The sequence below is a fragment of the Rousettus aegyptiacus genome, unplaced genomic scaffold (genome assembly GCF_014176215.1).
Source record: "Rousettus aegyptiacus isolate mRouAeg1 unplaced genomic scaffold, mRouAeg1.p scaffold_m13_p_14, whole genome shotgun sequence".
NCBI lineage: Eukaryota > Metazoa > Chordata > Mammalia > Chiroptera > Pteropodidae > Rousettus > Rousettus aegyptiacus.
Window position 1 is genome coordinate 32923844 of NW_023416289.1, and position 69656 is coordinate 32993499.

The 69656-nt window shown below is 47.8% G+C and overlaps 4 protein-coding genes across 4 annotated transcripts; 2 read left to right on the top strand and 2 right to left on the bottom strand.

Moving 5' to 3' along the window:
• Nucleotides 1-6065: 6065 nt before the first annotated feature.
• SBSN (suprabasin) lies at nt 6066-10778 on the bottom strand. The gene is made up of 4 exons (XM_016119770.2): nt 8744-10778; nt 7250-7315; nt 7097-7141; nt 6066-6200 (listed from the first exon to the last, which is right to left on the bottom strand). The coding sequence occupies exons 1-4, from the start codon at nt 10712-10714 to the stop codon at nt 6177-6179; spliced, it is 2106 nt and encodes a 701-aa protein (XP_015975256.2). The 5' UTR covers nt 10715-10778; the 3' UTR covers nt 6066-6176.
• Nucleotides 10779-14753: 3975 nt separating this feature from the next.
• GAPDHS (glyceraldehyde-3-phosphate dehydrogenase, spermatogenic) lies at nt 14754-25264 on the top strand. Its single transcript, XM_016119615.2, has 11 exons — nt 14754-14820; nt 17349-17553; nt 18325-18421; nt 18586-18692; nt 22169-22259; nt 22360-22478; nt 22865-22946; nt 23254-23405; nt 23568-23730; nt 24788-24885; nt 24969-25264. The coding sequence occupies exons 1-11, from the start codon at nt 14754-14756 to the stop codon at nt 25039-25041; spliced, it is 1254 nt and encodes a 417-aa protein (XP_015975101.1). The 3' UTR covers nt 25042-25264.
• Nucleotides 25265-25387: 123 nt separating this feature from the next.
• Nucleotides 25388-27189, top strand: TMEM147 (transmembrane protein 147). Its single transcript, XM_016119745.2, has 7 exons — nt 25388-25572; nt 25641-25710; nt 26194-26253; nt 26337-26473; nt 26611-26695; nt 26785-26906; nt 26990-27189. Exons 1-7 carry the CDS (start codon nt 25496-25498, stop codon nt 27111-27113), a joined length of 675 nt encoding a protein of 224 aa, XP_015975231.1. The 5' UTR covers nt 25388-25495; the 3' UTR covers nt 27114-27189.
• Nucleotides 27190-29817: 2628 nt separating this feature from the next.
• On the bottom strand, nt 29818-42799 carry ATP4A (ATPase H+/K+ transporting subunit alpha). Its single transcript, XM_016119743.2, has 20 exons — nt 42665-42799; nt 42518-42577; nt 41873-42076; nt 40613-40726; nt 40115-40367; nt 39553-39821; nt 38733-38931; nt 38243-38352; nt 38029-38163; nt 37398-37590; nt 36470-36645; nt 35237-35373; nt 35000-35150; nt 34740-34908; nt 34493-34647; nt 33154-33277; nt 32548-32693; nt 31124-31257; nt 30662-30763; nt 29818-30575 (listed from the first exon to the last, which is right to left on the bottom strand). Exons 1-20 carry the CDS (start codon nt 42740-42742, stop codon nt 30383-30385), a joined length of 3102 nt encoding a protein of 1033 aa, XP_015975229.2. The 5' UTR covers nt 42743-42799; the 3' UTR covers nt 29818-30382.
• Between the last annotated feature and the right edge of the window lie 26857 nt (nt 42800-69656).

Below are 69656 nucleotides of genomic sequence, written 5' to 3' on the forward strand. Positions count from 1 at the left end.
GGGAGGAAAAGACCTAGGGAGGGAGCAGCTGACCCAGGCACCCATCCTGTTTACCCATCCTAGAGGGGACACGTGTGTGAGTTCATGGCCTCTTGGGAGGGCCGAGACTATATCACCTCACTCCACCCATTCCCCAGCTTCCCCCAGGGGCCAAGGCAGCACTGGCAAGGGAGAAGGGATCAGCATCAGGGCAGTTTACCTAGATCATCAGCACGACGCTTTCCCCAGTCCCAGCTCAGGACTAGAGCTCAAGCGTCCTCCCAGGTCTCATCCCTGCTTAGCGAGAGCGGTGGCTGCTGCTCTACTCCCAGGGGCCCCCACATCTTCCCACTTGCCACTGTCTCATATCACTGCAATTCGTCACCCAGTTAGGAGGATCCAGTTTCCACCTACCTTTCTCAACGTCTCCCAGTCAGTCTCTCTCTCCACCCCGACATCTGCACCCCACCTTGTAACATTCAACACCTCTTACCATGTAAACACAATCCCTGTCTGTCCTCCGCAGCTACTACCTCCCTGTTATTCCATCTCTGACTCTTTAATGATGATAATGATGGTGGTGGCAATAATAATAATGATTACAGCTCCAGTTTACCGAGTGCTTTCTATGTGCCCAGAGCTGGACCAAGGACCTTACGGCTCAGACAGCCCGGGAAGATTGGTCTTATTACTACCCTGTTTAGAATCAGAGAACCTGGAGACTTGGTGACTGTGTGGTAGCGCCAAAACCAAGCCCAGGCCTGCCTCACCACTAACCCCTGGCTCCCAGGGTTTGCTTTCATTCCAGTGTCTCAGACCTCCCCTGCTTTTCAAAGCCCACATTCCTCCCCAAGTAGAATTGGTTTGGGTTTCGCCCTGGCACCTTGTGGAGGGACAGGGAACAAGAGTAAAGCTGAGGCTTCCCAGCTCCTAAGATCGGTCACTTCCCACTTCCTCAGGTAGGAAGGAGGTAGAGCACGCGCTGATTTGCACTCCTTCCCACCCTTGCCTCATGGGACACCACCCCCACAACGCCGGATACCTGCCCTCTCCCTTTCCCGGTACTAATAATTTTCTTTAAGCCAGCTTACTTTCTTAATATATATTTTAAGAGAATACTTTATATTGCTGCTGGAAATGAAAGTCAGAATCGCTTGCCCATAAATAGAAAGTACCAGAAAAATGCAGTGAGAGGGAAACGACGGTATCACATTATAGATGACTGCAGTTCCTGCACCCTCTCTGTTAAAAAGGGAGGTTAGTGGGTACGAGAGAGATGTTCAAGACATAATCAGAAAGCTTCAAAGAAAATTTAAAAAAAAAAAAGTTTCTCATTGGGCGTTTCAGTTATTTAAAGCCATGTTCACAAGCCTCCTAAATTCTTCCCTGCCACCAGCAGTCCCATATTCTACCTTCTGGGAAAAACTGCTCTCAGATATCTCTGGACCTGAGGGGTCACCTCAAATCAGTCCTAAGGAATAATTATTAGATACTTGTCATAAGGCATAATTATTAAATACCCAATAGAAGATGGGGTGCTTTTACATGCAAGATCTCCTTTAATTCTCCCTATAACCTCAAGAGGTAGATATTATTCCTATTTTACAGATGAGGTAACTGAAGCCTAGGGCTGTTAAACATATACACTAGCTCATATGTGAAAAGATCATAGTAAAATAAAGTTGCCAGAATTTGACCCAAGTCCGCCTGATTTCAAATAATTTTTCTTCTACATCACCATGCCTCCCTTGTTTTGTACATCCACAAATCTGTAGCATGCTACAAATTTGTAGCATCTACAAATCTGACATGTCCACATCATGACCCTCTAAGTTCAGCTTTTCTCTCTAAATCACTACTGCATTCATTCAACAAATATTGAGTACCTACTCTGTGCCATACCTGTTCCAGGCACTGGGGATACTGCAGGGAACAAGATCATCAAACCTCTCTCCTTAGGAGCTCACATTCATTGTGGAGGAAGTCGGACAACAAACATATCAGCTGGTGGTAAGCACTATGAAGAAAAACAGGGCGGAGTGAGGAGATAGAGAAGACAGAGGGGGTATTTTAAATAGGGTGGTCAAGAAAGGGCTCTTTGAGGTGTGACCTATGAATTGAGACCCGAAAGAGGTGAGAGAGTGAACCATTAGGATACCTGGGGATAGAATATTCAAAGCCAGGGAATGGTAGTGCAAAGGCCCTGAGGCTGGAGCAAGGGCAAATGTGAGGAGTTGAAGTCAAAGAGGAAACCATTGTAAAGACTTTGACTTTTAGTCTGAGTGATGTGGAACCAGCCGAGGGCTTTGTGTTGAGGAAGGCTGTGATCTAACTCAGGTGTTAACAGGGTTCCTCTGGGGAACAGACTGTGGCAGGGGGCAGAGGGGAGCGGCGGGGACAAGTATAGGGAACAGGAGGCTTGGGAATGGGGAGTGGGGGCTGGACCGAGTATAGAGAGGAGATGAGACCTTGGGTCCAGGCAGTGTCTCTGCTCCCTCCTATGGGGCCTCAAATTGACATCAACTGGCTCATACCATCCACAGTGTTTATCCCAGAGTCTAGGGTGAAATCTTAGCCCCGCCACTTACTAGCCATGATCTTAACCCATCTGCACAGTGGTTTCCTCGCCTGCAAGAAGGGTGAATGTGAGGATTAAATGAGGTAACAATGCAGAGCTTAGAGCAGTGACTGGCATAAAGGTCCACTCATCATAGGTTCTTCCTAGTGTTGTTCATGTTAATGTTGTTGGAATGCTCTTTCTGCAGTTGTTTAGTTTTGAGACACGTGCATGCACTTCCTGAAATGGCCAAATGCAGAAACTTATTTTTATTTTTTTAATTAATTTATTTATTTTTTATGGTGATACTGGTTAATGAAATCTAGTAAGTTTCAGCTATACACTTTAACAGTAAGGCATATATATATATTAATACTGGGTGTTCACCTCCCATAGTTAGATTTCCTTCTGTTACCACATATTTGACCCCCTTTACCTGCTCTACCTCCCCACTCTCCCCACCCCCTACCCTCTGGTAACCATGTCCGTGTTTCAGAAACGTATTTTTAAATATGACTTATTTTGAAGCAGCCCAATCCCCATGGGTCCCAGGGAAACAGGCCACCTCACCAGCAGAGATCACCTGCAGGGAAATGCTCTTGAATAAAGCCAGGCCAACACCACTTACTAGGTGGGTGGCCTCAGGCAACTCTCTCCCTTCTCCGAGCCTCGACTTCTTCTTCTGTAAGGGGGATAATCATGGTACCTGCCTCTGGAGAGATCGTAAGGATGGAATGAATCACGTCTGTAAGTGCTTAGCACAGACATAGGAAGCACCCAATAAAGATGGCTGTGAGGGTCCCGCCCAAACTCCTCTCCCAGTTCTTCCACACCTGCAGAAACCGGCCTCTCCCGTCTTTGTTACTCCCTGGCCCGGCTCCACCTATCTGTCTCAGGTTCCTCCTTGCTCGCACTTACTCCAAGGCCTTTCCCAAGTCTGCTCAAGCCGGTAGCCTTCCCTCTACTAGTTGCTGGTCATTTGTGCCTGGCCTCGACCTCTCTCCTCTTGAACCTCTTAGTCTAGGGGAGAAATGGATATGAAACAAGTAAATGTAGGCGTACAAATTATCATAAGCACTGTGAAGAAAAAATCGGTGCCGTGAGAAAAAATAACAAAGGCGGCCCTTATTTGGATTGCGTGTGAGGTAACTGAGACCTGAAGGGTAAGGAGGAGGCACCACGGGAGACGAGAGAGGAACATGGAGGTTTATATCTTTATTCCCCTTTACCCTTTTCTCCTATTCCTCCATCCCTCTCCCCACTGGCAACCATCGGTTTGTTCTCTGTATCTATGCGTGTTTCCATTTTCCTTGTTTGTTTGTTTAGCTTTTTAGATTCCACGTATTATAGTGAAATTACATGGAATTATTTACCTTTCTCTGTCTGACTTATTTTACTTAGCCTACTACCCTCTAGGTTCATCCATGTTGTTGTAAATGGTCAACTATACTTTAATTAAAAAGTGAGGAGCATAGAGAATATTCTTAGCAGAGGGAACTGCATGCAAGGCCCCGAGGCAAGAGTGAGCCATGCCTCTTTTATCCGTCAGAAACAACTATGTCTTTTCCAGAAGCCTCTCAGGATTGACCCCCAGCACAAATTGATTTTTCCCATACCTCTGGCAAACAAACCCAGCAAGAAAATGTGCATACAAATAAAATCAGTGAAAGCTTTTACTTTATGAAAGAATGGTTCCCTTGAATATTCCCTTTTCAGAAGGTACTTCTCCAGTCCATGTGAAATGATGTCCAGCAGATAGACCCTCAATGATCCATGCTATGAATGAATGCTTCTATTTATCAAAATGTAAGAAACAGGTGTCTGCAATTTACTTTGAAATGCATCGAAAAGGTATCGATACGTGGCTAGATGGGTAGATGTGTGGCATATAAATGTGTGAAAAAGCAAGCCTCGTAAATGTTAGTGGCAGAATCTAAGTATTGGGTATGCAAGGATCCACTCTAAAATTCTTTCGACTTTGTGGTAAGTTTGAAATAGTTTCAGAATAAAATATTGCAGGGGGATAGAAAGAACATATGTGGTAAAAATGATGGTAATCTACAAACAAGGAAAATGCAGTGAATATGAAGTGTCAGGAACATTACCTTCATCATGTACATTCAGGCCCCTCCCCCTCTTTGGTGTGTCATTTAGTTCTTACTGATGCATTGCTGTTTTGTTTTCATATTCTGTTTATATGCTTTGTCTCCTCAGGAAGCCAGTAAATTCCCCAAGGGCAATAACAGTCTCTTTATTTTTGGTCCCACGATTGATGGAATTTTGGAGCTGGAAGCCATGTTTGTAGTCCTCTACTGCAGACACCTGCCCATGCTTTATGTAGGAGGAAATTATGGCCCCTACAGGGGAAGTAAGCTGCCTACAGGCACAGAGCTCTGATTGGAATGCAGGTCTCCCAAGGCCAGCACTTAGTACCTTGGTACGTGTGCTCTAGAGACTTTATAGGTAGCTGTGAAAGATCTGGTTCTGGCAATAGAAAGTCCTGCTGCATTCTCATAGGTCATCCTAGGAAAGTACCCTGGCCCCTCTGAACCTCAGTTTCCTCATCCATACATTGGCGATCATAAGAGGATTTCTACCTTTGGGTTGTGGGAGGCCTAAATGGTTACAGAGCATGAAGAGCCCTTCACACACAGTCTGGAACCTAGTAAGTACTCAGTATGTAGTCGTTGCTAACATGATTCTTCTGGGCTTTGAGTCATCCACAGATTGAAAACTGGGCCTTCTGGGTCACCATTCCTGTCATCGTAGAGAGGCCCTCCTGTCATCAGTGTGCCTTCCCCCTCAGCTGTTGGTCCTCCTCCCTGTGAGAGGATCTCCCACATGTATCTTTCCTCTTCTTATTCACTGATACTCTATCCCTGTTGATGCCAAATGGGAAAAGATCTCTGTGTTTTCAAAATACTCCTTGTAACTCTCAGGCTGTTTCTCCTTGCACTTACTGACTGTGTAAACTTGGTCATGTGTCTTAACCCACATGGGCTTCCACGTGCTTCTCTATAAAAGGTGCAATAACAGAAGAATAATCATTCTTTCCTAACTGGGTGGTTGGAAGACTTCAGTGATGTCATACATGTAAAGCACTGGGCAGGGCTCCTTGCATGCCTAAATTGCACCATAAACCCAAGTGATCATTGTTATTCCTTTGGTACCATATCCTCCGAATGAGGATGCTGTTCCCTTAGGCTCCCCCTAGGTTCCTGCCATCTCTTCCCTGGTGCTTCTTCCCTCACACCTGGCCTGAAACAGCTTTTCTTCCATGATGCTCCTCCCAGTGCCTAGCACGAACTTTGCACACTAGTGAAGCATGGCTTGTCCCTTTAACTGCCCTCTTAGATGTGATCGGCCTGAAATCTCCACCTCAGCCCATTCCCTGCAGCAGACACCCCCTCCCAACTCCTCGGTGAAGGAGCAAGAAAAGACAAGCCTCCCCACTCCAATCCCTCCTTAGGGAGCACGTGGACCATGATGAGAGTACAGTATCTTGTATTTATTCACAAATCTCAGTACAGTTCCATTAAGGGACTCTCAAAACTCTCCCCCCACCCCCAGCTCCTCCAGGTCATTTCAGCTGATATGACAACAGGACTATCAGTCTGCTTGGCAAGTCCAGTGCATCAGTTTAGGGAATGATGTTGGCGACGCTCTGGAAGAAAGAAGGAAACTGTGAGTAAATGCAGGGTTTGCAGTTGTGAGGGGACCAAGACCTCTTCATTCACATCCACTAGAGAAATGAGAGGAACACTAGCCACTCTGGCCCAGGAATTACCTATGTTCTGGGGAATATCTTAAGGAAGGTGGCACCTAGATTGAGGAAGAATAGGGAGCCAGCCCTCCCAGGCAGAGATGCTACGGACCTCTGTAGGAACCAAAAAACCTTGCCTGCTTTGCCTCAGAGGATTCCCTGCCACCCCCATAGCCTGGGAATAAACAAGGTATGCCTTTGGGTTCTAGGCACAGTCTACAGAACCATTACATCCCTTCATCCAACTGCCCCAGCCTCAGACAGCTGAGATACTTGATGAAAACAGAGCTAGGGCTTGAGGCCCAGAATGAGGATCAGGATTCCACAGAAGCCTTTATATTAGGGGTGGGGAGTTTGCCAACCAGGAAAAGGATAGAGCTACCGGTTTTCACCACTCAGCATATTGCTGCAAGGCAGCAGGGGCTCGGCGGCAGGGTTGTGCATAGTGGGTCAAAGTAGGGAATCAGAGGGGAGATGATGAGAGATAGTGGACACATGGAGGAAATGGTCTCAACAGCACCTCCCTCTTTCATTCCCAGATGCACACGTGTCCCTGGAGGCCTTTTCTGCCAGCCTGTGTTTGCCTCAGTGGGAATGGAAAGCACCCAAAAGATGAAAAACGGGATTAAAAGGGCAAAGAGCAGGCGAAAAAGGGGAAGAGCAGAGCTGGCAAACAGCTCTGAAAGGTTGAGAGTCTGTCCACAGTGAAGTTCTCTATGAACAGGCCATGGGAAAGAGGGTGTACAGCTATCTCCCAAGACAGAAAGCATAAATCTGAAACTATGTGGGCAACTCACCCTCCACAGAGCCGGAAAGTTGATGAAAGGCTTGTTGACCGAAGCCTGGAATTTAAGGACAAGAAGGTCAGTCCCCAGCACCTGTCCCACCACCATCCTAGAAGGGCCTGCACTCCCCCAACTCCAAGTCTGTGCTGTGCTAGGGAGACTTACTCCAGATGTTAATGTTGTGGTTGCGCCCCCTCCGTGATGGCCGGTGGATCCGCCTGGATGACCGCCCTGTGGATGAAGCCCAGACCGTCATCGCAAGCCCTCAGTCTTTGAGGGTCTCCCAAGTTCCTTTTACCCAGGGACCTGATGTCCTCTAAGGTGACTAACCACCTTCTGCCTCACTGCCTGAAAAGAACACCCCACAGCCATGTGGCCATTGGAATTCTGTGGGAGATGGAAAGAAAAGCAAAGGAGGATGTCTGTGCCTACTGACTCGTCTTCCCCTGGGTCCCCTTTACTTTAATGAGATATCCTCAGTCACTGAGAAGGGACCGGACTGGAAAGGGAACCCAAAGGACCCACACAAATACCAGGACCAGAGTTAGCCTTAGCCCTGACCTCAAATCTACCCCTTCTACACACACTGGTGCCTGATCCCTGACTTGGGTTGCTCTCTGACTTGAATCCTATCCCCAGAAACCCAGCAGTGCCTCCCCAGTGATGCTGCCAGCCTCAAATCCCATAACAAACCGCCCTCTTTTGGCCTCTACCTAGTGAATCCTGCCATTTGACACAGAGCCCTTTCCCCTACCACACATGCCTTCTACATAGTCCCTTCCTCCTCTGCACCTCCTCCCGCCCCACTTTCCTTGGCTCCCTGCCTGGAAGCCAGTGTGGCTATGGGCTTTGAGGCCTGGGCCAGTCTTCAAGATGGTGTCCCAAAGACTCTTCCTGGAGATTGGGAAGTAGGGAATTGAGGTAGGCAGGGGTCACCCTTCTCTTATTCCCCAAGTCTCCTCCTTGGTGCCTGTTCTATTGTGCATGGGGCGGCTAGCCTCTCGTTCCTTCCAGTATCTGTTCAATCTACATAAATGGGGATCAGAAATCCTCCAGGAGACCTGTTCTGATGGGTAGTGTGGAGAGAAAGAAAGAACCCTGACCTGTGATCTGTCAAAGCTGTGTGCCAGCCACATGACCTTGGCAAACCCCCTTAAATCTCACTTAGCTTCAGTTTCCTTAACTGAAAATCAGGGAGTTAAAGTCCTCATCCCTGACTAACTCCTTTCAAAAATTTAACAGAAAAGGGCTCATCTCCAAAGCTATTCCTCAAGCTCAGTCTGATGCTCTGCAATTTCTCAACACTCTTTCTCTTCCCACCATAACAGATCTTGGCTCAGTAACTATTTCCTGTTCCCCAGGAGAGGCTTCATTTTCCTCCCTCTAGATCTCCTTAACTAGAAGGGTAACTCCCTGAAGTTGGGGCCAGGTCCCATTCACACTGCCTGGTATAGAGCTTTGAGGATCAGAGGGCTTGATCCATCTGATCAGATGACCACCAGCTCCTTTCTAAGGAAGGAGGACACGGTTATATAGCTGCCCAAGTTTCTTTCACCATATGAAGGCTACCTGGGCTCCCCAAGTGTCCCAAGGGTTTAACCTTTCCCTCCCCCTCCCCTTAGCCCCCTTCTTCCCATTTCCCCACCCCTGTTCACCTACATTCAGCAGCTGGTTGGCCTCCTTGCCGGCTTGGTCGACCCCATTATGAACATTCTGCTGCAACCTGTCCACCTCTTTTCCGGCCTGGCCAGCAGCATGGTGGACACCTTGGCCAAGTTTCTCCGCTTCCTTTCCAGCCTGGCCAGCAGCGTGGTTGACCCCTTGGCCAAATTTCTCTGCCTCCTTCCCGGCCTGGTTGACCCCATCGTAGACCCCTTGGACCACTTTGTCTGCTTCCTTTCCAGCCTGTTCAACATCATGATGAACTCCCTGGCCAAAGCGCTCCACATCCTTCCCAGCCTGGTTGACCCCAGGATGCACGCCTTGGACTATTTTGTCTCCCTCTTTCCCAGCCTGCCCAGTAGCATGGTGGACCCCCTGACCAAACTTCTCTGCTTCCTTCCAGGCCTCATTAACCCCATGGTGGACCCCCTGGCCAAATTTCTCCACCTCCTTCCCAGCCTGGTTGACCCCAGGATTCACGCCTTGGACTATTTTTTCTCCCTCTTTCCCAGCCTGCCCTGCAGCATAATGAACATCTGGGCCAAATTTCTCCACCTCCTTCCCAGCCTGGTTAACCCCAGGATTCACGCCTTGGACTATTTTGTCTCCTTCTTTCCCAATATGCCCAGCAGCATGGTGGGCCCCCTGACCAAACTTCTCTGCCTCCTTCCAGGCCTCATTTATTCCATGGTGACCCCCCTGGCCAAACCTCCCAGCTTCATTTCCAGCCTGCCCAGCGGCATGGTGGGCCCCCTGACCAAACTTCTCTGCCTCCTTCCAGGCCTCATTTATTCCATGGTGACCCCCCTGGCCAAACCTCCCAGCTTCATTCCCAGCCTGCCCAGCGGCATGGTGGGCCCCCTGACCAAACTTCTCTGCCTCCTTCCAGGCCTCATTTATTCCATGGTGACCCCCCTGGCCAAACCTCCCAGCTTCATTCCCAGCCTGCCCAGCGGCATGGTGGGCCCCCTGACCAAACTTCTCTGCCTCCTTCCAGGCCTCATTTATTCCATGGTGACCCCCCTGGCCAAACCTCCCAGCTTCATTTCCAGCCTGCCCAGCGGCATGGTGGGCCCCCTGACCAAACTTCTCTGCCTCCTTCCAGGCCTCATTTATTCCATGGTGACCCCCCTGGCCAAACCTCCCAGCTTCATTCCCAGCCTGCCCAGCGGCATGGTGGGCCCCCTGACCAAACTTCTCTGCCTCCTTCCAGGCCTCATTTATTCCATGGTGACCCCCCTGGCCAAACCTCCCAGCTTCATTTCCAGCCTGCCCAGCGGCATGGTGGGCCCCCTGACCAAACTTCTCTGCCTCCTTCCAGGCCTCATTTATTCCATGGTGACCCCCCTGGCCAAACCTCCCAGCTTCATTTCCAGCCTGCCCAGCGGCATGGTGGGCCCCCTGACCAAACTTCTCTGCCTCCTTCCAGGCCTCATTTGTTCCATGGTGACCCCCCTGGCCAAACCTCCCAGCTTCATTCCCAGCCTGACCAGCAGCATGGTGGAGCCCCTGGCCAAACCTTCCTGCCTCACTTCCCGCCTGGTTGGCCGCATGATGGGCCCCCTGAATCACTTTGTCTGCCTCCTTCCCAACCTGTCCAACAGCATTGTTGGCCCCATGGACAAACTTCTCTGCTTCCTTTCCTGCTTGTCCGATGCCATTGTTGATCCCATGGGCTACCTTGTCCAAGCCGTGGTTGAGCCCCTGGATGCCCTTGTCCACCTCCTTGCCGGCACTGCTCCCCATGTTGCTAAGTCCATTAAAAACTTTCTCCACTTCCCTTCCGGCTTGAGTGATTCCATTATTGATGCCTTCCAGGGCCTTGCCCACTTCTCTCTCTGCATTACTTAGCCCTCGGTTGATTCCGTCGATGACCTTCGCAAGGGGGTCATCATTGGCCGCCCATCCAGGCAGGGCCCCCAGTAGCAGTAGGAGGGAGCAGGAGCTGACCAAACTGGCAAGATGCATATTGTTGGGCGGGTGGGGAGGATGCAGAGAGGAGCCCGTGAAGCAAAGCTGCTATTTATCCTCTGCCTCCCTCCCTCTTCTCCACCCCTCATGACTCAATCACCCCTGCAAGGCACTGACTTGGTCTCCAGTCAGGTAGGTATTTCCCAGGGAGATTTGGGATTGAGCAATGAAGAGGAGGAGGAAGAGAGGATGAGTCATGAATGGAGAACACTCACATGGCATCTTTGCTCCTTGCCCAGCTCGGGCCCTCCACCCCAGAGCCCAGATATCTGCCCTTCCAACCACCTCCTCTTTTCATTCCTCACCCACTAGCCAGGCCTCCTTTCTCCCAACCCCACCTTCAATCGCCCCCATTCCTGGTTCCCCAGCATCTTCACTCCTCTCAGGGGATCTAAGGATCTAGTTTCTCCAGCACTGAGATTCTAGAAAGATGGGAGGTATAGTCAGGAGGAGGGGAGCACTCCTGGGAAGTTGACGGAGTCATTAGACCTTGTTCTTATTGTTCTTTTTTAATCCCCCCAACACACATTCACTATGCTCCAGCCACACAGGACTTCATCTTCGTCCTTAAACACACCAAGCTCATCCCTGCCTCATGGCCTTTGCACTTGCTGTTCTGTCTAGAATGCAGAACTCAGATCTTCACATGGCAGGTTCCTCCTCATTCTGTTTTTAGCTCAAAAACTTCTCAAAAAACCTTCCCTGGCCATCCCCCAATTACGCTGTGTAATATCTTCCTTTGATTTTTATAGCACTTACCACAATCCAAAATTATCTTTTTTATTGTCTTTCTCACTTATTATATTATAAACTTCCAGAAGACAGAGCCTTTGTGTTCATTACTGCTATATCCTCAACTTCTAGAACATTGCCTGAGGTTCAGTAAATATTTATAGATTGAACAAGAGAAGACAGGCTAAGCCTGAGTCTCAGAGGGTGCTAGGGGAAAGGGTACCTGGGTCCCCAGAGGAGCCTAGGGTCCCTTGGGAAGGGTTGGAGATTTTGGAGCAAGGATACATTCTCATCATAGAACCCTGGTTTCCTGCCTCCCAGCCCTCGGGCAAGGGCAGGGGGCTGATTGCCATGAGCTGGGACAGGACGCAGTGTCTCCTGAAAAGCCGGTTCAGGCAGCCATGGGGAGGGGCTGAAGACCCAGGACAGCAGGAGACTGTCAGCCAAAACCTGGGCTGGGGGCCAGAAGCTCATTCTTCCTGCCCTCCTCCCCCTGGAGATGCTTACGTCATAACCTGAAGCCCCAGGTGTTGACATGGTGTCATGAATTGGAGGGGGAAACAGCTGAGAGTTTGGCCTAGGTGTAAAGATGGGCATCGGAAGGAAGGGAAGGTGGTGGTTGGTAAATCTGTGGCAGACTATCTATCTGGAGCTAGTTTAGGGGGAGGTGGAGACCAGAAGGATGAGAGCTAATGGGTGGGTACAGTTGGGTGCAGGGGTGAAAGATATTTGGGTTTTGGTGCCAAAGGGAGAGACTGAGGAGGGGTGGAGGTGGGATTGTTAGTGGGAAGGCCAGGCAGGAAGGAATGTGCAGGGCGTGAGCAAGTGGGGGTGGCAGAGTTATGTGTGTGGGTGCCCAGGTGTGGTGAGAATCTGCACGTGTTTTCAGGCTTTACTCAAACAAGGGCAACAAGGCCCACTGCCCTTGAAGGACCCAGGGTTCCACCCCAGATCCTGAACAATTGGATCCACCTAGAACCAGGCATCCCAGACCTAGAGGCCCAGGAACTTCTGCCTTCTCTAGGCTCTACCAATAGAAGGCAATTAATTGTGCCACCTCTCCACAATTGAGCTCATCAAATCTGTTTCCCAGTTTCATGCTCCAGGGACAAAGCCAAGTCCCTGGGCAATCTCGAGTGTGGTTTTTCTGCCCTGTCCAGTGCCTAAATGAGGGTGTTTCCCATGCCAACAGATCGCTGGGTGGGGCGGTCCAAAATCCTAATCCACCCCAAGATTGACAAGGCGGGGGTTTCTCCATTTCTCTTTACACCTCTCTCTCTGCCCCATCCTACCATCTTCTGTCAGCTCTAGTCCTTCTCCTCAGTGCTCCACTCCAAACACTGGTCACTATTTGATCCCGGACTTTGGCATCTGTCTCTGTGAGACTGACCTGGAGTTGTCCTTTCTTTGCCACCCACTGCTGGTTTTGGTAATGTGGCTGTGCTGCTTTCCTAGAGCAAGTGGAGCAAGTGGAGGTGGTTTCAGTCACAGCTCCCCCAAAAGTACACACAATGTGCTTGCCAACCCGTGGCACCTCCAAACACGCATCCTGACCAAAGCCTTTCTGAACAGGAGCTACCGTGGGCTTCCCAGCTCGGGTTAGTATTCGCAACACTTCCTGTAGGTTGGCAAATATTTGTTAGGCTGATGCTTTGGCTGATCTTGCCATAAAATCATCAGGATCTGAATCAGCCTTTGGGAGGACAGATCTTAACTCTTCGTCTCTTCTCTTATTATTGGCCTACTCAGATTTGCCATTTCTTTTTGTACTAGTTTTGATTCTTTATATTTTCTAAAAAATATTTTAATTGCACCGAGTTTTTAATACTGATTATTATAAAGATACACAAAATCGGTCCCATTCAATTCTGGTTTTGTGTGGTCTTTTTTACCCCTTTGATCATACATGTTAAGTTTGTCCTTTGTTTACTATTTTTTTTTGGTGTTGGTTCTTGAAATCTCCCTATCCGTACACCCAATTTATTTTCAGTTCCACCTCTCCTGGGCCATCCAAGCAGGAAGGCCTCATCCCTCACCTTGTCCCATGCCAGGTGCTTAGCAAACCGAGTTTCCACAGAGGTTTGGGGAAGGAAGAGGTTATGTCATTCTGCCCCTTCTTGCCTCCACACCTCTCTATGGGATGGTGACTCCTTCCTGGCCCAAACCTGCACACCCCTAAATCTTGATCAGAGAGAGCCGTGTGTCAACTGGCTCTGCAGGTAAAGGTGCCTGCCTGTGAGTCACAGATGTGCAAGCCCCCACCCCCGGTGCTTGAGGGGAAGGGAGCCATTTGTCCTTTATTCTTCGCCAAATGTTTATAGAACCCTGCTTTGTGCCAGGCACAGGTCTAGCTGCTGGAGGCCCAGTGGTGAACAAAATAGACAAGAACATATGCCCTATAGGGGAGACGGTGAACAGTATATCAATATCTAGATCATGACAAACTATACGAAAAGCCACAAGGAAAAGAATTGGGGTGCTGTGAGGATATGGCTTCGAAGTTGCTTTAAGACTGGGGATCAAAGAAACCTGGAGGTTATATTTATTTATTCATTCTGGTATTATTTATTGAGTGGGCACCCTAAACATTCTCCTAGTCAACGGAATATAGATTTGATAAGGTAGACAAGCACTCTGCCCTCCCAGAGCTTGAGCTAGTGGGTAGAGACAATTGGTAAGAAAACAAACGAATAAACAAGATGATTTTTTAGAGAGAGACATAGGCTGTGAGGAAAATAAAACTAATAGAGTGTAACCCTGGGGCAGTTCTGCACAATGGAACATCTAAGCCAGGAAGTCAGACAAAGCCTCTTGGAAAGTGGATATGTTGAAGGGAGCAGAGTGTGATGGCTGAACATGGCTGAGAAAAGGGAGAACTGTAGGTGGGGAGTCAGGAGGGCCTCTCTTAAAGGGTGGCACCTGAAGGAAACCAAGAGGCAACCAGCCAACGGATGGACTCCGCAGGGCTTGCAGGCATAAGGGAACGGCTGGGGTAACCATGGGGGTGGCAGGGCGTCACGGAACAGCAGAGTGCCAATGGGCCAAGGGAGAGAGAGGAGAGAGAAAAGGGCTTTGAGGGCCAGTCTAAAAAGTTGGATGCCATTATAGACGCCAGCGGTGGCCTGGGAACAGTACTGCTAAGCGTGCACGAATGGGACTGGGCCTTCATGCCGCCACCTCTGTGACGTCACTGAGCACTGTGATATCACTGGGCACTGTACCGTCTCGGCAGGTTGCCTGTGCCCACGTCGCAGTAACATCGCGGTGGGTCCTGGTGCAGCTAGGCCATGAAACTTTAGGAAGCATGTCGAAACGCGACATCGTCCTCACCAATGTCACCGTTGTCCAGCTGCTGCGACAGCCATGCCCGAGTGAGGAAAACTCCGAAACGCCCCCGGGGAGGGGAAGTGAGGGCAGTTGAGGAGCAGGGATCGACGGGTCAGATCCCCCTTCCGAAAGCGTCCCCGCTACGGACGCGGACCCGACAGGAGGCAAGGGAAGGGCGGCCGCTGGCGGGCGCGGCTCTTCCATCCGAGCCGCTTCCCTCCCTCCCTCTAACCCCACCTCCGTCAGCCCTCCCGGGTTTGCTGGCAAAGTGGTTTCTGTGGCGACGGTGGAGGGGACGCGAACCCTCGACCTGAGGGTGCGCCACTCGCACGAGGTGGAAGGGTAGAAGCAGGGGCTGGATTTACGCTGTCTCTGAGGACAGCCGCTGGTGGTCGAGGAGCTCGGCGAGATGGGTTTCCCATAAAATTGATGCTCCTGTCGCTCAGCGCGGAAGGGCCGTTTGGGGATTGGTGGGCTTTGCCCCCTCTCCAGCCCACCCTACCCGCACCCCCGCCTCCGTATTACACGAAGCGGGGACACTAGCAACCTGCCAGAGCCGTGCGCTCACTGAAACCTCACAACCACCTGGTGAGGCCAGGGGTTTATTGTCCCCATTTCATAGAGCGCAAACCGCTTCCCTAGGTGTCTCACACCAAAATAGTTGAGTTGGTATTCGGAGTGCTTGCAGGCACTTGGCAGCCCTACCTCACCCAGCCAGAGGTACACACACATACTTAACCCGACAAACTCACATCAGACCCAGGTCTTCGGTAAGGGCAACTCTCATTCCCTCGTGCCACCTCACTGACTGCGGACCCTGGCAGCCAGGAAGCTCCGCCCCTCGCGGGGCGGGCATGGCCTGAGTGAAGCAAGGCTTAGGCCTGGCTCCAGAGTCCCCAGACCCCTGCAAGATGCAGCAGCAGACACAGTAAGGGATATAGGCCTTGAACCTCCTCCCCGCTCGTCACTCGCTCTTGTAGCCTCGGGCCTCTGTTTTCTCTCTGTAAAATGGAGGGTTCCATGGGAGTGTCATTTTAATAGGGAGAGAATGATGCTTCATGGCTGAAGCTCCTCCAGGCTCGTCATTCCCAGCGCAGAAGCTTTGCTCCAGCTCGTATACCACCCCCTCCCATCCTCCCTAACCCGCCCCCCCCCACCCCTTCCTCGCTAGAGAGCAGGAGAGGAGAAGGCTGGGGGAAGTTGGGAGAGGACCACCTGAGTTTTCTTTTGAAAGGTCGCCGAGTGTGCTCTGATCCTCACTCTTAAGCCAGGTGGACAGCTCTCCCTTTCCTGATAGCAGAAACAGAACCCCAAGGAATGCAAACATCCTTAAGGTCACCAACAACTATAAGGTCTCTGCCACCAGTAAACACTGATACATTTATGAACTTACATTGCTACTGGAAACACCCACAGTCCAGCCTCAGGCCACAAGGTCTGTGGCAACCCAGAGTGGTCACGTGACAACAGCTGGGGCCTGGCTCTTAGCCCCACCACCTCCCAGGTGCTTTTGATTCTGGTACCAAACACAACTCCCACCTTCATCCTCCAGCCTCTCTGATTATTTCTCTCTCCTTTTCCTTATGAATACTTAGTATCAGACTTCCTTTCTTCTATTAAAATCAGCACTTATTGGGCCTTGAGATCTTACCAAGTCTTCATAGAAGCCCCAGATGAAGGGTCAGATGATATGACAGGAAATAAGCCAGAGAGGTTCATTAACTTGCCCAAGGCCACACAGCTGGCAGGTGGCTGAGCCAGGGCTGATATAAAGGCCTGATTCCCACCATAAAACCCTCTACCAGGCAGGCTCCCTGACTGCTGTCTCCACCATGTCTCCCTTCTCCTCAAGTCCTCATCTGCAGCTCAGGCAGCAGCACACCTCCAAGCATAGGTGTTTTAAAATACAGTATGGGAGTGGAAGTGTGTTTGGAGAGGTGGAAGTTGATGAGGTCTCCATCTGTTTCATGTTACATATTTCCTAAACTACTCTGAGAATAAGAATCACCTTGAATCCTTGTTAGAAACAGGATCCTTGGACCTCAGTGAGGACCTACTGAATCAGACTTCCCTAGGAGAGGCCTCTCTGTGATGCTTATCAGAAAAGTTTGGGGACCAATGGGCTACGTCAATTATCAGACGATTCAGGAAAAGATCTTTGAAATACTAATGTATGTGTAATGTTCCCAGATTCTTGTGAGAAGCACTACACGTAACTCATTTAACTCTGGTTTAAAGTACCCTCTGAGAGAAGTACTACTATTATCTCCATTTTACAGAGGAGGAAATTGAGGTACACAGCATATCACCCCAAGCGATTGTTAAAAATACACAGTACCCACTGAATTAGAATCTCCAGGGAAGGAGCCCTGGCATTGATATTTTAAAGCAAACCCACCCCCTGCTCATTCTGTGGATCAGGTATGTTTGGGAAACAATGGGCTAGATGGTTGGCCACTAGGGGTCAGAAGCCAGCAACAACAGTTTCTGGTGGCAAAGATGGTTCATCCTCTCTCACTGGATGGTTCATTGCTGGCCCCGCTGGGGATGCTTCTGTTTTCTCTCCCCACAGTAACCCGACCACCACCCCCGCGGGAGCCTGAGCCCGAGCCCCAGCCCGAGCCCCAGCCTGAGCCTGAGCCTGAGCCCGAGCCCGAGCCCGAGCCCCAACCTCAGCCTCAGCCTGTCAAAGAGGAAGTTCCACCTCCTCCTCCACCTCCACCTCCACCCCCACCAAAGGTTACCCCGGTTCGGAAACTGACTGTTGGCATCAATGGGTAAGTCAGCCCCAGCGCCTGGGCCCTTCTTGAAGCCTTAGGGCCCAGCCTTTCCTCCAATCATTGAATGGAGTGTGTCCACATTTCTCACCATCAACGTTTTCATTCTGTCCACCTTGAAGAAACACCCGCAAAGATGGACAGGTCTCCACCCTCAGCTTACATTCTAGTAGGAACACAATCATCAAATAAGGAACATGACACTTTGGTTATGTGTTATGAACAGTATGAAGTATAGTAAGACTGGAGAAGGCAGTGTTAGTTGAGGTGTCAGGGAAGTCCAGCTGTGCAGCGAGCAATGACTCGGGGGCAGAAGTGTCAGTTTAGTGTGCAAAGGACAGGCAGGAAGTCACTGTGGCTGGTGCAGAGCAAGCAAGGGAGAAGAGGAGGGAGAATGGTGGAAAGTGAGCAGGGGCTTGGTAGGCCACAGTAAGGAGTTTGGACCTGGTTTTACTGATAGACTCATGGAGGTTTTCAGGCCAAAAGACATAATGTGACCTGAAGTTTTCAAGATCCATCCAGCTACATGGTTAGGAATAGGGAAGAGGATGGATGGATGAGGAAGCAGGAAACTCAGTTAAGCAGTTGATGAGGTGGGTGATCTGGGCAGGATGGTAGGGGCCCACAACAGGGCTAGTTATCTTCTTGCTCCAGACTGAGTCCCACCCAGTCCCCTTGAGGGACTCATGTCACCCACTTCTCTCCCACTCTCTCCTCTGCCTGCTGGCTGAGGATTCTGAGAACAACCCCATAACCCCTGTCCCTGAGCAGATTTGGACGCATCGGTCGCCTGGTGCTGCGCGCCTGTATGGAGAAGGGTGTGAAGGTGGTAGCAGTGAATGATCCATTCATTGACCCAGAATACATGGTGAGCAGCAGGTAGAGGGTAGGACTGAGGTGGGGAGGGGGTTCAGAGAGCTCTCTGGAAGGCTGCCAGCTGCATGTGGAACCTTCGCCAAGACAGGGACTCCTGAGGGATTCTCACTCCCCCACCCGTCACCCTAAGACTTGGAACTATGCTGTTTCCCACAGGTGTACATGTTTAAGTATGACTCCACCCATGGCCGATACAAGGGGACTGTGGAACACAAGAATGGACGGCTGGTCGTGGATAAACAGGAGATCAGTGTCTTCCAGTGGTAAGGGCAGCTTTCCACGAATGTGCTTGCAACACATTCATGGAGGGGATGTAAAGATGATGAGAATGGGATTCCAGCCTGTCGCACAGGGTTCATAACCCCCAGACTGTGTGCAAATGCCTCTGGGTCCTGGTTTGGAGAGGGAGGTCTTAGAGAAGTCCCTGCTCCATAAATGGTTAAGAAGCACTAATCTGGAAAGATGCCCCCACTGAACTCACTTGCATGTTTTCTCACAGGCATATCAACATGTCTAAAACTCAACTCTTGATTCTCCTTCAATCCCCAAATCTCCCTTCCCAGGAAACAGCATCGCCATCTAACCAACAGCTTCCACTCGGTTCCTACACAGCAGCCATGGAGGGCTTTTTAACCCATTTCCCATTTGCTCCGAGAACACACACTGGTGGCGCTTGCAGCCGCAGCGTTTACCCCGAGAGAACTTGTGGATTACAGTCCTAACCTTACCCCCAGAGTTTGCCATGAAATATCTTGCTTTTATTATTATTTTCACATCGCTCTAGCATATTGATAATCTTTGGAAACAAATGACATCTTTCTATTTATAGCATTCTCTTTTTAGTACTGGTACTGCCGCTTACAAGATACAGTAATTCTCGATTGCTGAAAATGTCAAATCCTAGAAAACGTAGCATTCCTACGTGTGATGTTAAATTAACACTGGCAGAGAGCTGCACCTTTTTTTTCTAAACAGGAAAAGGGTTATTAAAACATCAATTGGACCTAGTTACTCCCCTACTTAACCTCTCCAATGGCCTTCCATCACCCCATAAATAAATTCCCAGCTCCTGATGGGGCCCCACAAGCACTATGCGTGCCACCCCCCACCCTTCCCATGTCACCTCAGCACACTGGCCATCTACCTCTTAGGACCCTGATCTAGCATCTCTTATATTTGAACAATGTTTCTTAGTGCCCATTTTACATAGTACTCACTGACATTAACTCTCCTCCTTTATTTAAAGACGTTTAGAATCTATAAGTCAAAAGCCATAATATTAGACATTTAACATGCTCCAAATACATTTTCGAGATATCAAAAAACTAAAAATTTATAAAATGGGAAAGAGAAACCTAATTTATCCTTTTAATGGAAATTATTAGCCACTGCTTGGTCCTCTGGCTGCCTCAAATTTTACACTTGCGTTTGCATGCTCACGAGCCTCCCCAGCACTCCTCCCGGCAGGTCCACTCTCGGCCCTTCTCTTTTTATTTGGTGGGAGAAGGTTGAATGATAAAGAAGGGCAAGGAAGGCTTGTGGTGTGGTGGTCAGGGCTGGGTGTAAAGATGGAGGTGGGGGTGGAGGCAGGGACTGGACAACCAGTGAGAATGGGAGAAGCTGCTTGACCTAAGTTTAAAGTAATAGCAGAAACGATGCCAACACGGCAGTCAGTCCTCAGACATACCACGTCCTGTCTCTCCTCGTTATTCCTGCCACTTACAGCATCCCCCTCCTCTTCCCTGTCCCCATACAGCTACCACCTCAATGTGCACCCCCACTTGGGTACTGCCTTGTCAGGTCACTGCAGCAGCTGCTCCCCTCTCCCCCGTCCTCCGTCGCTGCACTGTTGGCTTTCACCAGGCACTCAGCATAAGCCATCTTGCTTTGCGTGTACTTTACTCTGCTCCATCCTTCCTAGTCAGGTGACCTTGGGCAAGGGAATGAACTTCCTTGAGCCTATTTCCTAATGTAACTGATAGGGATGACGACCATATCCATCACAGCCATAGTGGGGAGCACTGGAAATAGCATTTTCCCACAAGGCCACAGCCTCCTTGCAAGAAGGGCCCTGTCAGTTGTGTCACTGCTATTGCTTTGGTACCTGTAGGTGCAGGCCTTGGCTCTGGGTAGACTCAGCAGTTCCTTGAAGAATGAATGGAAACCTCAAAACAGGCCCCTGGACAGGAAGGCAAGCCCATAATGGCCTAGGGGAATGGGCTAGGGTCTCCTGGGCTGCCAGCTCTTTGCCCCATGCCAACTCAGCAATTACTGCATAGGAATTTGTTGAAGAGCCCAACTTGGAAGGCAAGAAATGGGGGGCCTCAGAGAAGAGCTAGTTAGGCCAGATGATAAGGTGACCTGACAGAGCAGATGACCAGGGAGAGAGAAGAACCATGTGTGTGACCCAGGGAGAAGAGAGGAAGCAAGTCATTCATTTATTCACTCATACATTCGCTCATTCATTTATTTATTCTGGCTGCATTGCCAGCCTGCCTGCAGTCTTGGCCAGCTCTGCCTCCTACCCCTTCACTTCTGCCCTGGCTCCTCTGAAGAATGCCAATAATTACAGTACTTACTCCTCAGGTCATGAGAGTTAAATGAGTTCCGTACAGGTAAAGCATTTCGAATATGGACGTATGGCAGGTATTCAGTAAACATGTAGGATGGCTAATAAAAAATATTCCTACAAACACTGACTGAACCCCTCTGGGGCAATCAGGGGTTAATGACAAAGAAAACAGACCCAGCCCTGCTGCAAGGAGTGGTCTAGAACAGGGGTCCCCAACCCCCAGGCCACAGACTGGCACCAGTCCATAGCCTATCAGGAACTGAGCCACACAGCAAGTGAGCAGCGGGCCAGTGAACAAATCTTCATCTATATTTGCAGCCACTCCCCAGCACCAGCATCACCACCTCAGCTCCACCTCATATGATCAGGCATTAGATTCTCAAAGGAGCACTGGTCCCTGGTGCCAAAGAGGTTGAGAACCACTGGTCTAGAAGAGACAGACACTAACAAATAATCACAAAAGCAAATACTGCAGCTATGATAAACTCAGTGAAGGAAAAGACTAGTAGAAAACAAGCCAAGTAGAAAACAGCAATATATGTTTAATATGTTTCAAGTACAAACATTTGACAAAATAGCAAATAAAAATGTAAATTTATAAAACAGGAAACAGAAAAGCTCCTTACTTTTCTGATGTAAACCCCTAGCCCCTGCTGACCCCAGGGCAGCCTCAGGTTTTGGTTACATCCCCACCAACCCCATTGCTCTCAGAATGTAGTACCTGTCTTCAGGGACTTGCCTGGCAGTTGGCTCCCTGCTGCAGGAACTGAGTGGCAAATACAGGAGGGGCAAGGAGGGCTGTGGTGAGGTTGCCAGAGCAAGGGACCTGAAGCCTCGCCCTCCCAGGGTCATTCCAGGCAGCATAGGTAGAAAGAGCCTAACCTGGCTGGGAGTAGTTAGGGATATTCCCCTGGGGGCAGATGAGGCCTGAGTCAGGGAGGTGGCAGCTTGGTGGTGCAGTCAAGAAAAGTGGCCTGCAAGGGGATTTACGGTGAGGCAAGACCAGCAGGGTCGAATCCATCTGGAACAGCTGGGTATGTGTGGGGTGGGGAGAACAGATGGTTGCGGGGAAGGTGTCTGGTCAGCCCTTTGAGCAGTAAACGCCATGGACTACGAAGGCGAGGCCATGCAGGGAGACTGACACACAGCACTGCCACCCCTCCACAGCAAGCAGCCCAAAGAGATCCCCTGGAAGTCTGTCGGGAGCCCCTTTGTGGTGGAGTCCACAGGCGTGTTCCTGTCATTAGAGGACGCTTCCGTAAGTGGGAGAGGTGTCCAGGGCTGGCTGGGGGCGGGGGGAGGGGCACTCAACGCACCTCATGAATTCCCAACACCAGTGCTCCTTCCTCCTTCCTCAGAACCACATCAAGGCAGGTGCGCTTCGTGTGGTCATCTGCGCTCCCTCACCAGATGCACCCATGTTTGTCATGGGGGTGAACGAAAAGGACTACAACCCTGACTCCATGAAGATTGTCAGGTAATGGGCGGCAACATCCTGAAGTATGTAAGTCATGTCCAGGGAACATGCCAGCCTGTGATAGGAAGGGATCAGACTCACCCACCCCAGCCCCACTCCCACCAGCCTCCCTGATGCTTTTTTCACATCAGTCTGCTTCTCCTTCCCAAAGTCTTAACAGTCATCAAGTTATTATCACTGTAAAACTGTTAGACATTCATGACTTCTGGACAACATGCTTGGGGGAGTTTCCGCCAGCTGCATCTCCAGTACCTCCTTCAGTCTGAATGTAGCCCCAGTGATCCCTCTCATCCCCATCCTGACTTTTCACAAAACAACCCCAAAGTGAGGTGGAGGGGTGGCTCTGCATCTCACCACACAGTGCCCTTGCACACGGACTGTTTCAGCAATGCATCCTGCACCACCAACTGCCTGGCCCCCCTTGCCAAGGTCATCCATGAGAGATTTGGGATCGTGGAAGGACTGATGGTGAGTTGGGAAGAGGACTGGGCCAGGATGGATAGCAGGGAAACTCTACCCCTTCCTCCCAGGACATGCTTAGTGTGTGGAGTTAACAGAAAGATACTGCTTTTGGGAGGAGAGGCCCACCAGTGATGAAGTCTTTTAAAATACTGTGCAACATTCAGGAAAGGCTGGACCCTAGCCTGCAGGTGCCCTCCTATGGTCTGTGGTGGTGGCCCTCCCAACCTCCACACCTAGCTAACCACCACAGACCTAGGAAAAAGGCATGGGAGCTTAGGAACAGGAAGGCTCCTAAGCCCCCTTCTTCTCCAAGACCACAGTGCATTCCTACACCGCCACCCAGAAGACAGTGGACGGGCCATCAAAGAAGGCCTGGAGAGATGGACGGGGCGCCCACCAGAACATCATCCCAGCCTCCACAGGGGCTGCCAAGGCTGTGGGCAAAGTCATCCCAGCACTCAAAGGGTATGAGGGCAGGAAGCTGCAACCAGGGTAGAGGGCACACCTCAGGTAGACTAGACTGGTCCTCAATCCTTGAGGCATCTCTTGAGGGAAAAGTAAAGGTGAAGGGAGATGAATGGAGAAGTCCTTGAGTTCTGACACCCGCCCCAATGTGGGATTCTCCAGGAAGCTGACAGGAATGGCATTCCGGGTGCCAACCCCAGATGTGTCTGTTGTGGACCTGACCTGTCGCCTGGCCCAGCCTACCCCATACTCAGCCATCAAGGACGCTATAAAAGCAGAAGCCGAGGGGCGCATGGCTGGCATCCTTGCCTACACTGAGGATGAGGTAGGGGCTCAGGAGAGGGGACCCTGGAAGGAGCCCTCTGGGGAGGGAGCATGACTTTCCACTTATCAAGGAGCTGTTGGCAGTGTATCAAGATAGGAACTGTAGGGCTGGGAAAGTCAGCTCTCCCTGCCTTAGAATCTTTGCATTTGCGGCTCCTTTGATGTGGAAAGCTTTCCCCCCAGGTGGCCATGTAGTCTATCCTTACCTCCTCCAAGTCTCTACCTCAGCCTTCCTCCTCAGCAAGATGTTCTTTTTGTGGCCCTTTTTCCTACCTAAGATTTCATTGCATAGTCACTGTTGGTCCTGCTAATATGTGCCCTCCAAGAAAGCAAGAATTTGGAGACTATCTTTTCACTTCTATAGCTTCAGCTATCTTCCCAGGGCCTGTCACACAGCAAGTGCTCACTACATGCTTAGTGAACAAGACAACATATCCCATTTTTCTACACTTGCTCAGGGCAGGCCATGCCAGATGCCTTCCCTGTGAGGAATGGATGTTACTGTCCCTTTGCTCCCAGTAATACCATCTCTGGTGCTGTCTCCCTGCTTTAGTTGCTGCAGGTCCACACTCACACAGCTGCCAGAACCTCTTGTTTTAATAAAATCAGATCACATCACCCCCCACTGCTGATAACCCTCCTATGGCCTTCCATCATACAGAGGTCAAACAGTCAGGGCCTCTGCGCTATAGCTCCTTCCACCTCAGATACTGCTGAGGGCCTAAGCTGGCCAGACCTGCCTAGTCATTCGGACCCAGCCTCAACACCTCTCCTCATGGGCCTCTGTGCCAGCCATTCCAAGTGCTTGCATTATTCCCAGAAAATAATATTTATTGGTGCAGCATCTGAGTGTTTGTGGTCTGTGTCCTTTGGCCAGTTTCCTACAAGCAAAGCCTCCAAGTGCCTTCCTCATACCCAGTCCCCAGAGCCTGGACACAGTAGGGTTTCATCAAATACTGTAGATGAATGGGTAGTCAATATGCCTAAGAGTCAGAGCCGGAGCTGCTGGAGGTCCTTACTCTGCGACCCACACCAACCTTCGAAATTCTGATACCCAGGTTGTCTCCACGGATTTTATCAGCAATACCCACTCGTCCATCTTCGATGCTAAAGCCGGCATCGCGCTCAACGACAATTTCGTGAAGCTCATTTCCTGGTAAGGGAGAAGGGGTCAGACATCGGGGTGGAGAATACTGGCTGTGAACAGGAGGGATCCCAACTCCCTTCCCTCTTCCCCAGGTACGACAACGAATACGGCTACAGTCACCGGGTGGTGGACCTTCTCAACTACATGTTCAGCCGAGATAACTGAAGCAGGACAGCCCCTACTCTGCTTCCCTGTTCTCCCCGGGCTAGAACCTCTACTTCTCATTCCCGCCCTTGGCTCCCAACAGGTGCACCCTGCGCCGCTGGACCACTAGTGAAATAAAAAGCCAGTGCTCACTGCTGCTCCCAGTATCTCTGCGCGAGTCACGGCGGGGTCAGTTGGCTTTCCAGACCCGCCCATGCGTCCTCTGGTAGCCTGCGCCCGGGGCCCCGCGTTACCGCTCTGCGGTGACTCCCGGGGGAGTACGGGCCCGCGCAGGTTCCGGTGGCTGCACACCACGCCGCGCCGCGCCGCGGCGGAGCCCGTGACGTCAGCGCGCCGGCGACTCGTACTCCTCTCCCAGAAGGACGCGCGGGCCGCGGCAGAGGCAGGGGCGCCAGGCCTGGGCGCCAGGCGGGCCGAGTGAAGACCTGTGCTCCGGCGGCCCGGGACTGGCGCCATGACCTTGTTTCATTTCGGGAATTGCTTCGCCCTGGCCTACTTCCCCTACTTCATCACCTACAAGTGCAGCGGCCTGTGAGTGCGGGGCGGCCGCGGGGCGGGGGGCGCGAGCCGGGGCGAGCCCTCACCTCCCGCTCCTGCAGGTCCGAATACAACGCCTTCTGGAAATGCGTCCAGGCCGGGGTCACCTACCTCTTCGTGCAGCTGTGTAAGGTGAGGCCCCCCCGGAGCCGGGGGTCTTGCTCCCAGGCTCTCCAGACTCAGGGCTCTGCCCCGCCCAGATCCCCCAGTGTGAGACCGTCTGCAGCACCCTGCGTAGGGACGCTCCAGAATACACCTAGAACACAGACTTTGGACCTGAGGAGAGGTCTCCAAGCAACTTTTACATAACTTTTTTAGTAAAATAGAGAAACTCATCTGTATGGTTTCAGAGGGCTTTTGTATGATTAAGAGCCGCTGACCCCATATGGTGCACCTCCAGGCCTGACCCTGCTACCCTGATTACCATAGAAAAACCTATTGCTCTTTCTCTCTCTCTCTCTCCTGGTCCTACAATATTGCCCTTATCTGATGGTCCCTCTCCACATAGGCCCCCAGAACCCCAATGTCCAGCCCTCCATGTACACACTAGCTTCCCACAAAATCTACATAGTTTATCCCCCTCACCTTGAGGTGAACTCTCTTTTCTGTTCTCAGATGTTGTTCCTGGCCACTTTCTTTCCTACCTGGGAAGGCGGCATCTATGACTTCATTGGGGTGAGTGGGGCAAGGGAGGGGAGGGAATGCAGGAGTGGGGGCCCTGGCACCTGTGCTAACTGAATCCTCAACCTGACCCACAGGAGTTCATGAAGGCCAGCGTGGACGTGGCGGACCTGATAGGCCTAAATCTTGTCATGTCCCGGAATGCCGGCAAAGGGGAGTACAAGATCATGGTTGCTGCCCTGGGCTGGGCCACAGCCGAGCTCATTATGTCCCGGTGTGTGCAGCAGCCTGGAACCCAGATTCCTGAGAAAGGACACCTGGGTTTCAGGGAGGTTCTGGAGGGTGGGGGCTCAGATTCTGGGTGCCGAGGGTTTCTGAGTACTGGAGAATACCTCCCTTTGCCTTGTTCAGTTGCATCCCCCTCTGGGTTGGAGCCCGAGGCATTGAATTTGACTGGAAATACATCCAGATGAGCATTGACTCCAACATCAGTCTGGTATGCAAGTCCTGCTCTCCCATACGTCTTTTTTGCTGGTGTTGGTACTTCTCCCCAAGGCCTGGCCCTGACTTCCTGCCTCCCTTCAGGTTCATTACATCGTCGCATCTGCCCAGGTGTGGATGATAACACGCTACGACCTGTACCACACTTTCCGGCCGGCGGTTCTCCTGCTGATGTTCCTTAGCGTTTATAAGGCCTTTGTCATGGAGTGAGCTGGGCAGGGTTGAAGGTTGGGTCCAAATGGGGGTAGGTTATCTGTTCTTCTTCCCTCATTGTGATATTTCCCCACAGGACCTTCGTCCACCTTTGTTCTCTGGGCAGCTGGACAGCACTGCTGGCCCGAGCCGTGGTGACAGGGCTGCTGGCCCTCAGTACCTTGGCCTTGTATGTCGCCGTCGTCAACGTGCACTCCTAGGCTGGATGTTTCAGATATTGACATACCTTTTCCTTGTCTCTAGGTTTAAGTGAAGTAAACAATATTTGGAAAGTTATTTTGGCCTCCATCTCTCTCTGGAACTGTCTACCAGTACCATACTCATCTGCGTCCCAGAGGCCCTTGTTCTGGCTTTGGAGCCAAGTAGACAAGTTAGGAAACTAGCTGGCCCTGATTTGTCCTATATTCCTGGAGCAGATCCTCCGCTCCTAGTTTTCCTAGGTAGACTGAGGGCTTGAAGTGAATAATCTTTGAGCAGTGGCAGAGACCAGGACCCTCAGGGAACAGGTGACAGAAAACAGTTAGAATCCAAGAGGGGTTTCTTGGGGACTTTTCACAGCCTTAACCTGGCTGTCTCCCAAACAGGCCATTCCCTGGCTGAGCACCTCCTAGAAGCCTGGCCTAATCTCCTTTGATTCACCGTTTATATGGCAGCCAAGGGGATCTATTCGAAACCCCAGTCTTACTTGTTCACCCTCCCTGCTTATAACCATCTAGGGCTCCCCATTGCACACTGAACAGTCCAACCACTGGACCTTTGGGGGTAGACTTTTGTAATTCTGAGCTCAGTGCTTTGACTCAGTTCTGTGGCTCTCAGATCAAGTCCTGGCCTGAGGCTCCTCAGAGTGGAGTTCAGAGACAGCTGCAGTCAAATAAAGCATGAGCCCCCCAGTTTGGATGTTTTCCTGGTTGCCACTCTCCCCACCCTCGTCCTTCCTTGGCCCCTCCCCCTCTGCCTGAGGGCTATCAGAAGCAGGGCTTTGAATGTCATGCTCGATGCAAATCCTGCCTACTCAGGAAAGTGATCCCCAGCCCTAGTTTCCCAGTAGGGTCGCCCAGAGCATGGGCTAGGGCAGTGCCCCTCTTCCTCCACCAGACTATCATGGTCCTGCCGTAATGTTATTTAGCTCTGGGCCTAGAAAGCACCAAGCACAGCTCTGTTCAGCCCTGCTATGACAGTCTTCATGTTTTCAGAGAAAGTATTTATTTGGCACAACCACCATCTAGCCCCACCCTCTCCTTGCCCCTAGTGAAGATGGGGTTCACAGGTGTCTTACGGGAGGAGTGGAGAAGGAATGAATGATTCAGAAGGAAGTAGACTAGGCATTCCCTTAGCCCTGTTGGGTGGCTATGTAATGGAGTCATTTTCACCTACACCTCCATCCTGTGTACTATGTAGCCCTTGATACACATTGGCACAAATGAAGTTTACAGAAATTATTTGACAACTATTTGTTGAGCAGGGACTCTGATCCAGGGTCCCTACTAGTGGCCAACTGTGAACAGATCCCAGCTTTCATGGGGCTCAGACAGACCAGAGTGGTTGGGGCTGAGGTGGGGAAATCAGTGGCCGAAGGGATCAGGGCTGTCATGAGTGAAGGCTGGTCAGAGTGGTAGGACTGGCGAGATAGACTATAATGATTAGGGCTGTGATGGAAAAACAAGGGCCTGTGTGGGCCCAGAGGAGCCACCTGACCCAACCTGGGGGGCAAACTGGGCTCCCTAGACGAGACCATGTGTGGGCTGAGACCTAATGGATGAGTTAGTAGGGCGAAAAGAGAAGCATGTGTTAAGGACTGTGTAAAGGCCTTAGGTCAAAGAGAGGACCTGGCCTGCCCAGCAGAACAACTGGTTGGAACAAGTTCAGGAGGGCTTATGAGACAGAAGTCAGCAGTGGCCAGATCCCAGAGGGTTCTGAGGGCTGGGCTGGGAGTTGAGCAGAGGCAGTGGGGAACCCTGGAGAATCCTAGGTAGGGGAAGGACAGGGTCAGATTTGGCTTTAGGAAGATCTCCATGGCCACTGGATGGGGAGACTGAGGCTGGAAGGCCAGGACTGGACCAGGGAAGGATTGGCAGGGCTAGGAGGAGAGTGGCTAGAAGCAGGAGTGGTGGTGACCAATGGGATGTGTTTTTTTCGGGAGGAGGGGGGTGTGGTGGAGATTAGGGAGATGACAGTGAGAAAGGGTGACACAAGTTTGAGGCTCGTAAGCTCCGCAAGGGCTCACCGCATTTCCCAGGGAGAAGGAACCCACTGATGGGACAGTGGATGGGAGCAAGTTTGGAGGAAGATACAGAGGCCAAAGTGAATCCTCTCAGACATGCCAGAGTAGGCTGGAGACAGATGTGAGCTTCACTGCAAAGACAGAACTGAGGCATGAGCTGGGGGTGTTGTGGTGAAGACGGGGGAGAAGCCCAGGGCTCAGCCAAAGAGAGAGACATTAAATAAAGGGTTAGCAAGGCATGAGGGGGGGCCAGGAAAAGGTGTAGCCAAAGGTGAAGGGCCTAGGACAGAAGTGTCTGGCAGTTGGAGGGTTAACTTTTCAGGTGAGTGGGTGTGAGGAGGAGCCTGAGTTTAACCTCCAGAAGTTGGTTGGGACTAAACCTGTGAGAGGATGACCTTTGCAGTGGTGGCTGCAAAGGAGTGAAGGAATGGAATCTGAGTGGAGACACCTGTGAAGGGTGGGGGGCTGGGGGGACTGCCTGAGCTGGAAAAGATTTTGACACCCTGTGTCAAGGAGCCTCCTGAGAGGAAGGGTACTGAGAGGGGAGAGCCCAGAGGCAGTCTGTTAACAGTGGTTTAAGAAGCAATGGTTAAAGCAATACTTCGGAGGGTGTCTGTGGTCACATCCAGCTCGCTTTTAAATGCTGTAACCCTAAGCAAAGAAAGGAGAATTAATTCCCCCAAAGGACATTTATTGAGTACTTGCTACACCAGGCTGTGTTTTGGGAACAAATAGCCCCTAGGATCGTGGGACCGAAGGGGCTCATGAAAAACACTTAAGACAGTAAAAGCACAGTCACTGTGAGCTGGTTTATTACTACCACTTGGACACAAGTGTCTTTTAAAGAGGAGCCCCCAGGCAGCCTACTTCACAGGAGCTACTAGCTCCTACTTCCCATCAAAGTCCCCCAGCCCTCACGTGGGGTCTTCCCCAGGCCAGTTCAGAGGACTGGGCCTAGGGACTGCTTTCCAGGACTGCTTCTTTGGGATGGGGAAGGAGAATAGAGACGATCCCTGCAAGGTAGGGATGCTGTGGGCTGCAGGAGTAGACACAGGTGAGGCTAGGACTCTTGATTGCTCAGGTGTTTTGGTGACTATGAAGACAGTCCAATGAGTCCTGCACCCACCTGGCTGTGGTGGAGGCAGGGCCCCTCTAATAGTAGAGTTCCTGGTCCCACCAGCCTGGGAGAGAGAGAAAAAGAAGACTCAGTGCTGGGGGAGGTGGGTCCAGAGGCTCAGAAGTTATGTCTCAGTGGTGGCTTGATTTGGAGGTCAAGTGCTGAAAATCAAAGGTCAGGGCAGCTGCCGTGGGAACATTTTCAGCTTCCCACCCCCAGTCTCCCCACTCACTCCCTGGGCAACAACGAACTCCAAGCTTCCGGAGCTCATCATAGACGAAGATGAGGAGGCCAAAGGGCATGGGGACCAGCCACCACTGGAACCTGAAGGCACAGGGGAGATGGCAAGGTAAAGGGTATCCCCAGGTCCGTGTCCCCATGCACATCCTACTCACTTCATGAGCCCTCACCGAATGGGCATGAAGTTGAAGATGTTGGGCATTCCGGGGCAGTAGCACAGGAAGCAGCCAACGCAGACCTGGAACACAATGGCAATCACCAGGATCTTGTTCCTGCAGGTAGGACAGGATGGAACAGGTTTAGACTGCTGGGCTCAGAACAAGGCCATCAGGGATTGGGGGCCAGAAGGAAGAGTACTAGGTCAGATATTAGCAGGGAGATGTTCTAACCATTTAACACTGGAGTAGCCCGCGCCTCTGCAACAGTGGATGCTGGCCCTGCCACCCCTTTAGTTGATAAAACCTGGAGGAGCCAGTTGAGAGGCACATGGTGGGAGCTACTGCCCAGCTATCAGTGAGGAGTATTAGCACCTGGCACCAGTACACCAGCTGGTGTTTGTTGGCTGCAGTAAGCCCTAGTCAGGACCTGATGGGATTCAGGAAGGCACAGTGGGACAGGGCTGGGCCAAAGACCTGAAGAAGCCCTGCTGGAAGGCAGAGAGGCGACGTGTCTTGCGGATGAGGACATCAGCAATCTGGCACATCTCGATGCTGATGAAGAACACAGTGTAGCAGGTGTACTGCTGGTACAGGCGCTGTCCGAATGTCTGTGGGCCGGGGAAAAAAAGCAGCCTGAATCCAAGACAGGCACTGCAGCCATCCAGGTACTTGGGGCCAGGAGCCATGAACCCCTAAATGCTCTTTCCCCTGCATCAGAGCCTCGGGGGAGGCAGGGGTGGAGAGATGCAGGATCTGGCCAGGTTTGCAGGACCCCACACTGTGAGACCCAGACACCTTGGTCTAGCAGAGCTTGGATGTCAGTGTGTGGGCAGAGGACAGGTCAGGCCAATTGCTTTCAAAATGAAAGAAGGGATGTAGAATATCCTGGGTGATAGAAGGGACCTGAGGAAAAGGAATCAGAATCCCAAGGCAGGATTTGCGAAGTCCAGTGACTCTAGGACCCAGGTAGATGGCAAAAATGAGTGAAGTGGACCAGGTGGGTTTTTGGGGAACAGGGCACTTAAAGGGGCAGTCACTATTCAGTCCACTTCTCCAATATAACTTTTTAATACCAGCTAATTGTGTAGGGGACACTCTCTGTGCTCCAGGTAACAAGGGTTTCACATGTTTTATCTCATTTAATCTTTCCAGTATTCCTATGAGGTAGATTAGTGGTACCCAAACTTCAGTATCCATCAGAACCCCAGAAGGGCTGGTTAAAACACAGACTTCCAGGCACCTGCAAACCCCCAGAGTTTTTGAACCTGGAGGTTGGGGGTGGGGACTGAGAATTTACATTTCAAGTAAGATCCCATGTGATGGCCATGCTGCTGCTGTGGGGGCCATCCACTCGGACATCACTGAGGTAAACATCGGTATTCTCTCCATTTTATAGATAAGAAAACTGAGGCACAATGAGGCAAAGCAACTTGCCCAAGGTCACACAGTGGTGAGGAGCAGTGGCATACCATTAATCCAAGGCAGTCTGGCTCCCAGGTCTGCATTTTTAACCACTACAGTAAATGTTTAAGGAGAACATCCTGCTCTGTAACTACAGGGCAAGCTTAACACATCTGCTAGCCAGGCCTAGCCTCTCTATGCTCCAAACCTACAATAAAGTCAGCCACATATGCAAATATTCTGTGTAGGTGAGGCAGGACAAATAAGAGAACAAGGCCTGGTTCTACACCTGAGATGATTGTTACCATCTGGGCAGGGAGAGGATCCATCTACAGCTGGGACCATCAGAACCAGGAGTCTGGAGCTCAGGATGGTGATGGGAAAGGCCCTTACCCAAGAACTGACAGTCTGGGTATCTGGGATGTTCTGGCAGGGCTCAGTCTCAAGGGGACCACACACACAGGTGGCACTGGAAACAAGGGAGTCATGGGACCCACCCACTCCTGGCCATAGCTGTCCTGCAGATCTTGTAGGTGGTGGTTCTCCCACTGTGGCCGCAGCCCCACACACAGCAATGGAAACCAGCCTTCCTGGGCCATGGCAGTGAAGTAGTCAGTGAAGCCAGCAAATGATTGGATGGCACCTGGGGAGAGGCAAGGAGACACAGGGAGACAGAGATGGAGAGTCAGGGACATGGGGAGAGAGAGAGAGAAAGACAGGGACACACATACACAGAGAGGATCATGGATACACACAGACAGAGACAAAAACAGTGACAAAAGACAGGAACATAGACATTGACAGACATGGAGAGACAGACACAGAGAGAGACAAGGACCCCAAGAGAGATTGATAAGGACACAAGAGACAGGGCACAAAGAGAGACAGAGACAACTAGAAAACCAGGCAACACACCAGAGACAGGGGCGTGGAGAATAGGTCTAGAGACAGAGAAGGGACACGGAACTATCGAGACAATCATGTGCAGATAAGGACTCAGAGGATGACAGAGATCCAGAACAGCCAGAGCCCGTTCGAGACCCCAAGGCAGGTGAGCGTCCTAGCTAGAGATCCCTGGGATTCCTGGTCTCTTGGGCACTCACCAATCTGGAAGTAGGAGTAGGCAGCCAGGGGTTCGTTGACCAATCGGTCACGCTTCGGGTTTCGTGGACGCAGATGCATGATGTCACTCTCAGCCTTCTCATATGCCAGTGACACAGATGGGAACTGCCCAGGAGTGGAAGGAACTGGGGTCAAGGGTTTGCCTGGGCCCCTGTCCCCACTCTCTGGAGTGCCCCTGCTCCCTGCCAGTGGGCAGGGATAGGACTGATGTTAGGAGACAGGACCTGCAGTGACCACACAGCCACACCTGACTGGACAGCCTGAGTCCAGCTGGTCCCCGTCAAGAGCGCTGGCATGCCCACTTCATATCTACATTCCGTTGTCCATCCCCATCAGAGCATCTGCATTTATCTCCACTGCTGCACGTTTCCTCCTCCTCTCTGTCTCTGCCTCCCTTTCTGCCTCCTCCTCCTCTCTCTGACTCTGTGGTTTTTCTCTGGGGTACTCTGGCCTTGGCCTCTCTCTTTCTGTCCTTTACTCTGTTTCTTTGTCCCTGTTGCTGGTCTCTTTTGCCATGACTGTGTTTCTGCTTTTGTGTCTTTGTGTCCCTGTCTCTCTTTCTCTGTCACTCTCTCTATTTCTCTGTGTCCCTTTTGTCTCTGTGTCTTCCTCCCCATCTCCCCACCCATCTGTGTATGACTACAGAGTGCCAGCAGAATATACTAATCATGAGCACAGGCTCTGGGACATCCAACTACCTGGGCTCAAATCCCAGCTGACACTTATTAGCTGTGTGACCTAAGGCAAGACACTCAACCTGCCTATCCCTTAATTAGTTCATCAGCAAAATGGGGTGATAGATAAATAAAACCCATGTCATAGAGTGATTATGAGGACAAAATTAAGTAAATTAATGTGTGCCTGGCCCAAAGTAGGCACTATGTAAGTGTTGTTGAATAAACATATCAACATGGCCATGATGGCTGCATTTGTGGCTGTACCTGTGGCTCGTTTCTGTCTGTCTGCCTTGAGGTCTATCTGATAGTGTTTATTTGTCCATTGCTATTGGAGGATACCTATCTGCAATCCAAGTTGAGCCAGATATCTGTTAATATCTGTTTGTCTGAGTGTCCAGATCTGAGTTCATGTGTGTCCATGGGTCTGTCCATGCCTACCTGAGTGTCCACCTATGTACCCATGTCCATAGGTCTGTGTCTACCTATCTGCTTGTGTCTCTACATCTGGCTAGCTATTGTACACATATCTTGTCTGTGTTGTTCTGTGTCCAGAAATGTCCATGGTGGTCTCTACCCACCATGTCTGTCCATCGGCACATGTCTGTGGGTGTGTGTGGGTGGAGCATTGGGGCTGTAGACTCACAATATCAGTGCAGAGTTCTATGAAGAGGATGGTGATGCACCCCAGGGGCAAGGGCACGCTGACAGTTATGTAAATGAGGTATGGCGTCAGTTCAGGAATATTCTTGGTCAATGTGTAGGCAATAGACTTCTTCAGGTTGTCAAAGATCAGTCGGCCTAAAAGAGTACAGCAGGCACCTCAGCCTCCTCACAGCCCCACTTCTTTCTATGCCCACACTGCCTGCCCCCTTCTCTGACCCAGCCCAGACCCTGCTCCACGCCCGTCACGATGGAGGCGAAATTGTCATCCAGCAGGATCATGTCAGCTGCATTTTTGGCAGCATCTGAGCCAGCAATGCCCATGGCCACGCCAATGTCTGCCTTCTTCAGGGCCGGGGAGTCATTCACACCATCCCCTGTCACAGCCACAATTGCACCCTGCAGGGCATGGGTAAAGGTGGGCAGGTGGTGAGAGGCCAGCCCGGGGCCAGCCCAACCCATCTGCCCATCTTCATCAGCAGGGTCGCACCAGTCGCTGGCAGCTCTCCACAATCACTAGCTTCTGCTGGGGGCTGGTGCGAGCAAACACCATCTCAGGGTGGGTGCGCAACACCTCAACCAGCTCTGATGGGTCCATGTCCTTCAGCTGCATGCCATTGATCACGCAGGCACGGGCATCCCTGGGGAAGGAGGTGGGAGGGAATCACTGGGCCTCAGTCTGCATGGGGTGTGGGAGGAATCATGGGGAGGTCTTAAGGGGGCTTACTTCCGATTCACTTGGTCCACAGGCACACGGAGACGGGCAGCGATGTCCTCCACTGTCTCGCTGCCTTCTGAGATGATGCCCACACTGGCTGCAATGGCCTTGGCCGTGATGGGGTGATCACCTGTCACCATGATCACCTGTGGGGAGGACCAGCAAATCTTTGACCCCCTCAGATCCGCCCAATCTCCCTCTTCTCCCTGGTGGATGTCTACTGTTACACTCATTCATTTATTCAACCAATCGTGGCCACCTGCTATGTGCTTGGGAAACAGCGGGGACAAAACAGATAAAAATCCCTGTCCTCGTGGAACTGACATTCTGGTGTGGGAGACAAATTTTTTTAAATTAAGAAATGAATTATATTGCATGTTAGAAGGATGGAGGAAAGTTAAAGTAGGTAAAGAGGATGGTAAGTGCTGGGTGGAAAAAGTGCTGGTTCAGTTTTAAGTGTGTCCAGGAAAAGCCTTGTGTGACATTTGAGCAGAGACCTGAAAGAGGTGAGAATTAGCCACGTGGAAATCTGGGGAAAGAGTGTTCCTGGCAGAGGGAACAGCCAATACAAAATGAGAAAGATGAGAATATGCCTAAACTGTTGGAGGAACAGCAGGCAGATCAGCATGACTAGCGAGGACTGAACAGAGGTAGAGGGCTAAGGAATGAGCTGAGAAACATAACAGCACCTGGATCTTATGGTACCTTACAGACCGCGGGAAAGACTTGGGTGATGTTTGTTCGGCATTGGCTCCCCACTCTTGATTTGTCTTTAGGGAACCACCCCTGCCCTCAGGTTGAAGTTTAGGTCCCTGGCCAAGATTGGGCAAGTGAGCCCAGACCTGGCCAACCAAGGTATTCTATCCCCCAGCCACAGTGACTGCTTCAGGGATGAACATGTGATCCAATCTAGTACAACTGTAAAAGAGGCACTCTTTTTCTGTGAGGTGGCTAAACAGGTAAGTTGGATCTGCTGGGGGGTGGTCATCTTTGTCCAACAGATGTAGGGACTGCTTGAGAATATAGCCAGCAGAGAGAAAAGCAGAGCTGAGAAAAGGAAAAAGACATTTCTAATGACACAGAACATTTGGATCTAGCTATATCTAAAGCTTCACTCCCCCAAAACTTTTTAGCTTCACGAACCAATATAATCTCTTTTCAGTTCAAGCGATTTTCAGATGTGACAGAAATACTGCCATCCTCTGTTCTTGCCCCTGCTCGCTCCTTTCCCCGGTGGCATACCCGGATTCCTGCTGTGCGGCACTTGAGCACAGCATCAGGGACAGTGGCCCGGGGTGGGTCTATCATGGATACAAGTCCCGCAAAGCACAGGCCACTAGTTGGAAAGTTCATAGCCTCCACGTCGAATGCATAGCCAGGCGGGTAGTCCTTCTCACTCAGGTAGAGCTGGCAGAAGCCTGACCAGAAAACAGGGACGTCAGAGAGGAGCCCTAGGTGGAACCTTCCCTAACAAGGCCAGGTGATGAGTAAAATAACCAAGCCCCTTGCACCAAGCACACACATGAATGCCTGACTGTGTGCTGAATCCTTCATTTACATTATCCGAATCCATCCTCACAACTACCTTGTGAGGCTGTTAGCATCCTCATCTTTAAGATGAAGAAAATGAGGATTGGAGAGGGGACAATTCTTGCCAGTGGTTACACAGTAAGTAAAATGAAAACTCCAGAATGGACCACAGGTCTGTGCCTTCCAAGGTTGAAGCCAGGGTTAGGGAAGTTCAAGGAGTCAGGACAAAAATTGAGGGAGGTCAGAGGTCAAGACAAGGATTGGGGAAAGTCTTGAATTGAGGCAGGTCTGGGGAAGGTCAAAGGGTCAAGAGGAAGACTGAAAGGTGGAGGTGAAAACAAAGATAGGTTATCAGTTGGGGCAAGAGCTAGGATCACTAAGGCATCAAAGGTCAGAATTGGAAACGTCCAGCTGAGGACAGGTCCAGAGGGACTGGGTCAAGGTAGGAACTGAAGATAGACAGGGGTCAGGAGTGATGGAAAGGCAAAGGTGAGTGTGCGGACTAGGGCAGGTCAGCTGTCAGCCAGGAATGGGAAAGGTCAGTGTCGGGGCTGTCCCTGGAAGATTGGGTTGGGTCTGTTCTAGCTCCTCCTCGCACACTGGTTACACTCTTCTCCCCCCGCCCCCCGGGGGATCTCACCCAGCACCCGTTCTCCCAGGCCTCCCAGGCTGAGGTAGGCAGTCTGGAAGGCCTCACGCCATTGCTCATCCAGGGGCAGCTCCTGGCCCTTGATGAGGATGGAGCTACAGCGCTCCAGCACACGCTCTGGAGCGCCCTTCATCACCAGCACGTGCCGCGGGTCCCGCGGGTCCTCTAGTGTGTGGATGGACAGCTGTAGGCGGGGGAGGGGAAGGTGTTGTGGGAGAGGTCAAGAGGGGGAGGGGCGCCGTCAGAAGAGCATTGAGTGGGTAAGGTAGGGGCTGGGCAGGTCCATGCTAGAGGCAGAGGTTTGGGGTAGGGCTAAGGGTGTAGTTAGGGGCCTGGGCGGGGGGGGGGGGGGATGGACCAAATTAGCTACCGGAGTTGGGCTGGACAGGATTTGGATTGCGAGCTATCTCCCACCCAAGGCCTGAGAGCTCCGGGCTAAGGGGTTGCGGGCGTGGCCTGGCCGTAGGTGGGTTTTGGCTATGGATAAGACAGGAGATGTGGGAGGGGTTTGGCTGTGGAGAGGGAGGAGACTGAGGGCCTGCCATAGGTCCATCCTGAATGTGGTTGGGCATGCGGTGGGCGGGGCTTGCTGTGGCCTGGGGCGGCCTCAGCGGGTGCACACCTGGAATTTATTGGTGGAGTTGAAGGGTATCTCGCAGACTTTGGGGAAGCGCTCGCGGTAGCCCATAGCGTTGCCCAGCGTCAGCTCCGAGAACTTTAGCAGCGCTGTCTCGGACGCATCCCCGATCACGATGCGCTACGAGCGGAGGCCGGTGTCAGGGACGAGCTGGGCTGCGCCAGGCTCCCAGTATCCCCCGAATCCACCCGGCTCTCACCTTGGGCACCGGCACCGCGTCCTGGCCAGACTTGAAGGCAGCGCGGTTGCACAGGGTGAGCACGCGGCACAGCGCCCGCCATGTCTCCGAGGACTGGTCAAACGTCTGCCCTGAAGGCCAGGCGTCCAGGCTGGGGCCGCGAGCGGACTCCGTGCGGGCACCAGACCCGGCCCAGCGGCTCTCCCACACCAGAACCGAGGCCCTCCCCAAGACCTGGGTGGGACCCAAACACCTTCTCCTACCCCGGAACAGGAGCCTCCTCTCCAGACCCAGTATCTAGTCACCCATGAGAATCCTATGAGACTCCATACCAAGCACTTTCACAGACCTGGAGCTTAGCCCCCCGCTAGGACCCTGGACCTGGTCCTCTCCCTTCTCCATTAAGACAAAGCCCTTCCCCAGGCTCCCTTCAGTAATCTCGAAGCTCCCATCTAGGTCTCCGCCTCTACCATATCCTTGCCGCAGCCCCTGTCTCCGCCCACCCCCACACCTGACTGGTCTTCGGTAGTGTCAGCTGAGTGGATGTGGTTGTCGAACCACAGATGAGACACAGTCATGCGGTTCTGAGTGAGGGTCCCCGTCTTGTCAGAGCAGATCACTGACGTGGAGCCCAGTGTCTCCACTGCTTCCAGGTTCTTGACTACACAGTTCTTGCTGGCCAGGCGCTTGGCCGTCAGGGACAGGCAGACCTGTGGGAAGGGTGAGACACGCCATGTGGGGACTAGTCCTTGCTTTTAGTTCCACGTCCCTTCTCTCACAGCATTGGAGATCCTTTACCTGAGCCACAGTAGTGAGTGTGTGGCATTCTTCCACAAAACCCAGGCTTTTTCTTGCCTCCACACTTTTGTCCAGCCTGTGCTTTATACTTGGGATGCCTCCCAAATCTGCCCAGATAAATGTAGCCAGGCCCCTCTGTAAGCTGCCCTAGCTGAGGTTTTGTAACTTCTCTGATCAACACAATCAAAATGAGAAAACGAACGTCCCTTCAGTCCCCTCTGAGCTGACCGTTGAAGGCTGCCCATACCAGGTCTCAGCCTCCTTTAGTCAAGGACCCTGCCCATTCATCTCTGAATCCTCAATGTGTGGCACAGGATATGACCCAGAGTAGCCTCAGTGAGTTTTTGCTGAGTTGAATAGGTGGAGAGATGGGGGGTGGGAGTGTGGAAAGATGGATGATGAGAATGTAGGTGGGAAGATGGGAGGCGAATGGATAGATGGACAGCTTGGGAGATGGTGGAGGGAAGCCCGCATGAATACAGATGGACAGCCCTCTCAACTCTCTGCATTCCTCTTCTGCCTCCAGAACTTACCGTGACAGTGGCCAGCAGCCCCTCAGGGACATAAGCTACCACAATGGCCATGAAGAAGACCATGGCCCGCAGGAAAGGGTAGCCAATGCACATGGCCACCACAAAAAATGTGGCACCAAAGAGAATGGCCAGGCCTGCGATGATGTCCACAAAATGTTCAATCTCGATAGCAATGGGTGTTTTCTCATTTTCTACTCCAGATGCCAGCGATGCGATGCGCCCGATGATGGTGCGGTCACCCGTGTTCACCACCAGGCCCTGAGCTGTGCCTGCAGTGGGGCCAAGAGGGTGACTAAGGGCCAGGCGGGCAGCAATAGGGGCATGCACAGCAGTGTGAAATGAAGGAGGAGGCAATAATGGAAGGCAGTAGAAACCGTGTGGCCTCGGAAGAGGGTAGCAACAATGGGAACTAGAGAAGTAGTGTGACCTAAAGAGGCAGCAGTCGTGTGAAGTGGGGAGGCAGTGTATCTCAGAATGTAGCAGAAGAAGGGCAGTGGAGGCAGCGATGGGGAGTGTGGAGGCAGTGTGGTTGGCTGGGCGGGCAGGCAGGGGCCTCACAGACCCTCAAGGCACATGGTGGAGAAGAAGGCAATGTTGCGGGTCTCCAGGGGACTCTCGTGTGTACACTCGGGGGAGCGGGTCTGTGGCTCAGACTCTCCAGTCAGCGAGGAGTTGTCCACCTTGCAGCCCTGGGCCTGGAGGATGCGGATGTCGGCTGGCACTCGATCGCCACCTTTCATCTCCACCAGGTCACCCACCACGAGCTGATCTGCATTGATCTGGAACTTGTCCCCATCTCGGATAACAGTCGCTTGCTGTGGGGCAGAGACACCAGAGTTGAGGTGGGCAGTGCTTGGAGGTGGAAGTTGTTCAGTGCAATGGGGATGTGAGAGATGAACAAGGGGGGCGCGGGAGTTGAGGACCTGCGGGGAGAGATGGAGGCCAAGGACGAAGGGCAGGTTGGGCCTGATGGGAAGGGGCCACACAGAGATGCCAGGAGCCTGCCTGAGCCTGTGCGGAGTCTCGGGAACTTGAAGCGGCAGGGCGCTGGGTGACCCACCTGGGGCACAAGGTTCTTAAAGCTGGCAATGATGTTGGTGCTCTTAAACTCCTGATAGTAGCCGAAGCAGCCAGTGACCACAACCACAGCAATGAGGGCCAGTGCCAGGTACAGCTGGGGAGGGGGTGTGGCTTATGAGTAGGGGCTGGAAGCTTCCTGCACAAGGCCACCCACCTGCTCCCTGGTCCCGTGGTATTCTTGGGCTCACTTCCACTCTGGTTTTCCCCACTCCACTAAGAAACCTCATGCACTATTCCCTGTAGCCTTCGTCCCCTGTCCCCATATTCTTCATATCCCACATTTGACTGTCCTGTATTCTCAGTGTCTTGTGTCTCTCTCTCTCCTTGTATTTGATATTCTTTGGCCCCTGAATCCTAGGCGCCCCATAGCCCCATGTCCTATAACCTGTGCACCTTGGTTACATTCGTTCCCTTTTCTTGTGTCCTCCAAGTCTTGCATTCCACTGACACAGGTTTCCTTGTGTTCCTATGTTCTATATTCATTCCTTGTGCTACGAGTTTCATGTTCTGTGTTTTCGTAATCTGCATTCCATCCTCTTTGTCCCCTCTGTCCAGCAGTTCCTGTGCCCTCATGTCCCCATTTCCATGTCTGCGTAATTGATCTTATTATGCTTCACATTCTGTGAACTCTATTATTGTGTCCCATGTCCCAAATTCCAAGTCTCTATGTCCAATGTCTCCCATGTCTATATACCTCCAGTTCCCGCCCTATGTCACATTTAATGTCACATGTCCCAAAGCCCCCAAGTCCCCTCGTCCCTTTTTCTGACCCTGTCGTATGTTCGATGTCCTCTTGTCCTGTATCTTAACATTCTGTGTCTCTGTGCTTCCATGTCTAGTGCCTTACGTCTCTCCACATACTGCGATCTGAGATTTGTCTCCCTTATGGCCCTCAGCCCTTGTGGACCACGTCTGAGTTTCAATGTCCCCTATGTCCTCTGTCCTTGATCCATCCCATGTTCTCTGTTTTCTCAGTCCCATATCTTAAATATCACATTTCCTCGTATCACCACCTACATCCTCTGTATCTGAGACACATTCTCCCCCGTGTCCCCTGTGACCTTGGGTCTGTTCTATATCCGAATGTCTTTCATCCTCCCCATGACCATGTCTTAGAACGGCATTTCTGTATCTCTGTATCCCCACCCTATGTCCCCAGTGTCCTGAATCCTATGTTTAATGTCCTCTGTCCTGCAGGTCCCTGTGTCCCATATCTGAGCCCCCAGCACCCGCTACTCACATTGTCATCGGTGGTGAGGTCACCCTCACTGGCCTGGATACCAAAGGCAATGAGGCAGATGGCAGCGGCTACCCACATGAGGCACTGCAGACCTCCTGCCAGCTGCCGTGCAAACTTGATGTACTCCGGGGTACCCTTTGGCGGCCGCAGTGCATTGGGTCCATCACGCAGCAGCAGTTCTGCGGCCAGGCTGGCAGACAGGCCCTGGGGACGGGACAGGGTGGAGCGGCAGTGGCTGCTAAGGGCGTTCCTCTCCTCATACACTCCTCGGGGTGGTGGCTCTTCTCTCTCTTCTATTCCTTCCCTCTCTCCGTCTCCCCCTACCCCTGCTGTCGGACTTTTGCCTCTTCATTTCTTTCTTCCTCTTTGTCTCTGTTCTTGTCCCTTCCCCCTTCCCTCCTTGATGTCTCTTTACGACTCTCTCCACTCTCATCTCTTTTGTCTGTGTCTTCCTGTTGTCTCTGGCCCTGTTTCTCTCTCTTACGCCAATCTCTCTGCCTCTCTCTGTCTCTTTTTATCTGCTTCTCTTACTCTGTCTCTCTCTCTCTCTGTTTAGCCCTTTCTTTCTAATGCATTTTCACTTTTTTCTCCCCCACCCCACCTCTCCCCTTCTCTGCACTCACTCTTCCCTCTGCCCCAGCTCACCTTGGTCACACTGGTCTTGTATTTCTGTTCCAGCTCCGCCACTGACAGCTGGTGGTCGTTCTGTGTGGTGGGGGCAGGGCATTTACTGTCCAGCTCTCACCGGCCCCCACTCCAGCCCCATGCCTAGCTCCCCCGCCCCATACTCACGATCTCCATCTCCTTCTTCATGTTCTCCAGCTTCTCCTTCCTCTTGCCCCCACCACCGCCTGCCTTCTTCTTGCTCATCTTGGCTGCCGTGTCCCCACCAGAGCCAGGACCTAGTTCTACCGAGTATAGCTCGTAATTCTCCTGGGGACAGAGGGAAAAAGGAGGCATCAGATCCCACCGGAACCCCTGCCTCCAGCCTCCACCCCCCCCAACCCCTGACCTTGGGCCCCACTCACTGCCTTCCCCATGGTGTCTAATGCAGCCACCCTCCTTTGCCAAGACAGAACCTGGGGTCTAGACCAGCCCTGATATACCCAGGGAAGGAGGAGGTGGGGCAGGACTGGCCCAATTACAGCTGATTACAGAGCTCCTTGGGGTGACCTCTAGGCCCGGGCAGCTCAGGCATTCCCTACCAGGCTGACCAACCTGCCCAGACCCCATCACAACCTGCCACTGAGATCGGGGAACCAGTGGGACTATCCATGGTAATAAGAAGACTAGCAAACATATGGAGCTCGTTATGTGCCAGGCACTGTGCGGAGAGCTTTCACGTTTTGACCTATTTAACCTCAGAACAAGCCTTTGAAGTGGGTACTGTTCTGACCCTGCCTAACAGATGGGTAAACTGAGGCACAAAGAGGTGAAGTCACTTGCTCATGGTCTCCAAGGTAGAAAGAGTCCTGAAAGAGTCAGGACTCAGAACTAGATATGCTGCCTACAGAGTGTCCGTTTTCAGGCCATATTGCACATGCCGCACCTGGAGTGGGAGCATGCTCACAACAGTCTCAGAATGGATGCCATTTAGTAGGCACCTACTGTGTGCTGGGTCTGCCCCATGTGCTTTGTGCAAATGTGTCATTAGCTCCTCAAAACAGCCTTTAAAGTTATGTTCTCTTATTAGACCCCATTGTACAGATGAGGAAACCAAGGCATGGAGAGGTTAAGGACTTTGCCTAAGATTACAATGAGTAAGTATTAGGGACAGGATTCCAGCCCAGATTGGACCCTGGAGCCTGGTTCTCATAAGGGATCACCAATGAAAAACCCAAATTTCACAGCTGCAGTGCCAAATATGTGCCAGGTACTGGGTCCTTGATATTCATACTTGGGCCTCAGGGGTGGAGGTCCCCCCAGGGGCAGGTTTGTGTATATCTGATAAGATAATTGCCTTGGTAATGTCCTTCTCCTCTGGGGCAGGTCATCTGAGAAAGTCAAAGCTGTTGAGTAGCCTAGCTTCTCCCCACACCCACCCAGCTGGTCTTCTCCAGCCTGCTACAGGAAACCCCAAGAGAGAAGCAAGTGAGGCTGCAGTCACGCTGACTGCCCTTGCAGTGGATCCACTTGCTCATTGAGACTTCATCATTCTGGGCCACACATGTAAAACAGCTTGTGTCAGTCCCCTGCTTACAACCCTTCAGAGGCTTCCTTTCTCTCTCTGAATAAATGCCACAATCATTTCTGTAAGATCTGGCTCTAGCTCACCTCTCTGGGCTCAAGCTCTAATACAATTCCCCTGGCACTGGCCTCCTTGTTGAGCTTTATATAGGTCAAGGTCATTCCCATCCCAGGGATTTGCACTTGCAGCTCCTTCTGCCTGGTACTCTATCCTTAGATATCTGCATGGCTTTCTCACCTCTAGGTCTCAGCTCAAATGTCACCTCTTCAGAGAGTCCTCACTTGTAATATTACACCCCTATCATACTTCACCCCCTAACTTTGCTATACTCACACCCCTTATCCCAATGTGACATTGTATTTTATTTTTATTTGTTTTGGCGTCAATCTTATTGCGCTAGAAGAAAGACTGGGGCTGGGTTGTGTTTGCTGATGTTGCACAGCACCCATAACAGTGCCCTGCACACATAGCAAATGCTCCGTAAGCATTCCTGAATGTCGAACAGGACCCATTTCAGCAGACGGTTGGGAATATTCATCAACAAATTTGGCTCACTTGGAAGGCCCTCAGGAAGTCTCAGTCACTGGGAACTCCTCAGTGCCCCTCACTGTCTCCAGCCACCCCACCCCTCCCCACCAGCAACTAGAGTCCAGGGCTTGGAGATAAGGGGCTCATGCCTGCATAGACTAGGGAACCTCACAACCTAAGTCACAGATGGAGAGACCGAGGCACCATCATTGGCAGCCAATGGCTGATTCACAATACTGTGTAGACCTTTGTCAAAACTTGAGGACTGTCCTTCATAGTCTCTACCTCGCTTGTTTTATTTCACATTTCTTATTTTATTATTTTATGTTAATTTCCAACTTTTTAAATATTTAAAACCTGCAAGTTACAGGGATTGTAAAAGTACTACCTGCCCGTCCTTCATCTAAATTTAATGATTTTACCACAATTGTACTTTCTAGATACATAGATTTTTTTAAGATTTGACTAATTCATTTGAGAGTAAGTTGGAGATAAGATGCTTATTCATAAATACCCAGGCATGTGCCTCCTGTGCATAAGGACACTCTTTTACATAACCACAGTCCAATGACCAAATTCAGGAAATTAACACTGATAGAACATTATTAGTTGCTCTAGACAATTTATTCGAATGTCTCCATTTTTCCCATTCATGTCCTTTTCTTGGTCCAGGATCCAATTCAGGATCATACTTTGTACTTCATTGTCACATTTTCTGAATCTCTTCCAATATGCAACATTTCCTGTTTTTCCTTGTCTTTCATGACCTTGACATTTTGGAAGAGAATTCCCCTCCGTTGGGGTTTGCCAGTGGTTCCTCATGATGAGATTCAGGTTGTGCACTTTTGGCCAGAGCACACCGTGATGTGTGACCACTGAGCATCTTGTCAGGATGGGCCTCATTTTTGAGTCCAGAATAAGACAGACATTTGGGGATACCAAGAAGCTTAGGGAATGACCAGAGGGCTATTCTATGATTTCTTTATTTTCTATCCCAAACACCATCACAGCCTCACTGGCGCTCAGCTGTACTGATGATTAAACACAGTCAACTGCCTGAGCCCCTACACCTCCCACACCCTGTCACCTTCAGGCTGCCCTCCCAGCCAGACCTTATTCCAGGCCCACAACCTTGTCCGTTCTGACTGGTCAGTACCCATCCATGTTGGAAGTTAAATATTTTTACCACCCTCCCTGATTACTCAGCCTTCAGATGCTCCTCAAGTTCTGTGTCTTTGAAGAAGGAGGGTCTTGTGCATTTATTTCTTCATTGTGTGCCCAAGCAAGCAATCCTAAGTTGTATCTGCGAGTGGGCACAGGCTGTTGCACACAGGCAGGATGTGGGTAAAGCAGGCTGGGTGAGGGGGTGGGGCGGGATTGCTACCTTCTTTGGCACCCTTGAGCAGAGCTAGGGTTAACTGTGTGATCCGTTCCAGCTGACTGGCAACTCCCAACATGACCTGGGAGCACAGGCTTCTCAGGAGAATGTTGCAAGATGTAACATGGTCTATTTTGGCACAGTACTGCAAGATATCTCTGAGCCTGGGAACACGGATCATTGGAGACTCTTTTTAGAACAGTGAGTGGTCAGAACTGAAAAAATTTTTTCCTGAGAAAGACAGGGCAGAGGATAATGGATGGTGAACATTGAGTGGGTTTTAAGGGGAATTTGAACAAGTCTCCCAGAATCATGACCACACATACTCTTAAGAGACTCAGTGCCCTACAAAGCCTGATGAGATCGGACCCCTGGTTGTCCTTCTTTCTTTTGGTATACCCTGTTCCTCTTTCATGCTTTAGGACTCAGTACCTGCCCCTTCCCCCTTTCTGGGTCTTCTGTTTGTCAAAAGTAGCATTTCAAGACCTTGACACATGCAGTTTCTTCTGCCTGAAACATTCGCCCTGCATCGTCTCCATGTTCAACTGTTTTTCCTCTTCCTTGTTCCAGTTTAGCTGTTGCTTCCTTCAGGAAACCTTCTTGGACTACCCACCAAGCTGGCTCAGGACTTCTCCTGGGCTCCCACAGAAACCAAGTTTCCCCATCCCAGCCTTTTTCACTCTGACCCTTAATTCCTCCATCACAAGCCTAACCACTCTGGATGTCAATATTTGGTGACATTTCATTTCCCCCCAGGACTCGTGACAGGATCTAGGATGTCTCAGTCCCTGCTGTGACCTGCATTGCCTAGCCAAGGGCTGGCCCAAGCTGGCCTCAAGGAGTGTTTGCTGAGTGAAAGAACTCATTGTTGCAGACTTTGGTATGTGTTTGGTCTCTGATAAGATATTGGAGTCAGCGATGCCCTTAACCTCCTGGGCAGGTCACCACCACCCCATTACACACCCTAGGAAGATTAAAGCCAGGGGCTAGGCAGGCAGGGACCATCTCCCTCCTCTTCAAGCAGGTGTAGCAGTGGGTAGTAGGTCAAGGTCTGACAGCCAGGTCTCCTGTGTTCTGTTCTTCTCCCTCCTTTGACCTCATGTGAAAAGGTCAGCCACCCTCAGGAAATCTTAAGATCCCTTATCTGGGATCTTAAGATTATATCCAGAATGCAACCATCTCTCTCTTCTCCTCTGTTCCCACTCTGGTACAACCTCCATCCTCTGCCTCCTGGACATCACAGCCGCCTCCACCCTGGTCTCCTGCTTTAGTCCCCGCACCTATAGTCTGCTCCCCACAAGCAGCCAGGGGGAGCCTTTGAACTCCTGAGTCAGGTCAGGGCCCTCTGGGCTCAGAACCTCCCTGGCTATACCTCACTCCTGGTAAAAGCAAAGTCCTCACTTTGGTGCCCAAGGCACTAGTGATCTGCCCTGTTGCCTCCCTGACCTCACCTTCCATTTCCCACCTGGCCTATCCCATTCCAGCCACACTGGCTCCCCGCTATGCCCCCTGCTTCCTGGCCTTTGCATTTGCTATTTCCTCACCCTGGAATGCTCTTCCCCCAGATATCTGCATGGCTTCCTCTCTCCCTCTATCAGGGCTTTACACAATTGTCTTCCCAGTAAGACCTCCTTGACTAGCTTAGTTGAAATTGTAACCCAGTTTCCCACCAGCCCTCTCCCTATCCATTACCTTCTCCACACCCCCCTCCCTCATAGCATTTATCACCCTCTAACATCCTAAATGTTTTTTTCTTATTGAATTTATTGTATATTTTCTGAATCCCTGGTAGAATATGAGCTCCACGAGGGAAGGGATTTTTGCATGATTTTTTTTGTTTTGTTTTGGGAGGTTTTATTTTTGTTTTTGTTTTTTTTGGACTGATGTATCCCTAGCAAGACAAATAGTAGGCGCTCAATAAACTTTTCTTGAATGAATAAATTTCAGGGTCCCTGGGACATTTAACAGCATGCAGCAGCTGTCATGGCCATGAATCCTGACATGGACACATGGTCCTGCCTTGGGGTAATGTTCTTTGTCCACCAAAGACACACAACCCCAACATGAACAGGGGAACAGACAAACACAGACACGATGACAGGAAACCCATGAAACAGGTTATACTCATGTCACATATGTGCAAGCTTGTTTCATCTTCACATAATCTTACAAGGAAGGTACTGTTTTAATCTTGTTTTACTCTGAAGAAACTCAGGCGCAGAGAGGTTAAATGACTTGCCCAAGGTCACACAGCTAATGTACAGCAGAGCCAGGACTGGAACCCTGGCAGCCTGACTGGAGAGTTCCCTCAGACCTGTGGATCACATCGGACATCATTCAACAAACAAGCCTCACATTAAAACTATCTTCCATTTAATTATTTACCAAATTTTGTTGAGCATCTACTATATACCAAGCTTTTTGTTGAGCACTGGAATTTGCAGTGAACAAAACAGTCATGGTCATGCCCACAGCCCTTGCACTCTAGGGGGAGGAGCAGGTGTTAATTAGTAAGCTAACAGAGAAATGAATATTTAATTGCAAATTGTGAGAAGATGAAGAAAAGTAGCAGGATACTTGAGGAGAGAGGCTGAGGGGAAGACCCTGAATTAGACTTTGGTATTGGAGAAGGTCTCAGGAAAAAGCTGGGCTTTAAAGATGAGATGACAGGAATGATCTAGATGAAGAAGGAACAAACAGTGTTGAAGTGGGAACAGAGTAAATTGTGTCAGGGTTAGCAAGGAGGAAGGTCAAGAGGTTGGATTGAGGTTAGTGAGAGGAGGGTGGCAGAAGTTGAGGGCAGAGGTTCATGTGAGGTCTTGTAGGCCAGGGCAAGAGTTAAGGTTTAGTCAAAGAACAATTAAAGACATCTGAGGTTTGATCAGGAAAAGGGCATGGTCAGGACTGAGCTTTAAGATGCCACTGGCTGCCAAATGGAGGGTGGATCAGAGAGACTAAGATTAGAAGCCTAGGGAGGAAGTTGGGTAAAGAGCCTTGGGATGGGAGGAGGTATGCTCAGGAGGTCTCCTAGGGGCCTGGGGTGAGGAAGGAGGTATCCAGTTGAGGCCTAGGGCTCTGGCCTGGGGGTAGTGAAGCCTCCCCTGAGATGGAAGCTGGGAAGAGAGGTGGGATTGAGGAAGTGCGGAAGCCAGTATAGGAACCAGGGGACTTGTAGGGAAGAGGACCAGAAGGCTGTGGAACGACTGGGTCTTGGAGCTTATATGAAAGGCTGGAATCAGGAACTGAGGTGAGGGTCTTGTCAGGACAGAAAGGCAAAGTGAAGCTACTAGAGATGAGACAGCCACCGTCAAAGGTGGAGAGAAGAACAAGGAGGGGAAGGCAGGGCCAGGACACAGCACTTGGAGCCACCCTATTAAAGACGAACGCACAGTCTGAGAGGTGTGAGGAGAACCAAGAAAGGGGTACTGGAGTGTGGCTCGGGAGGAAAAGAGAAAGGGAGCCTCATGAAGGACAGCAGACTCAGCAGGGCCCTGTGTTTTGAGTGCCCCCCAGTGCCCGGTGCAGAACCTGATGCACAGTCTATGGTTCACTATTTGCTGAATGAAGGCATGGATGGAGGAGTCGAAGGCAAAACTCACATGGATATTTTTTTTAATACAAACCAAGAGACCTCAAGGGCTGCATTTTATATTTACGGCAGTTTGGCTCCCCACGTCCCACCCTGGCAGGGAAGTTTGACAAAATCAGAGAGTTTGAAAGGTATTCTGTGATGTGGGAGTATGCAAAGGTTAAGAATGGGGTTCAAAAGCTAAGGATGAGGGGTACAGGCCTCTTGATCCAGTTGTCCAGTCCAGGAGCTGAAATTCCATGTAGGCTGTGTGTGTTGGGGAGGAGGAATGCAGGTAATGATACTTCTTTAGTCAAAACTTCTTCCAACTTCCTGCCAATTAGAAGAAGAGAATCGAAAAAATGGGACTGCACCAGCCAAATCAGGAAAGTAAGATGGTCCCAACTATCAGCCAATTGGTAAAGAAAAACAGAGGGATGGAGCAGGGTCAGCATAATCTGGATGACAGAGAATTCCTAGGCTATGCCCTCTTGGCTTTCTAGCCAATCCAGAGCAGAAGTGGGGGAAGGACTTTGTTTTTCCTGGGTCCTACCTGGATTTTGAAGAGTCTTGGAGTCCCTAGATGTCTGGGGCATGGAGGCCTGCTAGGGAGGGGATCCTAAGTCTGGACAGTGGCCCCCCAGCCTCCTCCACAGACACCTGTGCTTCCAAAGAGCCTAAACGCGACTTTGAGAGGTTGGCAGCCCATCTGCCTGTGTCCTCTATCGCTTTGCGTGCATTCCTCCCCTTAAGAGTGTTAGTACCAATTCAGCTTCAAGTTTCGAAAGTGCCAATGCCCAGCAGCTGCCCGCTCCCTTCTCTTCCCCAACCCCCACTCCCTTCATCAGATAATGAACCGGAACTTGGCGTTGGAGGCTTTCACTCAGTGGCTCCGGCCCCACCAGCCTCCAACTTTCCCCCTTTCTCTTACAGCCTGAAATCACTTCTACCCTCTTACGCCCATAAACTAGGGATGCCGAGGAAAATGACAAAAGCCAGGAGGCCAGGAAATTTTCTCAGCTAACACTGGTTTTTATTTTTGCTGACATCACTATATTATTTTATACATTGTCTATATTATTTTATATATACTTTCTATATTATGGTGTCTACATTGTTTTCTTGTCACTTCAAGCTCTTAAGGCCTGGCTTACCAGACAAGGACACAACAAAGGACTCTTCAGCCAAGGGGAATACCAAAGACTCCAGCTCAGCAATTCAAAACCTATGAGACCTACCCACTGAAGGACATCCCGGCCATTAGCCTGTATTCTTAGTCACTCCTCACCTTCAGGTTTGTCTTTTACCATTTCAAGCCTTTCTCTTTCCCTTGCTCTGTGCCCCTGTACAAGGCTGCTAGTCAAGAAAAATATCGAGAAAGTTTTTTGACAGAATATATCTACTTTCTGACTTCTTCAGTATGTATGTGTTTACACACTGTGGGTGTAGGGCAGAGTGTGTTTTGTTGTTATGATTTTGTTTAATTTCTATTCTGGGCCCATGATTTTATTTGAGTATGAATGATTTTGTTTGCCAGATTTATGTAGATGTTATAATGGGGCTGAACAGTCTTGTCTAAATGGCCACTATTTCCATCTGAACTATTATATATGTAGTATCTCTTTAAGTTAACTCACTTTTTAAAACAACTTAAATAATTATTTTCAAAAGAGAACTTTAAATTACTGAGGAATGGAAAGGGGGCGAGTATCTCTTACTCCCCTCTATAAAGAGAGAATAACAATAAAAATAAATTATAGACACTTTCACCTGTCTGTTCTCTCTGCTCTCCAGCCACCCAATACCAGTGTCCTCCATGGGATCTATTTTGTTTACACCTTGAAGTATTCGTGGGCCCCAAGGTTTAGATCTCAGCTCTCCTTTCATTTCACAGTATATGATATCCCTTGGCCATCTCCTCCCCATCCACCTATTGCATGGGAGAGTGATAATCAAGTTTCCTTTAAATCCTCAAATTTATGACTGCTTTTGAAGTTTAGCTGGAAAGATTCCAGCTTTGTATATGATACAAGTCTCACTGGGGACAGTCCATGTCTGCTAGGTCATCAATTATTACATCCCTCGTCTAGCAAGTATAGAATTCAAACCCTGGGATCAGACTCCTAGGCCATCTAATAGTTAGGATCAGTACTAGTTATGATCAGGCTTAGCTGCAAATAAAAATTTAAAAAAAAAAAACACAAAAGGACAGTAGATCAGGACCCAGGCCAACCCAGAGTTAATGGCATAATCCAGAAAATGGATGAGAACAGAATCATATCCCTGATATGTTCTGCTGGGAGCAAGATTCTTGTTCTGTGACAGAAAAGATTTCCTTTTTGTTTAAGCTGATTTGAGACACAGTTTTGTTACTTGTATCCAAGACTCCTAGAAGAAAATTTCTGGTGAAAGTATCTGCACATTTTGAAGACTCCTAATAAATATCACCAAAGACTTGCTGAAAAAGTTTTGCTTGTAGGCACTATTAACTATATTTAGTAAATGGAAACATCAAAACTTGTTGAGAATGAATGGTAAAGCTGGGATTAGGTTCAAGATTTTTACATTAACTACATTCTGCCAGACATTTTAACTCATATATTTAGCTTTGTCCTTGGTTTTGTTTCTCCCTAAGTAGCCAGTAATTTATATCTTTCATATCTGAATAACTTCCTTGTGTTGTTTCTTTGATAATTTCCTGTGTCTCTCTCTTTTCTCTTTCATAATTCCTGATGCTCCTGGGATGATCTCCTAATGCTTTTAGATTTTTTCTTCCCCATCCCTTTCTTGTTCCATTTTCTAGGAGATATTTTCAATTCCATTTTCCAAAAATTTCTCTTGAAATTTTTATTTCAGTTATCATATCTTTCATTCCAATGAGATCTTTCTTGTTTTCTAAGTGTTCCATTGTATGGCCTCCTATTCTTTATTCTTTATTATTAAATATCGGTTCTTCCTCTTTGAGGAGAATATATCATCCTTTAAAAAAAAATATCCTTTTCTAGGTGAAAGGGTTAAGAAGTACAAATTGGTAGTTACAAAATAGTCACAGGGATTTAAAGTACAGCACAGGGAATATAGTCAATAATATTGTAATAACCATGTATAGTGCCAGGTGGGTACTAGACTGATTGGGGGGATCACTTGGTGAATTATATAAATGAAATGTCTAAGCACTATGCTGTACACCTGAAACTAATATAAAATAATATTGAATGTCAAGTCTAATTGAAAAATTAAAATTAAAAAAAATTAATGAAATCAAATAGAAAAAAAATATATCATTTCCTGCCCATTGCATCATACATTCTCATATTCATTTGCTCTTTCACTTCCTCCTTGGCTTCCTTTGACTATGTTTGTTTAGGACTCTATGCTGTATATATTAGGGATTTTCATAAATTGCTCTATTTTTCCATATTTTAGAAGCATAAAATGTTGCCTGGAAAGTTTTGTGTATATGCTAGGAAGTTACTAAGTGATGGGCTTTACCAAGGTTTTATCAGGCAGGTATTTGTCTGTCTATGGCAGACCTCTAACTGCCAGTGCTTGTAGGTGTTTTTCCTGGATTGGCTGGTTTTCCCAGAAAGTGATACTCCAGTCTGCCACCAGGAGATACAAACCTGGTCCCCAGTATCCTTGAAGGAGTGTAGAGGGGAAGGAAGAATGCTTGGGAACTCACAGATTGTTATGACAAGTCATTTATTCCCTGATACTTCTGCCTCCCCCTAAGCTTAGCTGACCTCTGTTTCCAATGCCTGATCCAGGCTAACTCAGCCTCCCCAGGAAGGCAAACTTTAGCCTCCTCTCCAAGTAGGGTAAAAACTATTCTGACTCTGTCAGATGGGGCAGGTGATCAGAAGAAGGAATCTGTTCCAGTTGCTACCACCGCTTCCCCATGATTGCTCCATATTCAGCCTTGGAGCAGAATTTGGGCTCTGTAACTCCCAAGCCTCTCAAAGACACTTTTCAGCAAGAGCTGAGCTCCTGCTTTGTGGGCTCACACATCAGCTTTGTCCAGAGGGCTTAATCAACCATAACTCATGTCTCAGTTCTCCAGCTCCCCCAATTTTACAGATATTCTTGTCCTTTTTGATTCTCTTTGTCATCGTGGGTTTATGCCTTTTAAAGTATTCCTTTATTGTTATCTGTGTTCAACATGCCATGTTTAGTCAGAAGTCATTCCTGCCATTTCCAGTTTGTAAAGTATTCTAAAATTACTGCACTATGCACTGCATACTCTGCTAGTCTGAGCCACTCTCATCTCTGGAAGATTTCAACAGCCTCCTCACTGGTGTCAAAACCTGGGAGTCCTTCCCATCCTGCAGTTTATTCTTCACACAGAAGTCACAGTGATCCTTGTATTTTTACTTTTTTTGACTGAGGGATAACACACATGTGGCAAAGTGCATAAAATGTGCTCATCTTAAGTGTACAGCTAGATTTTTTTTCTAGTTGTATTTACACCCAAGTAAGCACCATGTATTTACACCCATGTAAGCAGCACCCAGATCAAGATATATTCCACTTCCTGCATGCTGTAAGCTTCACTATGCACTTTCCTAGTTCACATAAACATCAATTTGTTTTCTTTGTTCTTGAACTCGATGGAATCACAAGATGTACTATTTTGTGTCTGGCTTCTTTTACTCATGATATTATCTGTGAGATTCATCTGTTTTGTTATATGTGCCTGCCAGCAGTTCATTTTTATTGCTGTGTAGTATTCCATTAAATGAATATACCCACATTTATTTATCCAATTTGTCAATTGGTGGACATTTGGGTTGTTCACAGTTTTTGACCATTATGAATTAAACTGCCATAAACATTCTCATGTAAATCTTTTTGTGATGATATATATTCATTTCTCCTGGTTTTATATCTAGAATGAAAATTACTGGCTCATAGGAAAAGTATGTATCTAACGAGTAGAATTTGTCAGTGTTCCCAACTAGTTGTAATGTTTTACATTTCTACCAAGTATCTGCTCAAGTATTTTGTCTATTTTTAATTGAATTATCTGTCAGATATGGTCAATTTGCCTTTTTATTTTAATAATGGTGTCTTTTGATAAGCTGAACTTTTAATTCTGATGAAGTAAAATTTATTGTTTTTTATGGTATATTTGTCTTATTTAATCTTTGTTTATGCTAGGTCATGAAAATACTATTCTGTGTTTTATTACAGAAGATTTTATAGTTTTAGCTTACACTAATATAAATTAATCTTTCTTTGAGGCAGAGGGCAAGTTTCATTTTGTTGTTACCTATTTGTCCAATTGTTTCAGCACCATTTATTGAAAACAACTTCTTTCCCCCACGGAAATGTTTGATGCCTTTGTTAAAGATCAATTGACCTTGTATTTGTGGTTCTATTGCTATACTTTATATTCTGTTCTATTGATCTAGTGTCTATCGCTACGCTAATAGCACACTATTCTATTTACTCACTTTATAGTACTTCTTGAACATAGTAGAGTGTGTACTCTTGTTTGATAAGTGAAATAAAGCTGGGAAAAAAGAAGGTAGTCTTTTGTTGTTGTTCCTTTGAAGGTCAGGTATATTTTCTCTGCGGTTGATGGTAAATTTTATGTACCAACTCAATGAGGCTTTGGTGTCCAGTTGTTTGGTGAAACACTAGTCTAGTTGTTACTCTGAAGGTATTTTATAGATTTGATTAACATTTACAATCAGTAGACTTTACATAAAGGAGATTGCCATTTATAATGTGGGTGTGCCTCATATAATCGGTTGAAGGCCTTAAGAGCAAAAACCAAGGTTTCTTGGAAAATTAGGAATTCTGTTTCAAGACTGTAACATAGAAATTCTGCCTGAGTTTCTAGATTCCTGGCCTGCCCTATGGATTTCAGACTCAAGATGGCAACAACAATTTTTCCTCGAATTTTCAGATTGCTAGGCTGCCGTGCAAATTTCAAACTTGCCAGCTCCTACAATCACAATTTCTCTATCTCTATATCTATATTTAGTTTCTCTGGAGAATCCAGACCTATACAGCTGCTTTAAAAGTATTCTCTCTGAACTTTTCCAAGCTTCTTGAATCTATGGATTAATAGATTTAGGGAAATTTGCCTGCTATTATCTCTTCGAATATTGCATCTATTCTCTCCTGACTCTCCTCTGTGTGTAGGTTGGCAATTATAACTAATTTAGACAATTCAACCAATAGTGCTTGGTGTTATGTTTTTTCCTTTCATTTTCTTTCTGTGCTTCAGAAATAATTTGAATAATTTATGTTAAATTTGTTACTGATATTTTCTTGTGCATCCAGGATGTTATTATGTTAGCAAAAATAATTCTTAATTTCAGATATTATATTTTCAGCTGTGAATTTGGAGGCACTCCAGCTTTCAATCTGTCACATCAGCCCATTTGGCCTCAAAAAGCTTTGCTAGTTTCTCTTTCCCCAGAATAGTCACACTGTCACAGGCCCAATCTTTTATCCACCTGTTCTATCATTTGGCAAAAATCCTCAGAGAGCAGAAAAAAAAATTCTGATTTTTGCTTACCTAAGATAGAGCCTTCACTCACTAGAATTTAGTTTCTTGAAATTTTACTCTATATATTCCATAGCTCTTTGATACCCTTAAAATATGAATTTTTAGTTTGTCTCTTTATCCATAATTGTTATGGAAGAAAAATGGTCTACCATAACCTTCTATATCCTACAGGTATAGACTTTGGACCTTTTAAGATAGTAATAAAATCTTGTGCTTTCTTGCTTAATAACTCCAATGGCTTCCCTTCACACTTATAATTCAAACTCCTGGGTTTCCAGTCAAGATGTGCTTGCCTCATCTCATGACTATATCAAAATTACAACTAAACTACACAACAACCATCATTGAAAGTCGCATGAAGTATAGCTAAACAAAAGTTCTACAGCTGGGAATATACACAAGAGGCCACATCAAGACTGGTAAGAGGAACAGAGACAAGGAAAGGCCCCAGCCCCACACACGTAGCAGTTAAAATCGGGAAGGTATCTCAGCTGTGGAGTTCCTCCTGGAGGAGCAGGAGTCCTATCCCCACAATGGGCTCAGGATTCCAATGCCAGGAAGAGAAGTCCCTACAACTTCTGGCTGTGAAAACTAGCAGAGATTGTGGCTGAGTGAGACAGAGGGCAGCCAGAGTCACAGACATTTCTCTTAAGGGCCTGAGAGCAGACTTTCTTGCTGACAAACCCACTGGGAGAGCAGCTTGACAGGCCCAAGGGACATACAGGGAGGAACTGAATTGCCTAGATTCAAGTATGAAGGGGCAGCTTCCTCCCAGACAGAAGTGCTGGCAAGATCCATTTTTTCTTTGTTAAGCCCTCCTTCCTCCCAGCTGCAGACACAAGTAACCATCATATTCAAGTCTCCATTAACTTGACTAACACGTGTTGCCTCACCCAAGTGCTTCCCTGAGACCCCATCCCACCCAAGTTGCAGGCCAAGCCAAGCCACAAACAGTGGCTTTTCCACACAAACGGCCTGTCTTGACTCATACTTCAAACTTTCCTAAAATCTTTCAAAGGTTTGAAAAACTCAGACAAGCAGCATCTTGTTTCAGCAAGCCCCATATCTCTTGCTGAATAGTAGTCCCAAGACTGGCACTAGCCCAGCAGCCAGTCTCAGTTCATAGATTTTCCTTTCAAGGCACCTCCAAGTGCAGTGCAGGTGGCAGCCATCTGCAGATTGCTCAATGACTCTTGGTGGCCCCGTGGAGGGCACAGGCTTCACCTGGAGCCCTCCCAGGAGGCCCCAGGGTTAGCGTGCCTGGCGGACAGCTTCAGACCAAGCTAAAGCACCACCCAGGACTGCATCTAAGGACAACACACTCAGTCTGAGGTTCAATCCCTCCCACTGACATGCAAACAGCACCCTCTCCCAAGGCTTAACTATAACAGGAGGGCACACACAACCCATACAAGGGACACCCCTGGAGCACCTGGTTTAAGTAACCAGAGGAAACTGCACCGCTGGGCTCCACAAGACACCTACTATACAAGGTCACTCTACTAAGACTGGGAAACATACTGGCCCTACCTAATACATGAAAACTAACACGGGAAAATGAGGAGACAAAAAACATGTTCTAAATGAAAGTACAAAACAAAGCTCTAGAAAAACAACTAAACAGAGTGGAGATAAGCAATCTACCAGATGCAGAGTTCAAAACACTGCTTATAAAGCTGCTCAATGAACTTAGAGGAAGACTACATAAACTCTTTGTTTTTAAAGAGATAAAAAACATAAAAATGAAGATAGAGAACATACAAAAGAACCAGTCAGAAATGAAGACTACAATTACAGAAACAAAGAATACTTTAGAGGGAATCAACAGTAGGTTAGATTAAAGCAGATGATCAAATAAACAATTTAGAAGATAAGGTAGCAGAAAACACCAATCAGAATAGCAACAAGAAAAAAATCCAAAAAATGAGGATAGTTTAAGGGACTTCTGGGACAATATCAAGTGTACCAACATTTGCATCATTGGGGTACCAGAAGGAGAAAGAGAGAGAACTAGGGATTGAGAACCTATTCAAGAAATAGTGGCAGGAAACTTCCCTTACCTGATGAATGAACTAGACATACAAGCCCGGAAAGCATAGGGAGTCCCAAAACCGGTGAACCCAAAGGGACCCACATCAAAACACATCATAATTAAAATGCCAAAAGTTAAAACCAAACAGAGAATCTTAAAAGTAGCAAAAGAAAATCAATTAGTTATCCACAAGGGAACTCCCTTAAGACTGTCAGTTGATTTCTCAACAGAAACTTTTCAGGCCAGAAGAGATTAGCACAAAATGCTCTAAGTGATGAAAAGCAAGGACCTACAACCAAGATCACTTTACCCAATAAAGCTATCATTTAGAATCAAAGAACAGATAAAGAGCATCCCAGACAAAAAGCTAAAGGAGTTCATCACCATCAAACCAGTATTACAAGAAATGCTTGTGGGACTTCTTTAAGAAGAAAAATAGAGATAAAAAAAATATGAAAAATAAAATAACATATTTATCAACAATTACTTTAAATGTAAATGGTGGCTGAATGGATAAGAAAACAAGACCCTTCCATATGCTGTCTACAAGAGCATCGCTTTAGATTGAAAGTTACACACAAACTAAAAGTAAAAGGATGGAAAAAGATATTTCATAAAAATGGAAACAAAAAAAAAAATCTCAGGTAGTGAGTCTAGCCAGGGCTTTATCAGTTTTATTAGCTTTCTCAAAGAGCCAGCTCTTTGTTGCATTTACTTTTTCTATTGTTTTTGTTGTTGTTGTTGTTGTTGTTGTTTCCAACATTTATTTCTGCTCTAATTTTGATTATTTCCTCCTGCTGACTGTATGCTTCATTTGTTCTTCCTTTTCTAATTTTTTAAGATGAAGCGTTAGGTTGTTTTGGGGGGCTCATTCTTCTTTTTGGAGGTAAGCCTATAATGATATGAACTTTCCCTGTATGAAAGTTTTGCCATGTTCCAAAAGTTTTGATATGTTGCACTATCATTTTCATTTGTTTCTATGTATCTCTTGATCTCTTTTTATTTCTTTCCTGGCCCAGTTATTCTTTGGTAATATGTTGTTTGATCTCCATGTATTTGTGGTTCTTTCTGCTTTCTTTTTGCAGTTGATCTCTAGTTTCAAAGCATTACGAACGGAGAATATGGTTGGTATGATTTCAACCCTCTTCCATTTGTTGAGGCTATCTCTGTGTCTCAGTGTGTGGTCAATCCTTGAGAATGTTCCATGTGCACTAGAGAAGAATGTATAAGCAGCTATTTTGGGATGGAAGGCTGTGTATATGTCAATTATGTCCAGTTGGTCTAATGTGTCATTTAAGGACGTTATTTCCTTATTGATTTTCTGTTTAGATGATCTGCCCATATTCGACAGTGGGGTATTTAGGTCCCCTACTATGATGGTGTTTTGGTCTGTTTCTCCCTTTAGTTCTGTTAGTAATTGCTTTACATATTTCAGGGCTCCCTGATTGGGAGCATAGATATTAATAAATGTTATGTCTTCTTGGTGCATGATTCCCTTAATCAATATGAAATGTCCCTCAGTATCTTTCTTTACCTTTTTGATTTTGAAGTCTATTTCATCCAATATTAGTACTGCTACTCCTCTTTTCTCTGAATGCCATTTGCTTGAAATATCATTTTCCACCCTTTCACTTTGAGTCTATATTTGTCTTTGGAACTGAGATGTAACTCCTGGAGGCAGCATATGTTTGGGTTTTGTTTTTTGATCCAGTCTGCAGCTCCGTGCCTTTTTCTTGGTGACTTCAGTCCATTTACTAAGGTGAAATATGAGGTCTTCTTATAGCCATTTATTCTTTTGCTTTCTGGTAGCTCAATGTTTCCATTGCTTCTTGTCATCCATTTTCTTCTGTGTGTACCTTATCTCTATTCCCTTTTGCGAATTTAGATCTTGAATCCTCCCCTTTTCGGTCATTGTTATCTCAGTTTGTTCCTATGTATGCTGAATGTTCATTACTATCTTGCTATAGCAAATCTCTTCTTATTGTTTAAGCCTATAATGCCCTGTTCTTAATAAGGGTTGTACTCCTCTGCTTCTATTTGCCTAATAGTCACATTACTCCTCATTATGTATTTTATTTATTGATTGATTGATTTTTTGTCATCTTGTTTAGGTGAACTGACCCCTTTCAGTATTTCCTGTGATACAGGCCTTATACTGGAGAATTCCTTCAATTTTCGTATGTCTGGAAAGGTCTTTATTTCTCCTTCGTATCTAATGGAGAGCTTAGCTGGATACATTATATTGGCTGATAGTTCCTTTCATTTAATAGTTTGAATATTTGATTCCACTTCTTTCTGGCTTGTAAGGTTTGTGCCGAGAAGTCCGACGATAATCTAATGGATTTTCCTTTATAGGTTACCGTCTTCTTTTCTCTAGTTGCCCTGAGAATTCTGTCTTTTGTCACTGATTTTTGATAATTTTGACGTGTCTGCGTGAAGGCTTTTTTGGGTTAAGATAATTGGGTGTTCTGTTGAGTCCTTGAACTTCAAGCTCCAGCTCGTTCTTTACATTTGGGAAATTCTCGCCCACTATTTGTCTGAAAATGCTTTCTAATCCCTGCTCCTTTTCCTCCCCTTTGAGAATGACCATTATTCTTATGTTTCCTCTCCTGATGGTATCAGCTAGTTCTTGAATTCCTCTTTCGTTATTTCTCATTTTTCGGTTTCTCTCTTCTTCCTTCTGATCTTTTTCTAGATTTCTGTCTTCGATGTCACTGAATCTTTCCTCCATTTGGTCGACTCTATTTCCCAAGCTTGTTATTTCATTTTCAACTCTTGCTAGGTGCTCTTTATCTCCAGAAGGTCTATCGGTTCTTTTTGAGAGCTTCGATTGCCTTGCTAAAGAACTCATTCTGCTCATCTAGTTGATTTTTCAGTTTCTGAAATTGTTCATATGATTTGTTTTGGATCTCACTGAGATTTTCCTGAAGTACCATCCTGAATTCTCTGTCATCTACGTCATATTTTTTTTATGTTTGTAAGCTTATTTTATGTAGATTTTCCTCTTTCTTTCTGAGATGACTTGTCACTTTGGTTGTTCATGGTGTTTAATGGACTATTTCTCCCTCTGGGCATTAATGGAAGTGTATTCTGCCTTTTTTTTTTCCTTTCCAGAAAGAATATCTGTTATGTAAAGGTCTCTCTAGCCTGTTGCAATGAAGGCATTTTTCTTTTGGTTTCCAGTAGGTGGCGTCTAAGCCTCTTGGATCTCTGTTTCATATAAAGCCTTAATAATGCCTTTTTGTTTCTTATGGATTTAATCGGGTTTGCTATCCTCAGTCTCAGTCCCTGTCAATGTTAGCGACATTTAGGGTAGTGTTTGCTCAGATTCCCTTTGGAGCTTCACAATGTTCAGTCTCAGAGGGTATGGGGGAGGAGCCTTCTGGATTAGGGGTTGGGGGCTGTGGCTCCACCTCGGCAACCACAGCAGCTAAAAACCAACTGGTGTTTTTCTGCTATACTTGCTCCTCTATTTTTGCCCTGATGTCTGGATACTGCCACTGGCTGAGTGGAGCTCAAAGCTCTCACATGCAGGGCTATTCAGGGAATTTGCCGCACCTTCTCCCCTCCCCTCTCCTCCTACAGGGAGCTCCAACTGTGAACGGCAGCTTCTTTGTTTCTCCCTGTCCACCACCCAACACCCAGGATTCTGATCTGTGGTAGCTCTTATGTGCAGATCCCATACTCAGACATGCCGGTGTGCACTTTGGGTGGTTTTTGTTGAGTGTTAGAGATTCTGCTTATTGTTGTTTTAAGGCGAGAGATCTGGGGGCATCTCTCACTCTTCTATGTTTCAGACCTCACTCTATATAGTAATAAGTTTTATATCTTTTTGATATAGTATTCCTTTTATCACTATAAAATGTCCACATTTGTCTTTTCTTACCTTTTTTATCTTGAAATTTATTTTGTCAGAGAAAAGTATGACTATATTTGCTTTTCTTTGGATGCTATTTCCTTGGAGTATCATTTTCCACCTCTTCACTATGCATCAGTGTTTGTCCTGGCCACTGAGATGTGTCTCCTGAAAGAAGCATATAGTTGTGTTTTGTTTTTTGATCCATCCAGTCACTCTGTGCTTTTTTTTAATGCTGACATTGGTTAATGAAATCCAATATGTTTTAAGTGTATAATTCAACAGTAAGTCACATACATATATTTCATTGTGTGTTCACTGCCCATAGTTAGATTTCTTTCTGTCACCACATATTTTACCCCTTTTACTCTGTCTACCTCCCCTCTCCCCTCTGGTAACCACTAGTCTACTGTCCACGTTCATGAGTCTGTTTGTTTGTCATGTTCATTTATTGCTTTTAGATTTATATCCCACATATAAGTGATATCATGTGGTTTTCAATTTTTTTGTCTGGCTTATTTCACTTAACATGATTATTTCAAGGTCCATTCATGTTGTCACAAATGGCAATATTTCATCTCTTCTTATAGCTGAGTAATATTCTATTGTGTGTGTGTATATATGTGTGTGTGTGTGTATATATATGTATATATATATACACATACCACACACACACACCACAGCTTCTTTATCCAATCATCTATCATAGGACACTTCAGTTGCTTCTATGACCTGGCCACAGTGATTAATGCTGCTATAGACATCAGTGTGCAAATATTTTTTCAGATAAATGCTTTCAAGGCTTTGAGGTAAATACCCAAAAGAGGAATCACAGGGTCATATGGTAGATCAATTCTTCAGTTTTGGAGGAAACTCCATACTGTTTTTCATAGTGGCTGTACCAATTTGAAGTCAAACCAGCAGTGTTGGAGGGTTCCTCTTCCTCCACATCCTCTCCAACAATTATTACTCATCCTATTGAAAACTGCCATTCTAACAGGTGTGAGATTGTATCTCATTGTGGTTTTGACTTGCATTTCCATAATAGCTAGTGATACTGAGCATCATTTCATGTTGGCCATTTGTATGTCCTCTAGGGAGAAGTGTCCGTTCAGGTCTTCTGCCCATTTTTTAATTGATTTCTTTATTTTTCTGTTGTTATTTTTGAGTTGCATGAGTTTTGTGTATATTTTGTTTATTAGGCCCTTATTGGAGGTGTTGCTTGCAAATATACTTTCCCATTTGAATGTTTGTCCCTTTACTTTGTCGACAGTTTCTTTTGCTGTGCAGAAGATTTTAGTTTGATGTAGTCTTGTTCATTTATTCTTGCTTCTATTTTTCTTGCCTTTGAGGTCAAATTCATAAAATCCTCTTTAAGTCTAAGGTCCTTGAGTTTAGTTCTGATGTTTCCTTCTATGCAATTTGTTGTTTCAGGTTTTATATTCAGGTCCTTAATCCATTCTGAGTTAATTTTGGTGTGTGGTGATAGGCAACAGTCTAGTTTCATTCTTTTGCAGGCGGCTTTCCAGTTTTCCCAGCACCATTTATTAAAGAGGCTTACTTTCCTCCATTGTATGTTTTTGGCTCTTTTGTAGAAAATTATTTGCCCATATAAATATGGATTTACTTCTGGACTTCTGTTCCACTAGTCCATGTGTCTGTTTTGCTGCCAATACCATGCTGTTTTGATTACTGTCGCTTTGTAGTATAATTTGAAGTCAGGCAGAGTGATGCCTCCAGCCTCATTTTTTTTTTCTGAGGATGGCTTTGGCAATGCGGGGTCTTTTGTGCTTCCATACAAATCTGATTATTATTTTGTGCTATTTCTTTAAAAAGTGTCTATGAGATTTTGATGGGGATTTCATTAAATCTGTATAATGCTTTAGTTAATAAGTTCATTTTAACTATGTTGATTCTTCCAATCCAAGAAAATGGAATATCTTTCCATTTGTTTGTGTCTTCTTAAATTTCTTTTAGTAGAATCGTATAGTTTTCATTATATATGTCCTCACATGTTTCATTAGGTCTATTCTTAGGTATTTTATTCTTTTTGTTGCAATTATAAAAAGAATTATTTTTTCTACTTTTTCCGACACTTCATTATTAGAGTATAGGAATGCTATGGATTTTTGAACATTGATTTTATATCCTGAGACTTTACTGTATTTACTTGTTATTTCTTGTAGTGTTCTTGTGGAGTCATTAGGGTTTTCTATATAGAGAATTATGTTATCCACAAATAGTGACAGTTTGACTTCTTCATTTTCTATTTGGATGTCTTGTATTTCTTTCTCTTGCCCGATTGCACTCACTAGGACCTCCAACGTTATATTGAATAACAGCAGTAATAGTGAACAGCCTTGTCTTAGTCCTAATCTTAGAGAAAAGGAAAGGTTTCTAGTTTTTCACTGATAAGTTTCTTTGCTTCCGGCGCTGTGGCTAGCCTCAATTTGTGCCATCCGCCCAGGCCTGATTGCTGTTTCTGCCCCTCTGGTTTGCCTCATGGGAATTACACCCCAACCCTTTACGGCTAGTTTATCTTCTGAGGCTGCTATGAACATAGGACTGTGCATGCCTTCTGTCTCTGTCCTTCCCCCCTCAACCTCCCTTCAGTCTCCACTGTTTGCTAGATATGCCCACCTTCAAATGTCTCAGTGTGCAATGTCTCAAACATGTCTGTGTATTGAGCAGGGAATCCTTTGTTGAATTATAGCTGTTCAACTTGTAACTTCAAGGGCAGGACCTGGAGGTCCTTTTATGCCACGATGCTGCCAACATCCCAGTAATATTCCTATTTTAAAGATAAGAGAACTGATGCACAGAGATTTAGTGACTTGCACAAGGTAGCACAGCTAGTTAGTGACATGGCAGGGATTCAAACCTACATAGTCTGATTCCAAGGTTGAGATGTGTTGATTCAGTCCACACTTATTGAGCACTTTTTTGTGTCAGGCCTTGTTCTAGATGTTAGGGCTACAACGAATACAAACACATGTCCTTACCTGCCATTAAACCATTTCTCCCACATCTCCATCCTTTCTTTCTGTCTTTCTGTCTCTCCCTCCCTGTCTTCCTCTCTCTCTCTGTTTCTCTCTCATTGATACAGTGTCTATCTCATCTTTCCTACCAAACCAAAAACAAAACAGAACAAAACTCCCTTTGACTCCATAGCCCCTTAAACTGTGAATGTGGATTTGTTAATTTATTCATTTGTTCATTTTTAATTTCAGAGACAAAAGAAGAGCCATAACATGGGATAAAGCTATCGTCTTTTCAGAATCATTCCAGTTAATTATGTTGATCTCTCACATTGAAAACAAACAAACAAACAAACAAACCACTCTCACTCCCCTGCTCTTGTTCCAGTCCTGCCTTTCTTGGCTCTTTATAGACAAACTTCTTGAAGTGAATATTCACATCATTTCCACTTCCAAATATAACACTCAAATCATGGTTCTCTGAAGTCATGCATTGGCCCTATAGTGCTCCAGAAACTGGAACCCACATTATTCTCAGCTGTTGCAATGCTTCTCTTTTCTCCTTCACCTCTAAAGTTTTGAAAGTGATATCTAAATTCTGTCTACACTCCCCACTTCTTGCAAACCATTTGAGTCCCTGAATTATGGCACCTGCTCCTCTAATCATCCAAAATTACTCTCACCAAAGGTATTAACACCTCTATGGTTTTCGATCCAGAGGACACATCTCAGGTTTTTACACTGGTCCATGCCCTCCTTTCTGAAACTTTTCCTGGCTCTTTCCCAATTCTGGCCCAGGTTTCTTCCTTCTTCCCCCACTCTCCAGAGCTACAGAGCACTCTGGGAAGCTGGCACCAAGGATGCTGAAGGAAGTCTCCTGGGGACCGACACCTTTCCAGACTTTCCCCTAAAACAAAGCCAATAATAATGCAGGTCCTCTAGGCATACTTAAGTGAGATGTCAGCATGTCTGTTTTATGAACAAGTCAGGAGTTAAAACTGAAACTCAATTGAAACTCAACTGCCTATGCCAAGAAAGCTACTATGCAGGAAAAGGACCCAAAAAAAATAAAAGAGAGAGTGAAAGAAGAAAAAGAACAAGTAGCAAGAGATACATTGTAGAGAGGGAGGATTCGTCAAATCTGTCCACTGCCTTTAATCATCATAAGTATCCCCTATGGAATCTCAGCTATTGTTTACACTATGAAGATTGGGCACTGTCTCCAGTGCCCAAGACCTAACATCCAGAATATACAACCTCCTCCCTACTACTGCATCTACTTCTGCCCAGAACCAAATACCAGAGGCCATGGTTCTGTCACCTTTATGGAGATCCTGACTGGTTCCCTCAATTCATTCTATAAAGCAACACATGCCTTCTGCCACCACCACCAAATAGATCACAAAAGCCACTGGGAAGCAAACTGTCACACAGCAAGGAAATACTCATGTCAATGTCAGATGCTTTTCCTGAGTTTGCCTGCTATTACACGACACATGAATGTGATTTTTATAGTCTTCTATTGGTTATGTGGCCCTCCAGCCAAAGGGCACACCAGCAAAAGATCCTTCCAGTCAAAAGATTCATCTAACAAGGGGAACATGAGCCCAGGAACACAAAGCCACTTAAGACAAAAGACTCGCTAATCAAGAGAACCCCATCCTATCCAAAGTACCCACCATCCAAGGGAACCACCAGAAACCAATGTGGAACCACCAGAAACCAATGTGCATTCTTCACCCCACTCAACTTTGAGTTCTGTCCCCACTCGTTTCATATTTTTTTTTTTGCTCTGGAATGTCTACTTTTCTCCTTGAAATGCTGTGGGGCAGAACACCATTCACTGCTTACCAATGCCAGGAAGGAATTTCAACTACATGGAGGATAGCAAAGACCATAACAATGCCAACTATCAGGAATAAAAATCCAAAGACTTCTTCCCACTGCATCTTGGTATCAGTCACCAAGGAAAACACAACACAGTCAAGCACTGGATAAAACAACACTTATTCACATAGAAAAGAGACAAAACCAATTCAGCTACAATAGCAGACATTTGTCCCCCATGGCCAGTGAGTGCAATTGGCCTACATGCACTCATCTTGTGCCACAGAAGAAGGACCCTGAAGGACTCCTTCCCTCATGGAATCTAAAATACAAAAATCTGGGGGCCTGCCTAAGGGCTACTGACATATATTGAGCCTGAAACAAAGAAAGATAGTCCCACACAAGGGGATAAGCCCTGCATGGGCTGTATGGGCTCTTTATCCCTTGGTAAGAAAGTGTTCCAGGCCCATTCTTACATGGCAAGTGGAGGCTGAAAAACTGTGCATGAGACTGTTCTTCCCAACACATGCCATGAAGAATTTCCTGGCTTCTCATTTGTGTGTGTTGCTGCTATCCTTGTTGCTGCTTCTAGGTCTTTGACTATACTTAAGTGCAGTTGTATCTTTGACAAACCATGTTGGAGTCTACATGGACTTCACTGTGTTACCTCCTACCCACTTACAACAACCTGTAATTTTGTCCCTCACACACTCCCTCCATTTTCCTAAAACTACCAGCTTAGAAACACCTATCAGCTAAAAACCAGTGGATAAGCATCCATTCATGATTCCTACCTGAGTCACTAATTGCTATAATGCTTGAAATGGTTGTTAGTTCTAATGATAATAACAAATTCCCACAAACTTAGTTATTAACTCACAGTTCTGCAGGTCAGAACAGCTGGGTTCTCTGCTCAGGATCTCACAAGGCTAAAATCAAGATATTGGACAGACTGCATTCTCATTCAGAGTTTGGATCCATTTCCAAATGAGAATGGTTATGGTAGGATTCAGATCCTTATTGTTGTAGAACTCAAGTCCCCATTTCCTTGCTGTCAGCTGGAAGCCAGTCTCAAATAGAGGCTGTCTACATTCCTTGCCACATGGTCCCCTTCATCTTCAAACCAACAGTAGAGAATCTCCCTTGCCTGCAAGTCATCTCATGCTTGAAATCTTTTACAAATAAGACACTTTTAAGAACTCATCTGATTAAGTTAAGCCCCCTGAGGATATTCTCCCTTTCTTAAAGTTAACTGATTGGGAACCTTAACTACATCTACAAAATCCCTTCACAGCGGCATATAAATTAGTACTTAAATGAATAACGGGGGTGGGGTGGAGGCGTGTCTACCAGGCAGCAGGACTCATGGGGTTACCTTAGAATTCTGCCACCATGTTGTACCCATTTCCATCATTCCATCCATATTTATTAGATGGCATTCTAGTTTAAGAAATACCTTCCATTTTTTTTACCTTCTCTCTTCTTTCTGTCAGTATGGACTAAATAATTCATTTTTAACTGAATATTTTATAATCTATTATTGACATTTTTCATTTTCCATCTCTTCTGTTTCTAAATCTCCTAGTCTTTTTATTGGGCTTGTCTATTTCTTCTCTCCCTCTGCTTTAGGAGGCATCCCTGGTACTGCCCTCCTGCCCTATCTGTGCATAGGGGTCTTCAGTGGAAGGAAGCTTCTGGTCAATCCCTATTAGGATAGGCGGAGCCACTGTCCTGATAGAGAGTGGAGCCTGGCTCCACGCCCTCCCTGAGTCTAGGAGGAGCTGAGAACCGTAGGACCACGCCCCTTTATGGGGGCAGCCTATCAGGACTTGAGGTGCTTGTTTCTCCATTGTGAAGAACTAGCTTTTGACGTTATGTCTTGGGATTCTGATTTGAACAAGGGGAGGCGTAGTGGGTTTGGCTGTTTTCAAGAAACTCGGGGTCTGTCTTTGTCTGGGTTGAAAGATCATGCCCCCAAAACAGGCCGCTGAGGGCACAACAGCCGCTGAAGGCAATCCAGCTGCCCCGGCTGCTGAAAAGGACCCAGCCGCCGCAACTACAGAGTCTAAAGAGCAGGAAGACCCTATACAGACACCTGAAGAATTGGCATTTCACGCTCCAATTTACCTAGGTCTGACCATCCTGGCCGTGATTATTTTCCCTCCCCTAGGAGCACCAGCTGCATTCTTCTGTTACAAGGTAAAATAATGCTTAAGCCATGACCCATGCTGTCCTTTACCTTCCCTTTGCATTTGCTCCGTTCCTGGGACGCGGGTAGGGGTTGCCCTTCAGTGACAGCAGGTCTCCAGCCATTCCCCATGGGTGTCGCAAAGCTTGACTCAGAAAACCACATCTAAAGCTCCCATTCCTACAGACTTGGAGGGCCAACAAGAAAAGCGAGTGGGAACAAGCTTACGTCAACTCAAGTCGAACTGGTTGGCTGGATGTACTCGCCATACTCATCGGTTTAGGCATCATTTATTACTATATTCTATTTGCATGAATGCCAGGCCCACCAGTCCACTCCCTGACAGAATCCACCACCAAGACACTAACCAGCCAAATCGGCCACCATGCAAGAAACCAACAGCTGAGACATCCCCTAGTCAGGAAACCCACCAAGCCAAGGAACTCGACATCCATGCAATCCACTAGCCCAGGAACACCATGATACTTCATTTTCTTGGCCTCCAAAGCTGTATTCGACCACCTTGGGAATCCTCATTTTCATGCCCTTAATGCCTTTAGCTCTTCGATACTGGGCTGCTCAGAAAAAAAATATATATTTATTTAAACCAATAAAATTGAAGGGAATGTTTCAGCTTTTCATTTGTGTGCATGTGTGTATGTTTCTGTGTCAGTGTATGTTTTGCTGGGGCTACGTGTTTCCCAGACCATATGATAATCAG

Coding starts and splice junctions, on each gene's coding strand:
- SBSN (XM_016119770.2), bottom strand. CDS start 10,714: ATGCATCTTGCCAGTTTGGTCAGCTCCTGCTCCCTCCTACTGCTACTG. Junction 7,316..8,743: donor AGGCCAACCAGCTGCTGAAT/GTAGGTGAACAG, acceptor CTTCATCCACAG/GGCGGTCATCCAGGCGGATC. Junction 7,142..7,249: donor CCACAACATTAACATCTGGA/GTAAGTCTCCCT, acceptor CTTAAATTCCAG/GCTTCGGTCAACAAGCCTTT.
- ATP4A (XM_016119743.2), bottom strand. CDS start 42,742: ATGAGCAAGAAGAAGGCAGGCGGTGGTGGGGGCAAGAGGAAGGAGAAG. Junction 34,648..34,739: donor CGTGACGGGCGTGGAGCAGG/GTCTGGGCTGGG, acceptor GTACTCTTTTAG/GCCGACTGATCTTTGACAAC. Junction 31,258..32,547: donor ACAGCTATGGCCAGGAGTGG/GTGGGTCCCATG, acceptor CCCGGCCCACAG/ACATTCGGACAGCGCCTGTA.
- GAPDHS (XM_016119615.2), top strand. CDS start 14,754: ATGTCGAAACGCGACATCGTCCTCACCAATGTCACCGTTGTCCAGCTG. Junction 22,260..22,359: donor TGTCATTAGAGGACGCTTCC/GTAAGTGGGAGA, acceptor CTCCTTCCTCAG/AACCACATCAAGGCAGGTGC. Junction 24,886..24,968: donor TTCGTGAAGCTCATTTCCTG/GTAAGGGAGAAG, acceptor CCTCTTCCCCAG/GTACGACAACGAATACGGCT.
- TMEM147 (XM_016119745.2), top strand. CDS start 25,496: ATGACCTTGTTTCATTTCGGGAATTGCTTCGCCCTGGCCTACTTCCCC. Junction 25,573..25,640: donor ACCTACAAGTGCAGCGGCCT/GTGAGTGCGGGG, acceptor CCGCTCCTGCAG/GTCCGAATACAACGCCTTCT. Junction 26,696..26,784: donor TTGACTCCAACATCAGTCTG/GTATGCAAGTCC, acceptor GCCTCCCTTCAG/GTTCATTACATCGTCGCATC.